General features: G+C 40.5%; 2 protein-coding genes and 1 pseudogene across 2 annotated transcripts; 2 read left to right on the forward strand and 1 right to left on the reverse strand.

The window, feature by feature from the left end:
* Nucleotides 1–16,203: 16,203 nt before the first annotated feature.
* Nucleotides 16,204–18,934, forward strand: LOC116931615. The gene is made up of 3 exons (XM_045179965.1): nucleotides 16,204–16,619; nucleotides 16,672–16,823; nucleotides 16,896–18,934. Exons 1-3 carry the CDS (start codon nucleotides 16,204–16,206, stop codon nucleotides 18,932–18,934), a joined length of 2,607 nt encoding a protein of 868 aa, XP_045035900.1.
* Nucleotides 18,935–19,365: 431 nt separating this feature from the next.
* Nucleotides 19,366–21,527, forward strand: LOC123476949. The gene is made up of 2 exons (XM_045179966.1): nucleotides 19,366–20,895; nucleotides 20,970–21,527. Exons 1-2 carry the CDS (start codon nucleotides 19,366–19,368, stop codon nucleotides 21,525–21,527), a joined length of 2,088 nt encoding a protein of 695 aa, XP_045035901.1.
* Nucleotides 21,528–30,164: 8,637 nt separating this feature from the next.
* LOC116933160 lies at nucleotides 30,165–32,278 on the reverse strand (annotated as a pseudogene).
* Nucleotides 32,279–72,089: the final 39,811 nt, after the last annotated feature.

Raw genomic sequence — 72,089 nt, forward strand, 5'->3', positions numbered from 1 at the left:
ATAAAAAAAATGAAAAAAAAAATAAAAATAATAAGCAGCTAAATGACTGCTGTAATTTAAGGCTAAATCATTAACTTACTAGTTTACTACTTATGAATAATTAATAATCAAACTATTTAAACCACTTCGTTGTTCTGTGATTGAAACTCTGGAACGTCGTGCCCAATTTAGGCTTTATTCGGTATTGACGTATGAGTACAGCAGTTCACGATTCATAATAAATGGGAGAGAAAAATTGAGAAAAGGGTGTATTGAACATGAATTTAATTAGTAACATATAAGTTGTACAAAAATTTAAAATAATTCAAGGGATACAAAGAAGGACAACACGTAATTAAGAAAAAAAAATTTAAAATTTGATGCAATATTTTTCTCACAAACCCCGGGTGTGTGAAGAATCTGATCAGAAGGGAAATCAAAAAATTCATTAAAATACTAGTCACAAACACACGACGCGAAACTGGTGGCAGTAACGAGTATCGCCTTTTGGCCAGTATAGGCGATCGCAGTCTTTCTATTCTTGGTCTTTGGACAAACTGCGAAAAATTTTCAATCAACCATGAAATTGTAAACAAACAAAATCAAATCAAATGACATTTTACAAGTTTAATTTTGAGAACTGTTGAAGAGTTGAACAACTGATGTCTCCAATCACCTTCCGACGGCTTTATATAGCCAATGAAAAATTGGGTGTGTCGCTTCCCTTTTCAATTTGTCTTTCGACATAGTTTTGAAAGCGGCGATCACCGCCTTGTGGGTGACTAGTTTTTTCGGTTTGCAAGGCAGTGATTGTATTCGAAACTTAGAAAACAAACGCAATATGTTGACACTTGTCCTTCAGAATTTTTGCTTGTCACCACCAACTGATGATTTTAGAATTGAGCAAATTTCCGTTCATTTCCCGGATTTCAGTGAAATAAAATGTATGATTTGTATTGATCTCATAGATAGTTGTGACTACCCTTGGCCAAAAATTGCCTCTCTCAAGAGTAAAACTATTCTCAGCTGCGGGTCACAAAAGACAATTTGTAATAAGGGAATCATTTTCAATTCCTGGGTCAAGATTTATCAGTTTTTATTCAATATCTATAGACCGGAAGAAAAAATAGAACCTTCATCAGTTAAAGAAAAGAAAAAGAACGCAGTGTGGCTAACGTGGAAAGCGAAAGTGAGGAATTTTTATAATACTCGGGAGCCTTGGTGGTGCAGTAGCTCAGCGCTGTATACGTCGTGGTGTAGTAGGGAGCCTGAGTCGTGTAGTATCCGGAAGACGAGCCCATTGGTCCACCAGTCCATTTGGGCCTTTCCAGTCATCAAAGAGACAACAGCCAACAGCAACATTGTGGCGTAGTTGGCTGAGACAAAAAATGTAGGCGATACAATTTAATCTGCTAATTCAGCAGAATGCAAAGCAGATGCACACACAATTTTCATCTATTAAAATTCAATTGACCGCAGTTTAAATTGCTACGAGCCTACGACCAAACTGTGACGTAAAATGATAAATTAGCCATCATTGCACAATCTATGGAAAACACGACGTGAATTACAACGGATGCTTGATATTGTAATGCTGTTGCCGTTTCCGAATTACTTACTCGACTGAAGCATTAGCCCTTTGGTTACGACACGGGCACCTGACAGGTAGTGACGTAATAGTCAATATTCGTTAGGCTACCCCATCTTTTTGTCTGGCGCTTTTGTTGTTGTTGCCTAGCAATATGGGGTAGGGTTGCATTATTTGCAAACAACTCTATTTGCTGATTCAATATGAAAAAGGATACCTAGCTTACGTTAAATGTGATAACTTTTTAAAACATTTAGCTCTTGAGTAATTTAACGACAATTTAAGAAAATTAAAGAATCATGTCATGTTTAGCTTACACCTGTGCTGCAAAACGTAGGCTAATCGTTAACTTGCGAAGACAATTTTGCGTACGACACAATGGAGAAGAAACTTAGTGCATTGTCTTTGTACCAATTCGTGACAATCTTTGTCACCTTCCTAGTTGATTTGTTCCAAGAAAAGCATTCTTTAATTATTCTTAGACATCGCGATTGGAAAAATGGACTAGTTTTCCATTGTGATGTGAATAGTGGGAGTTGTGTAATGTCCAGATGAAGCTTTGAAAAAAAGAAAAAAATGGTTGCGCTAAGCTCTTGAATAACATGCTAGTATCCTCCAGATCTTTCACGATGGACCGAATCGTATAGTACAGCTATTGATCCGATCAATCATGACATCAGCTGAAAGCTCTTAACTCTCTATTCAGCCTTGCATCGGAATGGGGGGTATTCCATACCAACGCTTGACGTTTCGAGTTGTAATTGCTTACAGACTCTTGGTTACTAGCAATCCCAACATTGGGAGGGTTCGGGTGCCATACTTAGTCATTTCAAGTGCCGCTACATTTAGAAATGCACGTAAACGTTATATACCGTGAATTGAGGCACCAAACCACGTTGATAACGCAATCGTGCATTTTCCGTTGTAAAACAAACTCTAATTGAAATTCAGAGAAACTTTTATACAATGTCATAAATGAACATTATCGGGAAAATAGTGATGAATATCATTCGACTTGATTATCAAACAAAAAACTGAATGAAATGATTAAAATTTTGAATTAGTATCTAGCACTCATGAATTGGGGTGTGGCTTCCTTGCTGTGAGAAAACGAAGGAAAGACCGTTAACGATATGCAAGGATCTTCCATATCGCCTTGCGGCCAATGTTGATACTAATGCGTTAAAGCATTGGCGTTATTCCAGGTGTGCGATAAAAATACGAACCGTCAGTTTGATTTCCTTCCTAAGATTTAAAGATTAAGATTTTTCCCTATTACTTGGCTGCTTCTGTTGTGGTGTAGTAGACAACTGTAGTGATGGTATAGCTTGGGGCAGCATAGTACTTCGGAGCTTCAGTATAGTAGCTTGGTGAAGCATTATTTGTTGTGCAGTACTCTGGTGCCTTTGTTCTGTAGTACGTGTGGGCCTCATCGTAGCAGATTGGAGTAGCGTAAGTTGTGGTTTAATAAACTGATGCATCTGTGTGGAAACTTGGAGCCAAGTAATACTTCAGGGCTTCGTAAAGTAAGTCAGAGCAGCATATCTAGTAGTGTAGTAGGATGCTGTGGAGTATTATTCGGGATTCTTGGTCGCATAGTCCTTAGGTGGCTTTTTCATCCGAACTTCTTTAAATCTGTTGGAAGTAACGGCAGATCAGACTTGCCGTTGCGATCAATTTTTTGATCGCGATCGCGATCACTAAAAGGTGACCGCACTCTAGATGATCGCGATCACTAAAAGGTGACCGTGCTCTAGATGATCGTGATCACTAAAAGGTGACCGCGCTCTAGATGATCGCGATCACTAAAAGGTGATCGCGCTCTAGATGATCGCGATCGCGATCACCTCGCGATCAATTTTGCGATCATTTATGAATTGACAACAATAATAAATTATGATATATGTATACAATATGATTTGCAGTAATTATATTATTTTTGAAACACATCCAGGTATGAGGCACTTGTAGTAGCTAGCTCTCTTCAGAGGAACATCACCAATATGTTCTAAATACGTTCTCGACTCGTCATTTGTACGAATTTAAAAATTTTCATTTTTTCATATTTTTTCTGTTTTTTCATACTTTTTGTATTTTTTCGTATTTTTTTACGTTTTTTCATATTTTTTCGTATTTTTTCATATTTTTTCATATTTTTTCATATTTTTCAATATTTTTTCATATTTTCCAGATTTGCTAAATTTTGTGAAACTTTTTTAGATCATTTTTTTACATGTTTTTCATGCTTTCCTAAAAAAAAAACGTTATTACCCCAAATAATAAAAATGTACATTTTCTTCAGCAAATGAAGCCAAACATTTAATTCACTGTAAAATAAAACCAAAAAAGTGCCGGGATTTGAGCTTCAGAACCCTAGATTTTCTATCCCATGTCCTAATAGAGCAGTAAAACATCCTGCGTTGCGCGTTTTCCACAAATGCGAAAATCTCATTTGTGTCCAAGTTGGTCTGCTGCGGCTGCAGCTTCTTATGGAGAAACCATCTTCTTCACGTTAAAAATTAAGTTTTCATAACTATAATTTAGATTTTCCCCTTTTCTTCCTATTAGTGGGTACCCTATTCATCTTTTCGTTTCCCAATATTTTTTTCTAGCTCCAGTTCTATCTACTTTATTTTTTTCCCACTTGGTTTCCGAAGTTCGTAGTTCAACTCATTGATCTACCTGATCACTTTGTAGGGCCCCACGTATTGATGCAGTAACTTTTTCGCGAGCCCCTTCTTCCGCTGCGGGCGAAAGATTAACATTAGGTCTCCGGGTTCGTACACTGGTGCTGCACTTACTCTGCATCGTACTGCGTCTTCTGACGTTGCTGTACCATGGCCAGCCGATCCTTTACGTCTTCTCTAAGCTCCATCATCGCCTTCAATAGGTCTTCTGCACCGAAGAGCTTCGGCTGGCTTGGCCCCGTCAACGCCAGCAGATCCGCTGGAATCACCACTTCCCTTCCACACACCATCATGAAAGGTGTGTGGTTGGTACTCTCTTGTTACGCGGTGTTGTAGGCAAATGTCACAAATCCGAGAAATTCATCCCAGTCTTCGTGGCTCTCATCCACGTACATCGCTAACATTGTTGCTAGTGTTTTGTTCTGTCTTTCAACCAGGCCGTTCGCTTGTTGATGGTAAGGCACTGTCATGCGATGTGACAGTCGTAACAGGGCCAACACTGCACGGGTGACTTCAGCCGTAAAACACTTCCCCTGGTCCGAGGTTAACTCCCGTGGAAATCTATTTCGCACCACTACGTCCTCGACGAAGAATTTTGCGATTTGTCGGGCCGTGGCATCTGGCAAGGCTCTGGCTTCTACCCATTTCGTAAGGTAGTCCACCACCACAACGATGTTTGTGTTCCCGTTTCGTGATCACGGGAACGGGCCACGGACATCAATGCCGATACGCTCGAAGAGTCCCCCCACCTGCGTTATCTTCCATCAGCCCCTTCTTCTTCCCTTGATCCGGCTTCCCGGTCTGGAATCTCTTGCAGCTTTGGACATAACGGGTAACCGACCTGTCCATTTTCGGCCAATAAAATCTCTGCCTAGCTCTCTTCAGAGTCTTTGTTTGTTCCAGGTGCCCAGCCGTGGGTCCTTCATGAACCCATGACAATGCCTCCCTCCGACGTTCCGTTGGCACACAAAGCCGATCAAACTCTTGCCCGAACCTGATTGTTCTTCCCTCCTTCAGCATGAAGTTTCCGTACTAGGTGGAGCCATTCTTGATCATTACTTGCTTGATCCATCGCCACTGCTTCACCCGGTCTTGACCATCCGCCCAAGACCGCGTATCCAAGCCTATGGCCGCGACTGGGATATTGCCATTGCCTGCTCTTCCTCACCCCATTCTTGTATAGGGTAACGCGATAGGGCATCTGCGTCCTCGTGCAAGCTTCCTTTCTTGTAGTGGATGGAAATTGCAACGACAAACCCCATCTCTCAAGCCGGCCGCTTGGTAATCAGCCAACATAAGGCATGATGATCGGCTTTTACCACAATTTTCGTACCCCAAATGTATGGCCGAAACTTCTTTACAGCCCATACAATGGCGAGGCACTCTTTTTCCGTTATCGTGTAATTTCTCTCCGAATTGTTCAACACTCTGCTGACAAAACAAATTGGCATAGGGTGCCCGTTTCTTTCTTGCATCAGTGCTGCCCCTATGCCGTAATCACCGGCATCAGGATGCACTTCAAAATTCTTTGAATAATCCGGATGAGCAAGCTGTGTTGCTTTCACCAGCGCAGCCTACAGCTCAGCAAAACCGTTCCGTTCCGGCTCTTGCCAACGAAAATCCCCTTTACCTTCCATCACCGTAAGCGGGTACACCACCTGGGCAAAGTTCGGAACAAACTTGCGGTAAAATGAGCAAAGGCAAATAAAGCTTTTCACCCACTTCCTCTTTCCCTTTTCATTGGCATTAAGGATCGGCCCCGGGAACATTTCTATAGCGCTACAATGCCCCGGATCAGGTTTGATTCCGGCCTTGCTTACCACGTCAGCATCCACACACGCTCGTTCCCGAAGGTATATTTTTCCATCTTCAGCTCTAAATTTGCCTTTCGGAAGCACGAAAAGACTTTTCCTAGTCTCTCCAAATGCTCTTTGGCATCTTTTCCAAAGATGACCACGTCATCCATGTAGACCAGGCAATCGGTCAACTTCAATCCTGCCAACACCATATCCATTAGCCGTTGGAATGTGCTCGGAGCTGATCATAGCCCAAACGGCATTACCCGGAACTCGTACAGGCCATCTGATGTAGCGAAGGGTGTCTTCAGCTTATCAGCTTCCGCGACTGGCACCTGCCAGTACCCGCTTTGAAGGTCTACAACACTAAACAGAGCCGCTTCCTCCAATTTGGACAGTGCATTGTCTTTGCGCGGGAGTGGGTAAAAATCTTTCGTTGTCACTTCATTCAGCCACCTGTAGTCAATGCAGAATCGCCACTTCTCGTCCTTTTTCTTCACCAGGACGATGGGCGATGACCACGGGATTTGAGCAGGCTCTATAACTCCCTGCTTAAGCTCTCACGACTTCCTCCGCTGCTCGTCGATCCTTTCCTGGACACCGCAGATTGACACCTGCGGGATAAGCGACTCGCGGTCGTTGAACTCTTCCTGACGCGTGCCCGATCCCTGATCACGACAGACGACCCGCACTTCCTGCCAAATCTCGTTATCCACCCCGGTACGTACGTTCACTCGTCCTTCGTTCCCTACCTCACGAGTCCCCTCGTACTGCTTACGTGCAGCTACCGACTCGTATGCCCCTTCCGTCACAGCACCCCCTGCTTCCGGATTCCGAGAATCCTGGTAGCTCTGTCCGTCCTCGAATTCCTCGCCCTGTGGCTCGGATTCAGACTGGAATTGTGACGGATCTGGAACCTCCCGCTGTTGAGAAACTTCCCTGGTCAACCACGTACCTTTCTGTCCCAGAGTGAGGTCACTCACTTCTCCAGGAGGGTCTCTTGAACGGCCTTTTGACCGAGCTGAAGCAACGCTTGCTGCCTGCAATCCTGTTGAAGATCCTGCTAGAGGTGTCGACGCCCTCAAACCCGAGTAATAGGTCTGAATCTCCTTGGTGGCCTCTTTTGCTGCTCGTCTACGGCTCCTTTCCCCAGCGGCTATTATCACACTTCTCCCTTTTGACATTCACACGAGGATCTGCAGCTCGTCTACGGCTCGATTCTTCAGCGTCTATTATCACACTTCTCCCGTGTGACATTCACACGAGGATCTGCTGTGATCCCACTGTCAAATACACGCAATCCCAGACCGTTGCTGTGGCCTCGTGCTCGGCAATAAATTGCTGAGTTCGTTTTCCAGTGACCCCTCACAGCGAACGCCTACCCGAGTTAAAACGTGTATCTGATCAGTGAACAACGCAGGAGCATCTCCACCATGTAACAGATTCACTGGGTTTAAGGGATGTATTCAGTCATAGACAGTTTACACGACACCCACGCACAGCATTACACAGTGACAGCACTGACAGCACTAACAACGAGTCTGAATCACTACATTTAACTGCCCCTCTGGCCGGCCATAGACGGGCTTTTGAGTCCTCTGACATCCAGCCAGAGGGGCAAAGTCCATTGACATCGCACATTTCCATCTCTTAGCATCCGGCGCTAAGCGACAAAGTACATTGGCGCTAGAATACAGAATTAAAACAACAAATGGATTTTGTAACGATATATATTTGTATTCAACATTTCATTGAGAAACCACATTCGTATGGAACGACTAGTGAATGCATAAATATTTGACAGGGAAATACTCATTTTGGAACGAGGACTGCAAATGATAAAACAAAATCGAATTGGCCCATCATCGAGCTTAATGAACAACGCAATTTTCACAAATAATAGTACTTTGGTGGCTCAGTGTAATAGCTGGGAGTGGCATATGTTGTTGTGTAGTAAGCTGGAGGCTCGGTGTAGTAACTGGGAGTAGCGTAAGTGGTAGTGTAGTATTCGGCTCTTTTGTTATGTAGTATCTGGGAGCTTCAGTCTGGTAGTAGCTTGGAGCTAAGTAGTACTTCGGAGGTTCAGTGTCGTAGCTTGATGCAGCATACGTTGTGGTGCAGTACTCGGGGGCCTTTGTAGTGTAGTAAAGCAGAGTTTCAGTCTGGTAATACTTGAGGGGGCCCAGTGTAGTAGACTGGAGCTGCGTAAGTGGTTGTGAACTACTCAGCTTTCTTTGTATCGTATTCAGGGGCTTTAATCGTTTGTAACATTCAGCAGCCTTTGCGAAGCTTCAGTGTAGTAAGACAGAGCAGCATAAGTTGTGGTGGAGTAGCTTGGTTCCAGGTAGTATAAAGGAGCAGCCGTGGTTTAGTAACTTAGGGCAGCGTAGTACTTTGAGGCTTCAATATAGTTGGTCGGCTAGGAGTAGTAAGATGGGTCAACTTCGGTAAAGTAGGTTGTAGCTACGTAAATATTTGTCACCTCTGTAGTGGTGTAATACGACACAGTTGTAGTGTGGCTTGGAGCAGAGTAATATTTTCGTGCCTCAGTGTAGTATTACGGTGAATCGTACGTTAGATAGTAGAAGTGGTAGGAAATTTTTGTCTTTTCTTAAATCTTTTTAACCTTCATCGCATTATGTTAAATAATGCGATGAAGCAATCCACACCAGCCGGAGAGCCGCCATCGACGCCGGAGCCAGAGAGAAGATCGTCGAAGCAGTTAAGGGAAAATTAGACGTTAATGATTATTTTCTTTTTTAAAGTTCATCATCAGTTTTATAAGTTCATCCAGTTCCGTAGCAGAAGGCCTGGAAGAAGCCGTCGTAGTCGAGAGAGTCTTAGCCGCCGCCGATCTACATATGCAAGGATGGATATCAAATTCGCCCGAGTTTACCCAAGCAATCATGAATGAGAAGCCGGCGAAACCAGTCACCAACTCGCCCGGATGTTATAATCTCTCCAGCAAAGAGTTTGACAAAGTGCTCGGGCTCGTATGAAATACCAAAAACGGACGCTTTGGGATTCAGAGTGGACAACCTGGACAACGTCGACTACACTCGCGTCGGAATCACTAGCAAAGTAGCCAGCGAATTCAATTCCTTAGGAACGGCTGCACCTTTAATCATGAAGTTGGAAATAAGATTGAGAACGCTCTGGCTGAAAGGATCCAGTTGGACGGAAACGGTAGACGAAGCCGATCAGACTTGGTGGACCGCCTGGTTTGATGTCATCCGAAAATTATCGGATACAACGGTGGAACGATGTTAATTTCCAAAGGAATCTCAGATAGAAGAGTCTCAACTACACGTCTTCTGTGACGCCTCCGAGGAGGCCTATGTGGTCGTCGTCTATGTACGGAACAGTTATCGTGACGGACGGATTGGTGTACATCAAATCAAGGCTAGTAACAAATTAGCGCCAAAGAAGACGGTGTCCGTGCCCAAACTGGAGCTGAATGCACCCCTTTTAAGATCAAGATTAGCCCGATTCGTCATTAGCTGCCTCAGCAAGGAAATCCGGAGACGGTTCTTTTGGACCAATAGTAGTACGGTCCGTAATTGGATCCGTGCTACGGCATCGTACTACCAGGTCTACGTCTCCAACCGCGTAGGCGAAATTCAGACGCTAACTGAGCCAGAGGAGGGGTGCTTTGTGCCCGAAAGTTTAATCCAGCGGACGAAGCGACAAGATCCGACAATGGCACTTATTTTGTAGGTGCAGAGAACGAGCTAAATTCTTCCATTCAAGAAATGCCAACAAGTCCATCATTTCAGCAATTCAACAAAGAAAAGAATATCGACTGGAAGTTTCAGCCTCTCCGAGCCCCACATTTTGGCGGCGCACACGAGATCCTCGTTCGCCCAACAAAAAAAGCCCTTTACCGAGCCCTGGAAATTGGAAAGGAAGGCCTCCGGTATCCTACCGACGAGATGCTCTGCACCCTACTAGCTGAGATCGGTGGAATGCTGAATGCCCGACCCTTAACATATGCCAGTACGGACCCGTCAGATTTCCAGCCCTTAACGCCAAACGATTTTCTCAACCGTCCTCCAGCCTACGACCTTCCACCAGGATCTTTTTCAGATGCCTTGCCACGTGAACGATTCCGGTACTTGCAGTTCTATTCTCAACTCTTCTGGGACCTTTGGACGAATATCTACCTCCCGTCCCTCGTACTGCGCAAGAAATGGAAGGCGGAACAGCCCAATTTAGCAGTTGGTGACGTCGTTCTAATGATTGATCCCAATCAACCCCGTGGTCAGTGGAAAATTGGTCACATCATTCAAACATTCCCAGGAAAAGATGGACTCGTCCAACAACATACAGCATAAGTAGTCAGGATCTGCTGAGTTAAGCTTTGTTCATAGCTCCCGAAACACCGCCATAGCAACTGGATCGCCTTACGAAAACTGCTTCATTGCGAGGAGAGTAGAGTGGTCGAATGATAGAAGATTATTAGGACTAGAAAATGATAGATGATTATTTTGATTAGAAACTCATTGTCGGGCTGGTGCAGTGGTTCGAGTGGTAGCATGTGCATGTGGTGTTACACAAAAAAACCAGTAGCACTGGGGTTTTCGGTAGACCGCATTTCACGCGCCGCTCAATATGTACCCCGAAGTAATAAGATTACGTCAGCATGCACCTACCACTTGTGATTCCAAACCCCGAACCAAGCGCACGCTCGCGCCTCCAATACTGTGACCATACTTCGTGCTCGTTTGATTCGCACCCCAGCGAACCAACGTCCTTACAATTCTAGTATTAAAGAGAGATTAGAAATTAGAAATAAACAAACGACAAAAAGATTTCAAATATAAAATAATAATAAAAACTAAAGTAGTACGATACCAAGTGACTTGATCACTTGAGGAACTAACTTTCACCTCGGCCTAAGGGCCAAAAAGGAGCACGGGCATGGGCTAGGGGGCAGTTCCCTACGGCGCTCAACCGTAAACTTTTTTAAGATCCGAAACACGAATAGCAGCCAAATGACTGTTGTAATTAAAAGCTAAAACAAAACAAAAACAAAAGAATACGAAACGATAACGGTCATCCTACCACCTGTTGGCAAGATTGCGCACTGAACAATTATTATTGAAACTTCAAGAATGTTTTTCCATCTATAGGGAACGGATGGCTACCTGTAGGAGTAGCTTAGTCCCTCTCTGCTCTTACAAGAAGATAAATGATAAGGAACCAGCCGAACTAGAAACTTCGTAAGTATTGTAATGGAAAAAAAGAAAAGTGAAACTTAAGTAGGAAGAAGGTCGGTTTTGGGAGTTGCCACCCCCCGCTAAACAAGTAAATTTGACGTGAGTCCCGGTTGCAATCCCGATGGTTTCGAAATTAACTACCTAGGGGGTAGTAACGTAGACACGATTAGGACTGTGCGAAGGTTCACGTAAATGGTCAGGTGGGGCTTTCTTCTGCTAAGAATTGGGGAAGCAAATCAAACTTGCCCAGTTAACTTAAGTTTTCACACTCAATTTCTTTGTGTACTTTGCGTCCATCAGTAAGTACCATAATTCCATTCAATGAGGAACTAACTTCACGGGCACGGGCAGGGCCTCGGGGGAAGTTCCAAAAGGTGCTCAACCTTGAATACTTTAAGCTTATTCTAGTTCAAACAAAGGAAATTTTCCAACATCTTAGTTTAAAATAAAAAAAGAGTGAGGTAATTATGTTCATTGAAATGTAAAAGGTTAGATAATGTGAATTAAATTTAATGGAACCCGAAACCCGCATTGATTTGAAAAATGAGAGAAAGTTTTTTCGTTGTTTGTGTTTCTGGCAACGTCGGGGATTCAGGCAGCTGACTCTAACTTGTTATGAAAGTAAACAACGAATGAACAAATAGAGACTGCCGTTGTCTGTTCTGTGAGTTATATAATTAAATCAATACACTTTCCTGGAATTAATAATAAATCTAAGAATAATGATAATTTCATTTTATTTTCAACTATTATTGTTATTTTTTATTTTACTCTCGTGGCAATGTCATTTTCAAGTTTGGTCAGCGGGGCAGCGCGAAAAACTCGTCGTTTCGAGGTGACAAACAGCAATCACACTTGCAAACGGGTCGGGTTTTGGGATTTTCGGGGTAATCGCGGTAACCCCATATTTTTCAAACTTCCATCATCATGAACAAATGTTCAATAAGCAGAAAGAATGTGCTACCAGCACCAAGTCTAAAATCCACAACATTAATAAGATAAAATTTATTTTTCATTTTGGTTAAAAAACAAATTGTTTTACAAACTGGCAAATAAAACTCGCATGGGACCCAAAGAAATGGATCTGACAGTGTATAGACAGGTTTTGCAACATTAACGGCGTTGTGGAAGGAACTTTAAAAGTTTGTCGAAATCAAATTCAAATGGGCGTTTATAGCCTAGGGGTTATAGCGTCTGTTGATCATCAATGACCCTAGATGAGGCTTAGAGAGATTGAAGTAATGTACATGGAAACATGGGGTATGGAACCTGCCCTTGGAGGCACGAGTCTACGGACGATGATGAACTTTTGCCAAATGAGCAACATGTGAAAAATTTAATAAAACGACACAAAAAGGAAAATGTTAAATTATCAATTAGACCTAATTATGTTATTAATAATTAACAATAACTTCCGGTGAATTGCAACATGAAATCCGTCCAGGCGACCCCCAATGTCAAAGGTTCGAATCGAGATCCGCCAAAAATGTTTTTCAGCTTCAATTTTCGATTTCACTACATTTTTAGGTTCGCTGTATGTATGCGGTTCAGAGAATATGCTTTTTAGATTTTTTTCCGCGCTTATAAACTAATTTTATTGAGAGTTGAAAGATATGTTCTCATCCTTTCACGGGTGCAGCTCCTACTGCCGTTGTCTGTTCTGTCCGATATATAATAAAAAATAAATATTTTCCCGGAATTTTAAAGTGTCTTGTGGTGCCTTAAATACTTTTCATAGCGTTATTATATATCTTGTTCGAATACATAACAAAGAGTTTTTACTTTTACATGTAACCAGAATCAAATATACCCGTTTTCAATGTGAATACACTGTGATATAATGAGATTATACTTCTACATGTAAACAGAATCAAATATACTTGTATTCAATGTGAATACACTCTGATATTATGAGTTTATTCTGCTACATGTAAACAGAATAAAATATACTTGTATTAAATGTGAATACACTGTGATATTATAAGTTTATAGAGCAAGTGACTGACGCGTACCCCCTGTTTAAGAACGCACCTTACTATTTTAAGAGAGAAATTGCGGTTGGCGGCCATGTTTGTATCGAGATATCCAGCCGCAAAAGCTATCTTAAAACACCAATGTGCGTTCGTAAAACATTGGGGTTACGCGTCAGTCACTTGCTTCTATAGTTCTTTATGTAAACAGGATCAAATATACTTGTATTCAATGTGAATACACTGTGATATTATGAGTTTATACTTCTACATGTAAACAGAATCAATTATACTTGTTTTCAATGTGAATACACTGCGAAATTATGACTTCATACTTCTACATGTAAACAGGATCAAATATACTTGTATTCAATTTGAATACACTGATATATCACGGTCAACCAGAAGAGATAGACAAACGCCCTGTAAGCAGACTAGACATACGACCTTGAAGGTTCCATTTAATTCCGCTTGGAGCGCGAGCGTCCGTGAGGCAAAGATTGAATTTTACATGGCGGGTATGAAATATATAATGTAGTTTGTTTACAATATTTGATTCGTTGTAAATATATGTAATGATTTTTTAAAATATTGAGCAAACTGGGTTTTTATTCAAAAGTTAAAAATTGAATAAAGTTAATACATCACATTTTTGCGAATGATATGGCTAACATTGTTAGCCATATGCCTAACATGATGCATGAATATGACTGAAAATTAGGTAATACATTTTAAATTAAGGTAAAGGCAGAATTTTGATTTCGACTACAAGTGTCACACACAACACAGCGCAAATCTATGTCTCCCTGACAATCGCGTACCAAGTGGAATTTTAGGGAACCTTCAAGGTCCCTCCATGATTCTGGCTGATTAAAGGGATAGGGCGTTTGTCTACCTCTCCTGGTAGACCGTGGTGATATTATGAGTTTATACTTCTACATGTTAACAGGATCAAATATACTTGTATTCAATGTGAATACAAGTAATGTGGTGCGGTGATAATGTTACGCACACAGACAGGGTTTTGGACTAGTCACTTGAGGCGAAGTCACAAAGAAACATCAATCTCTCTGCTGACTCCCTATACACAAGAGCCAGTAAGAAGAGATAGACCGTTACTGTTGGTGACTAGGTTATATCAGACGCAAAACAAGGTAACTATATAAAGAAGTCCAATCAAGAAGGAGTTGTTTTAGTGTCAATTACCACTACCACTAGAGGGCTGGTTATCAAGACAAAATGATTACTACAATATTATGAGTTTATACTTCTACATGTAAACAGAATTAAATATACTTGTATGCACTGTGAATACACTGTGATACCATGAGTTTTTACTTCTATTACATGTAAACAGGATCATATATACTTGTGTTCAATGTGAATACACTGTAATACCATGAGTTTTTATTTCTATAAGGAAACAGGATCAAATATACCTGTTTTCAATGTGAATACACTGTGATATTATAAATTTATACTTTTACATGTAAACAAGATCAAATATACCTGTTTTCAATGTGAATACACTGTGATATTATGAGTTTATACTTCTACATGTAAACAGGATCAAATATACTTGTATTCAATGTGAATACACTGTAATTTTACGAGTTTATACTTCTACATGTAAACAGAATTAAATATACCCGTATTCAATGTAAATATACTTGTATTCAATGTGAATACACTATGATATTTCAAGTTTATACTTCTGTATGTAAACAGGACCAAATATACCTGTTTTCAATGTGAATACACTGTGATATTAAGGAGTTTATACTTCTACATGTAAAAAGAATCAAATATACTTGTATTCAATGTGAATACACTGTGATACTATGAGTTTTTACTTCTATAAGTAAACAGGATAAAATATACCTGTTTTCAATGTGTATACACTCTGATATTATGTGTTGCGGCGAGAAAAGCGCGTCTTAAATCCTTGACATTTGGCAACACCTAACTTAACGTCAAGCGCGATTTCCTCTCCCTTCCCTCCCAAAGCAATTGTGTAAATTCGTCTGCTATCTTTCTTACGACGTTAAGACCACGCTTGTTTCACTCTGGAAGCAGATAGTTACGTCGTTCTGTCACGATTATATTCTTTATTTGTGTTTCGTGTAGTCATCTCTTCATTTTGAGTATATTAATTTGTAGTTACCAATGGCCTGACCTGTCTAACCTGTGAATGTGCTTGATATTTCCAGTTTTGGTTCATTTCCGTTCTGAACTGTCAGTCTGAACCTAATTCTGAGTGTTTTACTTACCTGGCTTTGGTAACTACTCTAAAATGCTTGTTATTCTATTCTGTACTCATTGCTGTTTGTTTTAGGCTTTGTATCTGTATTCCCTATCTGTGGGTCTATTGGTCTGGGTGGCCACTCATACTTTCTCGTGCCATCCCAGGTATGATTTCTCATTATTCTTTTCCGTTCCCTTATTAATTCTTTCTCTTTGGTTTAGATACCACACATACTGTCACACAGTTGAACTTAACGAATAAATTTCAAGGGCTGCTTACAACAGTACCTTTTGAGGGAAATCTCTGAATGCTCCCAACTTGTAGCGTTGAAATATTGGTCCTTCAAACCGGAGTCTTCCACAGAGATTCCCCTTGGCCTATTCGTTGTCTGAAGCTGATCCTTCGTCTACGCTCGTTGACCAGAGCTTGTCAACGTTCCTGCAGGTCGAATTCTGTCGACCATTAGTTAATTCTCTGTCAATCACCTGGGGTTGACTCCTATCTCTTCATTAACGTCCTGAGGATCTTCTGCTCACTGTCTCATCTCGCTTCCAGCATTAGCTACCTGCTCTAGCCTCCTTCATCTCTCCACCGGTGTAGGTGGAGACAACGAGGTTCCTCAAGGAGAGACGATCACACCTCCAACCCAAAAGGACCTTCAAGATGCTGCTACCTGGAAGAAGCAACGTAGTGCCTTGCGTCAGCAGATCACCAAGACAATGCGGCATCTAGGCAACCTCATTACTGACAGAGGTTCCAGAGGATCCATTTCCAGTGTGATGAAACACCTCGAGACTCTATTGGCCACCGCAGCTCAAGTCCTTACCAATCTGTCGATGGTCGAAGATCAGGCAGAAAACGACCGTCAAGACGAGCTTCATCTGAAGTACATTGAGCTAGCTGGAGACGCGCTGGAGAGAGGTCAACAAAATTTGAATTCAAGATTAGGCGAACCTCTTTCTGAGACTGCAGGCAATCTAGCACCATCTATTCCAGCATCCGAGCAAAACCGCCAAGAGGAGGAACGCAAGTTAGCCCAACAGAGAGCAGATGCAGCCGCTCTACAAGCAGACGAAGCCCGTCGTCAAGCCAACGAGGCGTCCAATCGAGCAGAGGAGGCCCGACGAGAAGCTGCGTCAGCACAGCAAGCCTTGCAAAAAACTAAATGTCGATGACGACCGTGCTAGTGCAGTCACGCACGTTTCTCAGCGCCTTTCTCAGCTTGGACAAGATTGGAGACAGAACCAACGCCGGCTTAATTCTTCGACTGCCCAAGCAGCTCCTGACGAGTGGATCGACCATTACGCCGCCGGCCAGCTGAAGCCAAATGTCACCGCGAGTTCACGTTCTTCAGTCAAGACAGAGTTAGAGATTTAGTCCGGGAAGTCCCTCGACTGGTTTGAGTGGATAGATTTGTACAGAGCTCTTGTGCACGATACCGGAAAATCCGCTGGAGAGAAGTTGGCCATCCTTAAACGACATCTGAAAGGGGATTGTCTTGACCTGGTCCAGGGTCTCGGAGGAGGCGAGCCAGCCTACATCGAAGCCTTAGTCCGTCTCAAACAGAGCTGTGGCAGACGGGATGTTATGCGAGCTGCTACTCTACAGGTGATCGAGAAGGTGGAACTGAAGAATGATCCGGCCACTTTCAAACGTTTTGCCGAGCGGATTAGGACTCATCTATTTGATCTCAGCCGTATTGGAGAATACAACGCTCCTGACCTGATCGAGAAGATTTGCATGAGGCTTCAGCCACCGGATCGTCTTGAGTGGAACCGCGGACGACGAGGGGGATTGGAAACCAGAAGTCTCAACGCCTTTGGCTCTTGGCTTTGTGAGAGAGCGGCGGAGTATCAAAATGCATACAGCATTGCGTACGAGCAGACTTCTTCCTCCGCACTCAAGCCACATCATTGGCCACATGCTCGCAGCCACCCTGCTTCATCCGCAAAGGCAACTGACAACTACTCAGCACCCAAGGTCACCTTCCGGCCGTTCTGTTTCAAATGCGAAGGCTACCACAAATTGGAAAATTGTAGTCGGTTCAAGGCTTTAGTCGTTGCAGACCGAGTTTCTTTCTGCACCAAGCACATGGTATGTTTCGGGTGCCTTGGATCACAGCATTCCGTCCGGAATTGCGCTACGAAGAAGCCGTGCAAGATCGCTGGTTGCAGCCTGCACCATCACGAATTGGTCCACGATCCCGATAGACCAGTCACTGTATTTACGCCGGATGCAACGAGGACCGGAGCAACAAGAACAGCGACGGCCCACCTCAGGAAGCAGAATCCGCAACAAATCGCCATGGGAATGATGCGGCTGAAGGTTTGTGGCGCCGACAAAGGAACCGTCTGGGCGAACGTCTTCATCGACGAAGGTAGCGATTCAACACTCATGCGGCAAGGATTCGCCAGTGCAAACAGAATTACCGGTGTTCATCAGATCCTGACCGTGGAAGGCGCTGGTGGTGTAGTCAAGAGCTACCGTTCCCAACGTGTGAATTTCCAGATCGACACGGATTATGGTGAAGAGCTGAATCTCTCGTGCTCTACCCTGCCCACTACTGTAGTGAGCACTACCCCCGTGACCGATTGGGGAGTTCTGAAGAAACGTTGGTCTCATCTGGCCGACATTCCTGTTGGAGAGACAGGTGGCAGAGTGGACATCCTTATCGGAAACGATTATTCCCACCTCATCGTGGCTTTAGAATCCAGAGTCGGGAATGACTACGAACCGACCGCCATCAGAAGCAGACTAGGTTGGATCATCCGTGGGGTCGTCAGCGATGGTGCTTCCGTCACAGCCGTCCGGACTCATAACGTCACTAGTTCGTCACAGCTCGAAGAGATCGCGTTACAATTACGCCGTTTCTGTGACACCGAAAACTTTGGGACGGAGTCGAAAACCAAAGGGATGTCAGATGACGATCGACAAGCCATCGCCATTTTAGAAGCTGGAACAAAGAAGCTGGAACTAGGCTACGAGGTTCCTATCACCTGGAAGAGGGGGGAGCCAGCTTTAGTTTGCAATAGACAGGTTACTCAACAACGACTCGGTGGTCTACTTCGGCGATTCAGTAGAGAGCCAGCGTTCGAGAAAGATTACCGTGCTGCCGTTCAGAAAACTATTGACAAAGGATATGCCTCAGTGTTATCCGAAGAGGAAGCTGCGTCCGCAAAATACTTTCTCGCTCATCATGGTGTCTACAAAGGTCCTAAATTACGTGACGTCTTTGATGCAGCGGCCCCATATCAGGGAAAGTGTTTTAATAACGCGATACTCAGTGGTCCTGCTCTCCATCCTTCTCTTCCATCCGTTTTAATCCAATTCCGGGAAGAAGCCGTGGCCTGGGCCTCAGACGTAGAGGCGATGTTTAGCCGTTTTAGGCTAAACCCTTCCGACGCAAATTATTTTTGGTTTTTGTGGCAGGAGTCCTCATTGAAGACTTAAGTGTGCCGGATGGATCGATTGCCGTTTGGCGCCACCTGTTCTCCTTTCATCGCCATACACACCACTCGCCGTGCAGTTTCTGATGCCGCAATAGGAGAAAAGGCGGTAGAAGCAGTCAAGAAGAGAATGTATGTGGACGACTATCTAGGTTCCACAAGAAGCGTCGACGAAGGCGTCGTGGAAGCATCTGCGGTAAGAAAAGCTCTGGCCGGGGCCGACCTTCCCTTTCAAGATTGGATCTCCAATTCAGCTGAATTTGTGGCAGCCATGCAGGAAGGAAAGAAGCCACTTCCGGAAATCTCCAGTTTTTCTGCGGACAGCGAAAGCACGGGCTTTTGCTCGGTGCAGTTTGGAGTACCACCTCCGACGCTCTAGGATTCCGGATAAATAGCTCGACGAATGGAGAATACACCCACCTCTGTTTGACTAGCATGTTCGCCGGAATCTCCGACCCACTTGAGTTAGCAGCTCCTATCATCATAAAGGCAAAGGTCCACCTTCGTGAATTAATCGTCAAGGGGCTTAAGTGGTCCGAACCAGTGAAAGTAGCCGATCGAGCGTGGTGGGAGTCATGGTTCCACATCGTGCAAAAATTGGCCCATGTATCCATTGAACGCTGTTTATTTCCGGAAGAAGATGATATCGTCAAGTCTCAGCTTCACACGTTTGGAGATGCTTCGGAGGAGGCCTACGCCACGGTGGTGTACGTCCGTAACCAATACCGCTGCGGTAAAATCATTGTCAGAATTGTGAAGGCAAGCAGTAAGATGGCCCCAAAGAAGAGTCTGTCGGTGCCAAAATTGGAGCTGAATGCCGCTTTATTGTCTTCCCGTGTCGCCGCTGCCGTCCAGAACTGTCTCATTCATCCAATCAGCTGCAGATATTTCTGGATGGACTCCAGTACTGTCCGTAATTGGATAAGAGCCACCGCCTCGTTTTACCAAATCTTCGTCGCCAACCGAGTAGGGGAGATACAGACGTTAACGGAGAGCGACGAATGGCGTTTTATTCCCGGCAAACTAAACCCCGCGGACGCTGCTACCCGTTCCTCCATCGGAGAAGATGTCTGGCCAAGGATCTGGCAAGACGGCCTGGAATTTCTACTACAACCGGAATCCACCTGGCCCACGGATCTTCCTTGGATTACCGCGACAGCAGAACTGAAAGCCACCAAATCGCATCACGTCCAGACCACCCCAGATCCGTTTGATTGGTCAGCAGTCAGTTTGGACCATTCTAACATTTCATCTTTCTTGAAATTAGAAGGAGAAACGAAGAACCTCCTCAAACGATGTCAATCAGAAGCCTTTCCGGAAGATCTCACTCGTCTTAAGCGAGGAAAGCCCCTTCGTTCCTCTTCCCATCTGTCGGTCTTAAGTCTGAAGCTCGGCGAGGATGGAATCTTACGTCTAGGCGGCCGTATTGATAGAGCGAAGCTGCCATACGATGCCCGTCATCCTCCGTTACTTCCCAGCAAGCACCCGCTCACGGAGAAAATAGTCGAAGTTGTGCATGGTCAGATGCATCACGCCGGAACGGATTATTTATTCGCCAAATTGTGTCAACATTTCTGGATCATTCGCTGGCGAGAGCTGGTCAAGAAAGTGCGTCGAATGTGCCCAACGTGCATCAAGGATAGAGCGGTCCCAGCTGCTCAACTGATGGGCGATCTACCAGCCGTGCGACTTGATTCTTATTCCCCGCCTTTCTTCCACACCTCCGTTGACTATTTCGGCCCTATAGAGACGAGTCCTGGACGGAACAGAGTGACAAAGCGGTACGGTGCACTCTTCACTTGTCTGACGACAAGAGCTGTACATGTAGAATTAGCTGAGTCCCTATCATCTGAGGATTTTCTGCTGGTCTTTCGTCGATTCATCGGTCTTTTCGGTAAACCTGCCACTGTCCAATCCGACAATGGGACGAACTTCGTCGGAGCGGAGTGTGAGTTGAACGATCTCGTTAATCAACTAGGAAAGGACCCGAAGCTGTTGCAGTTCCGAAAAAAAGAAAGGTGATTGATTGGTATTTCCAGCCTCCACGAGCACCGCACTTCGGCGGAGCTCACGAGAGCTTGGTCCGTTCTACAAAACGTGCCCTGTACCAAGCCTTGGATCTTGAGAAGAAAGCTCTACGCTACCCAACTAACGAGATGCTGCGGACGCTATTTGCAGAAATAGCCGGATTCCTCAATTCTCGTCCTCTGACCTACGCTAGTTCGGATCCGGAAGACTTTCGGCCCTTAACGCCAAACGACTTCTTGAATCGCCCGCCTACTTCCGACTTACTGCCCGGCGAATTCAACGACGCTCTGCCCAGAGAGCGATTCCGCTACGTCCAGAAGACGGCCAAGTTATTCTGGGATTTATGGACTAAACTGTATCTTCCGACGTTAGTTCCGCGAAAGAAGTGGAAATCAGCTCAAGAGAAAATTGCCGTCGGTGACGTCGTCCTTCTACTGGATCCTAACCAACCGCGCGGTCTCTGGAAAATCGGCCACGTTAATCAGGTTTATCCGGGAGACGACGGACAAGTACGCGTCGTCAAGGTGAGAACGAAAGACGGAAGTACACCCGAGCGATTCATCGCCTAAGTATTCTCGAGAAAGCTGCCGTCGCCGACGTTCATCCGAAAGAATCTTTTACGCCTTCATCAAAATAGTCTCATCATTTCATGATTCGGGGGGAGAATGTTGTGGCGAGAAAAGCGCGTCTTAAGTCCTTGACATTTGGCAACACTTAACTTAACGTCAAGCGCGATTTCCTCTCCCTTCCCTCCAAAACCAATTGTGTAAATTCGTCTGCTATCTTTCTTACGACGTTAAGACCACGCTTGTTTCACTCTCTAAGCAGATAGTTACGTCGTTCTGTCACGATTATATTCTTTATTTGTGTTTCGTGTAGTCATCTCTTCAGTTAGTGAGTATATTAATTTGTAGTTACCAATGGCCTGACCTGTCTAACCTGTGAATGTGCTTGATATTTCCAGTTTTGGTTCATTTCCGTTCTGAACTGTCAGTCTGAACCTAATTCTGAGTGTTTTACTTACCTGGCTTTGGTAACTACTCTAAAATGCTTGTTATTCTATTCTGTACTCATTTCTGTTTGTTTTAGGCTTTGTAGCTGTATTCCCTATGTGTGGGTCTATTGGTCTGGGTGGCCACTCATACTTTCTCGTGCCATCCTAGGTATGATTTCTCATTATTCTTTTCCGTTTCCTTTTTAATTCTTTCTCTTTGGTTTAGATACCACACATACTGTCACACAGTTGAACTTAACGAATAAATTCCAAGGGCTGCTTACAACAGTACCTTTTGAGGGAAATCTCTGAATGCTCCCAACTTGTAGCGTTGAAACAATTATAAATTTATACTTCTACATGCAAACAGAAGCAACTAAACTTGTATTTAATATTAATACACTGTGATATTATGACTTCATACTTCTACATGTAAACAGAATAAAATATACTTGTATTTAATATAAATACACTGTGATATTATCAGTTTATACTTTTACATGTAAACAGAATAAAGTATACTTATATTCGATGTGAATACACTGTGATACCTCGAGTTTTAACTTCTACATGTAATCACAATCAAATATACCTGTTTTTAATATGAATACACTGTGATATTAGGAGTTTCTACTTCTACATGTAAACAGAATAAAATGTACTTGTATTCAATGTGAATACACTGTGATACCATGAGTTTTTACTTCTATTATATGTAAACAGGATCAAATATACTTGTATTCAATGTAAATACATTGTGATATTATGAGTTTATACTTCTAGATGTAAACACAATCAAATATACTTGTATTCAATGAATACACTGTGATACCATGAGTTTTTACTTCTATAAGTAAACAGGATCAAATATACCTGTTTTCAATGTGAATACACTGTAATATTATGAATTTATACTTCTACATGAATACAGAATTATATATACTTGTTTTCAATGTGAATACACTGCGATATTATAGCTTTATACTTATTTACGCAAAGAGAATCAAATATACTTGTATTTAATGTTAATACACTGTGATATTATGAGTTTTTACTTCTACATGTAAACAGGATCAAATATACTTGTATTCAATGTGAATACACTGTGTGTTTTGGGAGCTCAGTGGTAATGACTCGAAGATGGCTATTGATGATGAATGATATGTGTATGGGTATGAATATGATACTACACGAAGAAGAACAATAATTAATTTCAGGCAAGTACGAAGCAATTGAACAACTAAATTACCTCATAGGCTAGGTTATTTCACCTAGTCTCTGAGCGGGTGTGGATCCCACTCACACAACCAGCACTGACTTTCACTAGAGGGAGGGAGGGAGGCAATCAGTCATTAATTGAACGATATGACATAGGCACGAAACAAATTACCTTTAACGTACACACAGAAAGCAAGGGAAAGACAGGTGGAGACGAGCACGAAGGCTGCTCGACAGACGTTTCACCCCAGACCTAGGTCTGGCCAATATTCTAGTAGACACAATAGCAAAATATAACATCGACTACAATACAAATCACACGTACAAAAGACATACCTAGTAGACGCGATCACCACAACACTACACAATAAAAGGTGATGGACAAATAAGTGCGACACTGACCATGTGACGTGAGCAAAACGCCATTACATCATCTAAAACGCGGAATGACAGGAGGGACAAAGGGCAAGCAAGATGACAAAAGGCAAACGACATGCGAGGCCGTCCCTCTCGTGGCGATAACTTAAGCTGGCACCGCACCACAGTGATATTATTACTTTATACTTTTACACGTAAACAGAATCAAATTTACCTCTATTCAATGTAAAAATACTGCTTTTTAATGTGAATACACTGTGATATTATAGATTTTTACTTCTACATGTAAACAGAACCAAATATACTTTTATTTAATGTTAATACACTGTGATATCCCACATAACACAATGCAGTCCGTCGGATGTCCGACAGATGTTTAGGTCGGATGTTGAGTACATCTTTTTGTTTTCCGCCGGACAGCCCGACATCCGATTTGGATGTACTATGGATGTAATTGTTTTTGGTTTTGACCACCCTCGACAGCACCGTCGGACATTTTAAGGATATCCGAACGGGCTTTCATTTGGCTATAAATATGACATGTATTGGACCTCTAATCTTGAAAAAACATTTTGCAGTCGAATAATTTTCCATTGTGCTAATCTACAGATATGCTAGTTATTATTTTCGAAAAATCCAATCGAATTCTTGTAAAACACATCAGTTTTTTCGATAATAAATCACCAACAGGATTTTTAAGAAGTCAAGATTATGTCGAACTTAGGTTAAACCAGAAGTGTATAAATTGCAATTAAACAATTTATGCTAAATATTTTTTTAATTTTAAACTTTAGCATGAGTAGTAAGTTTAAAGTAGTTTTTTATTATTTGAAATTAAAATCCTATCATAAGTATACTTGCTTCGAATATTATTAAATGCCGAATAATATATATTTTCTGTAAGTTAATTTCCAATGGCTTGGTTCCCGTAAGCTAAACGGCAAGCCTGTGCAAACAAACTCACGACTTACATATATTTTATTCATTTTTTGTAATAAATTTAAAAATAAACCACCCGGCAAATAGATAACTACTCCTTTATTTTTTTTTTTTTCGTATTGAATGCTAGACTTAAAGTAAAAATACGTTCAAGGGAAAAATTTGAACACGGTTAAGTTCTCCCCTTTTGGAAAAAAATCAATTTTGACCATTAATAATGAAACTTAGTGATTGGCCCCAATTAGCTCTAATTGAGTTAACCGTCCCGCGCCGATAAAGTGCATTCGGGGCAGAATTGAGGTGCCACTTTTTTAACCGGGGCGGTGCAGGGGAAATTTGAGGTTAACCCGTTGCCCCAACGCAATTTAAAAAAAAAATCCGTTCTTTCGGTTTCAGAGTAAAAATCGGGGCAGGCGGGTAGAACGAGCTATTATCGGGGTTGTTATCGGATCGATCGGGTGAAACAGTCAATCGATTATGTTTTTTGCAGCGATGAATCGATTATTTGCAATCGGGGTAGCTTCCCTGATTAAGTACCTCGATTAAACCCCAATTGAATTCGGGGAGAAGAATTTTCCAGCCTGAGCCACGCCTCGATGGCCCGAGAAACACGATTGGCAAAAAAGCGCCCAGATTGGCTCGAGGCCGATCCTTAAATGAAACAATTGAAAATATTCTTGGCTGTTGGAAGAAAGTCCGTAGAATGTAATTTTTGCACATCCAATGCCCTTCCAAGGTGACTAGCCGACGAAAATCCATGGAACTACCCATTGAATATATGGATATCTAACGAATGTTCGGCCATGATTCGGACATCCGACGGCAGAAATGAGCTACATCGGATTATTGGTTTATACTTCTACATGTAAATAGCATCAAATATACTTGTGTTTAATGTGAATACATTTTGATATGATGAGTTTTTTTTTCTACATGTAAACAGAATCAAATATACTTGTATTCAATGTGAATACACTGTGATACCATGAGTTTTTCCTTCTATATGTAACAGGATAAAATAAACCTAATTTCAATGTGAATACACTGATAGTATGAGTTTATACAACTACATGTAAACAGAATCAAATATACTAGTATTCAATGTGAATACACTGTTATGCCATAAGTTTATACTTCTACATATAAACGGGATCCAATATAATAGTTTTTAATGTGAATACACCGTGATATTTTGAGTTTATACTTCTACATGTTAACAGAATCAAACTCACTTGTATTCAATGTGAATACAATGTGATATTATGAGTTTTTACTTCTCTATGTAAACAGGATCAAATATACCGGTTTTTAATGTGAATACACTGTGATTTAATGAGTTTATATTTCTACATGTAAACAGAATCAAATATACTTGTATTCAATGTGAATACACTGTGATATTCTGATTTTATACTTCTACATGTAAACAGAATCAAATATTCTTGTATTCAATGGGAATACCCTGTAATATTAGTAGTTTATACATTTACCTGTAAGCAGAATCAATTATACTTGTGTTCAATGTGAATACACTGTGATATTATGAGTTTAAACTTCTAAATGTAAAACAGGATCAAATATACTTGTATTCAATGTGAGTACACTGTGATAACATGAGTTTACACTTCTAGATGTAAAAAGGATCAAATATACCTGTTTTTAAAATGAATAGAATTTGATATTATGAGTTTATTTTTCTACATGTAAACAGAATGTAATATACTTGTATTCAATGTGAATACACTGTGATATTATGAGTTTACACTTCTAGATGTAAACAGAATCAAATATACTTGTATTCAATGTGCATGCACTGTGATAGTATGAGTTTATCCATCTACAGGCAAACAGAATAAAAAATACTTGTATTCGATGTGAATACACTGTGATTTTATGAGTTTACACTTCTAGATGTAAATGAAATCAAATATACTTGTATTCAATGTTAATACACTTTGATTTTACGAGTTTACACTTCTACTTTCAAACAGAATCCAATATACTTGCATTCAATGTGAATTCACTGTGATATGATTAGTTATACTTCTACTTGTAAACAGAATCAAATATACTTGTGTTCAATGTGAATACACTGTGATATTCTGATTTTATACTTCTGCATGTAAACAGGATCAAATATACCTGTGTTCAATGTGAATACACTGGGATATTATGAGTTTAGACTTCTACATGTAAACAGAATCCAATGTTCTTGTATTCAATGGGAATACCCTGTATTACAAGTAGTTTATACTTTTACATGTAAGCAGAATCAATTATACTTGTGTTCAATGTGAATACACTGTGATATTGTGAGTTTATACTTCTAAATGTAAATAGAATCAAATATACTTGTATTCAATATGAACACACTGTGATATTATGAGTTTACACTTGTGTATCTAAACTTAATCAAATATACTTGTATTTAATGTGATTGCACTGTAATATTATGAGTTTATACTTCTACATGTAAACAGAATCAAATATACTTGTATTCAATGTGAATACACTGTGATATTATGAGTTTACACTTCTACATGCAAACAGATTCAAATATACTTGTATTCAATGTGAATACACTGTGATATTATGAGTGTATACTTCTAGATGTAAACAAAATCAAATATACTTGTATTCAATGTAAATACACTGTGATATTATCAGTTTACACTTCTATACGCAAACAGAACCAAATATACTTGTATTCAATGTGAATTCACTGTGATATGATTATTTTATACTTCTACTTGTAAACAGAATCAAATATACTTATGTTCAATGTGAATACACTGAGATATTATGAGTTTATACTTCTACATGTAAATAGAATGAAATGTAATTGTATTCAATGGGAATAACCTGTTATATTAGTATTTTATACTTTTACAAGTAAGCAGAATCAATTATACTTGTGTTCAATGTGAATACACTGTGATATTATGAGTTTAAACTTCTGCATGTAAACAGGATCAAATATACCTGTGTTCAATGTGAATACACTGGGATATTATGAGTCTATGCTTCTACATGTAAACAGAATCTAATGTTCTTGTATTCAATGAGAATACCCTGTAATATAAGTAGTTTATACTTCTGCATTTAAACAGGATCAAATATACCTGTGATCAATGTGAATGCACTGTTATATTATGGGTTTATACTTCTACATGTAAACAGAATCAAATATTCTTGTATTTAATGGGAATACTCTGCAATATTAGTAGTTTATACTTTTACATTTAAGCAGAATCAATTATACTTGTGTTCAATGTGAATACACTCTGATATTATGAGTTTATTCTTCTACTTGTAAACAGAATCAAATATACGTTTATTCAATGTGAATATATTGTAATATTTTGAGTTTATACTTCAAAATGTAAAGAGAATCAAATATACTTGTATTCAATGTGAATGCAATGTGATATTATGCGTTTATACTTCTACATGTAAATAGAATCATATGTTCATGTATTCAATGTGAGTACCCTCTAATATTAGTAGTTTAAACTTCTATATGTAAGCAGAAGCAATTATTCTTGTGTGTAATGTGAATATACTGTGATATTATGAGTTTATACTTCTAAATCTAAAACAGGGTAAATATACTTGTATTCAATGTGATACACTGTGATATTCTGAGTTTATACTTCTACATGTAAACAGTATCAAATATATCTGTATTCAATGTGAATACACTGTGATATTATGCGTTTATACTTCTAATTGTAAACAGAATCAAATATACTTGTATTTAATGTGAATATACTGTAATATTTTAAGTTTATACTTCTACATGTAAACAGAATGAAATATACTTCTATTCAATGTGAATGCACTGTGATATTAGGCTTTATACTTCTACATGTAAACAGAATCAAATGTTCTTGTATTCAATGTGAATACCCTGTTATATTAGTAGTTTAAAATTTTACATGTAAGCAGAATCAATTATACTTGTGTTCAATGTGAATACACTGTGATATTATGAGTTTATACTTCTAAATGTAAACAGAATCAAATATACTTGTATTTTATGTGAATGCTCTGTAATATTATGAGTTTATACTTCAACATGTAAACAGAATCAAATATACTTGTAATCAATGGGAATATACTGTAAAATTTTAAGTTTATACTTCTAGATGTAAAGAGAATCAAATATACTTGTATTCAATGTGAATACACTGTGATATTCTGACTTTATACTTCTAGATTTAAATAGGATCAAATATACCTGTATTCAGTGTGAATACACTGTGATATTACTAGTTTAAACTTCTACATGTAAGTATAATCAATTCTACTTGTTTTCAATGTGAATACACTGTGATATTATGAGTTTATACTTCTAAATGTAAAACAGGATCAAATATACTTGTATTCAATGTGAATACACTGTGATATTATGAGTTTACACTTCTACATGCAAACAGAATCAAATATACTGGTATTCAATGTGAATACATTGTGATATTATGAATTTATACTCATAAAGCCCAATAAAAACGGTCTCAACAGACGGTTAAATGTGAACTTCGTAGATGGAAATCCTGAGGTGAGATACATTCAGGTGTTGCTTATTGAAAAGCATGAAAACTATCTTTTAGGCATTAAGGCTTAGTTTCGTGTCCGAGCACCACGAGGAAATAGCGTTGCACATCAGTTGAAGATTACGCGTGGCAAGCTCAGGAATCTTGTGAAAGGTAGAGATAGTTAGGTCATCGGCATAGCCAATGCTTAGGTGAGGAAACGGAAAATGGAATCTGAGGACATCATCAATAAGAATGACCCAGAAAAACGGAGACAGGACACCACCTTGAGGACACCCTAGATTTACATTGAGGGACGTGGTCACCTCATTGTGAGACAGGATGGCTGTGCAACGGGACAGGAAACATGAGACCAGTCTAACCAGATATAGTGGACAACCACGTTTGAGTAGAGATGAGATGATGGCCGGGTGCCACGCCGCGTCAAAGGCACTTTTGATGTCAAGGAAAGCAGAGGCTGTTGTTTGTTTCTTAAGATGCGCTTTTTGAATGAACGAGTGTGGCTGGCTGTCTCTGTGGACTTCCCCGCCGTGAACCCATGTTGATTAGAGCTAACCCCCTTGAGTTGACAGGCGTGCCACTGGAGTCGAGATAGAAAGACTTTCTCCAGGATTTTAGTCAGATTGATGACGAGGCTGATGGGCCGAAAACTTTCGAGACAGTCGTAGTTTGACTTGTTCGGTTTACCAATGATAACAACTTTGGAGGTTTTCCAGCAATTGGGAAAATATTGTAGACTAAAACAATCATTCAAGATACAAAGCAGGCGGAGCTTGAGAGCAGGAAAGCACTCTTTGATAATTGCCATCGAAAGACCATCCTGTCCAGGGGAGGCTTTTGGGTTCAAAGATTTAACCGCAGAAGATAGTTCCCAAAGTGTTACCGGAGGAAATGGAGAGACAGACGGCACCAGCAACTTTTCAGTTATAAATTCAGTTACCAAGGAATGAACAGGTAGAGAAGGTGGTTCGCTTGGGAAAAAATGAATTGCACATTTGTTCAGAACAGCACTAGGATCTGTTATAGATTCTCCATTGAATCGGATTGACGGTGGCAGAGCGATACTGTTTGATTTGCCAGCGAGAAGTTTAAGGGTCAAGAACAGATCAGAGCCGGAGGGTTTAGATGCGCACAATTGCTGCCAAGAATGACTCTTAGCACGGCGCAATTCCCTTTGATAGTTCGCTTTGCAACGAGAGTATCTGTCACGAGATTCACGCGTTTTCAATACCGACCATAGTTTAAATGCCTGTCTGGTTTTGTAACGCAGCGGACACAGCTCCTTGTTCCACTACGGCATGAGCCTCGTTGGAGTTGGATCATCCTTTTTCTTGGCTTTGCGGACTAAGGAGAAAAAGAGGGAAACAAGACCCGAAATGGACGAATCAACCTCAGACTTCGAGCAGGCAAGGGTAGGAAGCGGCGTGTGAGACAACCCCATAGAAACAAGGGACCGGAGATGAAGAACGTCTAATTTTGTAATGTTTGGTAGTTTGGGTGACGGAGCTTTCAGTAGCCGGGCGGAGCAAGGTGAAGTCGCCCTCATAATCTCATAGTAGATAAACGGGTGGTCGGATAGAGACGGGAAAGTAGGAAAAAACCAATGAGGGGTTACTATGTCGTCTGTGCCGAGTGTTATGTCCAGAAAAGAGGTACCACTAAGTAAAAAGTCAAGTTCATTGCGGTTGCGATTTAGGACATTTAGTTTTTACACTAGAAGGATTTCCTCGAGGTCCATCTCTTTCCTGTCTGTAGTGACGCTGTTCCACAGACTACTTTTTGCGTTTGTCCGTAGTCCCCAGGACGTAGACATTCTTGAATGAGAATGATGTCCAGGTTGTTTTCTAAAGCAACCTCTGCTAGAGACGCAGATGCTGCCTTAGCATGTCGTAAATTCACCTGCATACATTTAAAGTTAGAGGTGGGGGAAGAGAAGACGGTCGGGGTACTAACGTTGTAGGGGCTACCAAACATTAGTTACGCTCTAGTCTGATACGGTACCTAGCTACTGCTTTCATTTGCACATTGCAAAATCTATCACCGTCCTCATGGGCCCCCGAGCAATTGGCGCACTTTTTCGCGGCACCCATACAGTCTCTGGTGCGGTGGGACTCAGCGCATTTACCATAGCGAGGGGAGGTGGAGTGACAAGAAGCCTGAGAGTGGCCGTAGCCTTGGCAATTAAAACATTGCCGGACCTCTCTGTCCAGCAATACTTCCACCAGACGGGCGGTTGTGTTAAAAAAAATCAACTTCACCTGCCAACAGAGCAAGATCTCAGGTCTCACGGTTGTTAAAGAAGATTTTTACGTGGCCTTTGTTCGAGCCTGTTTTTTTTTTTTATTTGGGTGACGGAGTCGATTTTGCGTTTGAAGGCCGCGTTCCTTAAGATCAGCTCATTTTTTAGACCAGGAAGCAGATCGAGGTCAACAAACAAAGCAACGGCATGGTACAGTTTTGACGACCGAGAAATAGATGAAAACATACTGTTACGATCTTAGTTTCGTTTGGACTCCAGGATGGTTTTTGCACGGTCGAAGTCATCAGGGTTCTTCAGCTGGATAAAAACGGTACTGTCTTTTTGCCACACGGATGACGGCATGGGTCCGCAAGCGTAAGAGTCAAGAAGTTGCTCCATCTTTTCCAGGGAAACACGATCTGCTGGGGCACAGCCTTTTGCAAAGTTTGCAACCAAGACAGGGGCATGCTGCGCTCTAGCTGCCTAGGCATAGGACGGCCTTGTTGGGAGTCCCGGAGTAGGAGGAGCTTGACTATTCGAAGAAGTTTGTTGAGAATTGAATTGGGCGATAGCGGAATTGGCAATTTTGGCTTTCAACAGCTCCGATTCTAGCTTGGTAATGCGTTCATGTTGGAGTCGGACAAAATCAAGAGTTTCGCTCTGATGGCATTCTTGCTGAGAGAGTCAAGGTGGGAAAGCTCCTTGTCTTCTGTGATGCTGGTAAGATCTTCATATCGCAGTTTCTTAAGTTCTGAGAGAGTCTCCTCAATGCTGTTGTCAGCTGACAACGGGTGTTTAGACTGGGGTCTGACATTCGGGTTGGAGAATATTTCCTGTTCACTAATATCCGGAAATGATCCCTGGATAAGGCAACTGGCGATTTCGGAGGACTGTTACTGTTAGTGTACTGTTAGCCTTCTGCAAATCATTATAGCACGCTTTGCTACAGAACTTAGAGCCTTTCTTTCCGGTGAACGCGGCCTGGCAGAAGAGGCAGGTTTTTTACCCTGAGTTGCCGAGCCAGACGCGTAGGTGTCGCCAACGTCACTTTGGCTCATGTTGCCGACTGACACAACAAGAGCACTAGACACGAAGTTAATTTAGACCACAGAAAATTAAGCTTTGGTTACACTGAGATCACGGGTTCTCAAGTAACGAAATGCGACCACGGACGAGTGAAATGGATGAAAAATACTCAAGATATAAGAATTGTAATGAGGACTGAAGAATAAACGTCAGTGGGCAAAAGCAGACGAACGTTGAGTAGTAAAACTCATGGTATCACAGTGTATTCACATTGAATAAAAGAGTATTTGATCCTGTTAACATATAGAAGTAAAAACTCATGGTATCACAATGTATTCAAATTGAATACAAGTATATTTGATTCTGTTTACATGTAGAAGTATAAACTCATATTATAACAGTGTATTCACATTGAAAACACGTTTATTTGATAATGTTTACATATCAAAGTAAAAACCCACGGTATCACAGTGTATTCAAATTGAATACAAGTATATTTGATCCTGTTTAAAAATTGAAGTATAAACTCATAATATTGTAACGAGCCAACTGCATTATTTACCCTTTACAGAAGATGGCAAATCTGCACGGACATTGAGTGTACGCAAGGTGTACACAAAGGCAACGCCCACATGACCAAGTGACCGCGCGCCACCGCTATCTAAGCCACACCCAATGTGCCACTTGCAATTCTGTATAAAAGCCGTGTTATTCGCAACAATATTCAGAGTAGAGTAGTGCCATGCTTCTTGGTTTGATTGTATTGCTATTGTAGAAGTCTAATAAATACACGCCTGGCAAATCTTACAATTGGAGGTCCCAACGAGACTTGAAATTGAAATAAAAGATTCTGTCACCGGTATAAGAGACTTCGACACAGTAGACAATATAATTGAATTAGGAGGATAAAGTACTAATAATTTTTTTTTACTTCTTCTCTCTTCTACTTGCGTCGGTCAACAAAATCCATCACGGTAAGCGAATGCAGAAATCTTTTTTACCACACACTACTCTCAGGACCGACTCCATTTACCCAGACTTAACTAACGAAACTTCACCATCACTAAACCCAAATTTGAAAACCCATGAAATAACAAATCCTGACTCTGAAATCAAAACCCCAAGAGCCGCATTTATTCTCAGCTGGAAAGAATTAGTTGAATTAGAATACAAGTATACTAAGGAAAAATCAAAAAGTTATCAAACAACTTCAACAACAACCACGATAAAAGAATTGGAAGCTAGAAAAAAAGAGGCAAATACAGCGGCGCATAACGCCTTATACCAATTTGCGTACTCAATACTAAAAGAAACTTTAAATACGCCAGACGAAATCACTCACGAGACAATAAGTAAAACAACAAAAACTATAAGAGATCAGATTCAGTCACTCGGAGGAGAATTTAATAACGTAGACACTCTTTTACAACAGTTAAAAACTGTTAACGGTAAAGAGAAAGAATTCTTGATCAAAGTAAACACCGTTCTCCAAGAAGAAGCACTTACGCAACAAGTCGCAGAGAAAAAACGAACAGAAGAAATCCGTTTAGAAAACTTTAACTTACAAAAACAAATTGCAAAAAAGAAAAGAACCCCAATCAATCGACCGAAAAAATAATAGAAAGTAACGAATTCTTAAAGAATTCACTAGAAAAAACTTATCAACGAATCAGTGAATTAGAACAAATACTTCGAAAAAACGCAGAAAACGAAGAATATCTTAAAAAACTATTGAAAAAGAAGGAAGAAACCACAGCACACGTAGAAACCGAAGGTCAAGAAAATATAAACAAACTTCAAAACGAAAACAAGTTACTCCTAGAAAGTTATAATACCGTTAAAAAAACACGAAAAGGCGCAGAAAGAAAGAAGCGACGAATTAGAAAAGGAGGTAAGGGAATTGAAAAACTCTCTGGAAACAACAAAGGGAGAAAGAAGCTGTCTACACAAAGGACAACTAGAATTAGCCGCAAGGAATAGAAACCTCGAAAGACAAATAAGAGATAAAGAAACACTCATTTCAACTCAAGAGAGCAAAATACAACGCCTTGAGGAACGTCTAGTGGAGTATAAGCAAAAAGAAGCTTTTTACATCGAAGCAGAGAGCGCAGACAATTCTAGAACAGAAGAACATACAGGAGAAGTTTCAAAATTAATAGACCAAATCAACGATCTAACATCACTAAGCGAAATAAACGACAAATCATTACATTTCGAATTAGATACCGAACACGTTTTAAAACAACAGCAAACTATTGAAACTCTAAAAAAACAACTAGAGTCCCAGAATAAAACAATAGAATTATTGCAGAAACAGAACGAACTTTTTAACAAAGAGAAACCAAATTTTAAAATCATGGGACTTGACCACGAAACTCCTGAGGAAGCTGAGACTTCAAGACACAACCCAATAGGAAAATCAACAGAAAAAACCCCTACCGCAGAAGAAATAGACATGATCAAAACCTTTACTCAGCCAATAGTAAAAGTATTGGGGGAACTGTTCTCTCGAGAAGATAAAAAATCCATCCCTCCATACAAAGGAAAAAGCACAGACAAAATGATAACGGAGTGGCTTAAAACAGCTGAGCACGTAGCAAGAAACAACAATTGGGACGACACCCAGAAATTACGTTTCTTTTCAGACAGACTTAAAGGTGAAGCTCTGGATTGGCACGAAGAATACGTATCGGAACAAGGAGAAGAACTTGAATACGATGACTGGCGATCAGCAATCATAGCAAGATTCCAAGACGCCTATGATCTAGCCGCTTTAAAGAAAAGATTGTTGCAGCTAAAACAGAAACCGGAAGAAAACTGCAGAGCATTCGTGTCAAGACTTAACAACCTATACGACGGAATCGAAGGAAAAGAAGAAAAACTTGACCACAACAAGACAGTTGTGGAAGACCAGCTCTTCAGTAAAGTAAAAAAGATGCGGGATACCACCAAAATTAAAATTTTAATCCAAGGGATCTTACCAAAAATAAAAACGGAACTTTACCTACGAATGCCAGAAGATGCCAACGACTTCGATGCACTATGCAAACAACTGTTTATTTCGGAACAGATCTTGCAAAACAAAGAAAACAATGACGACAAAGAACTAACAGCAGTCATTGCCGGCATTGCACACCATGGAAAACAACAGGATTTCGAAATAGAGAAATTAAGACAGAAAATTCTGGAGATGGAATGTGCTAATAAAAATGAAATATCACAGGAAAAAACTGCAGTCATAGCAGCAACTGACCAATACGAGCCCCGCAGATCACAATCACGGGAACACAATTCAAGACCACAGTATCCGAGAGTGCGATTTAACAATAATCAGCAAAACAGCCGCGAATCAAGCTACTCACGCAGCCGAGAACCAAGTTTTTCCAGAAGCAGAGAAGCCAGCCCATATAGAGAAAACTATAACGCCCAGAGGGGAAGGGAAAGTTTTCAAGAATCAACAACGCAACGCCAAACACCTTATTCATACGGGCCACATCAAAATGGCCAACGGCAACTAAACCAAAGACAATTTCAACGGCCACAGAATAATTTGTATCCACCGCGAAGGAATATTTACCAACCCTCAAATTTTGGGAACCCTCAAAATCAGCCATGGCGTGAATCGACTGGTGATCAGTATCAACCACGAGGTCAACCTTTTCACAACACACAACCAGCGAAAAACAGTGACATTACGTGCTACAAGTGCAATAAAAAAGGACACATTGCAAGAGAATGTTGGACAGATATGGCACGTATCAACCGTCAACCACGACGTCAAATGTAGGAAACCACTCACTCTATAAATCTAATAGCATTAATCACTATCATGTAAAACCTAACTTTACGGCGGAAATACCTAAACTTATACGTATCCCAATTAGAATTTGTGAAAAAGAAACAAAAGCTTTAGTAGACACTGGTGCAGCAGCAAGTTTAATTTCATCTAGCTTTTATTTTAACATAAGTAATAAAAATTTAAAACAAATAATAAATAGCGATGATCCGATATTTAGGACAGTATCAGGACAAGAGCTAAAATCATTAGGCCAATATGAATTTAAAATAACAATAAATAAGAATCATTTCATTAACCACAACTTTTATGTAATGGAAAATCTTAATGAAAATTGTATCTTAGGACTAGATTTTTTAGCTAGCAATAACGTAAAAATTAACACTAAAAATAAGCAGATCAGTTATGATCACTATGGAGTAGAGCATAGTTTTTGCGAAAGTATAATGCCATTGTATAGCATAACTTTTTCCGAAGTGGGAATAAATATCCCACTAAGACCTTTATCAAATGTAGAAGAAGAAGAACTTCCGTTAACTACAAAAGACTACATTAATTTAGAAGCTTTTAGTCAATTAGATTTATCAAGCCAGGAAAATAGAAAATTAGAAAAGAAGGACTTTAAAATACCCAATTTTCCTAATGAAGTAAAAACAAAAATTGAATGGTTGCTTGTAAAAAACGAAAGATTGTTTGCAGATAAAGAATCAGACCTTGGGTTGGCTATTAATGTCAAACATTTCATTAATACGGGAGCTAGCGCACCAATTAATCAGCGTCTGCGTAGAACGCCTGAAACGCTAAAAAATACGGTAAAATCGAAGATTGATAATATGCTACAAAATAAAATAATAAGAGAAAGTCATAGTCCATTCTCAGCAGCAATCGTAATGGTTAACAAAAAGATGGTGAAATGAGAATGTGCATTGACTATAGACAATTAAACAAAATAACAATAAAAGATAGATATCCCTTACCTAGAATAGATGATACCGTAGATGCATTGTGCGGTTCAAAGTATTTTTCAACATTGGATTTATTAAGCGGATACTGGCAAATAGAAATAGAAGAAAGCGATAAATATAAAACAGCCTTTATATGTGAATTTGGACAATATGAATTCAATCGTATGCCATTTGGATTAACAAATGCACCAAGCACTTTTCAAAGAGCAATGAATAACATCCTGAAAGATGTACTTTTTAAGTTTGCATTGGTTTATCTAGATGACATTATTGTTTTCAGTAGTTCAATTGACGAACATATAAAACATTTAGAAGAAGTTTTTAAATTGTTGACAAAAGCGGGTCTAAAACTAAAACGAAAAAAATGCGAATTCTTTCAAGAGAAGTTGGACTATTTAGGTTACATAGTATCAGAACAAGGCATAACACCAAATCTTAAAAAATTGGAATCAATTATTAATTACCCTGCACCTAAAAACACAAAAGAATTGAGTTCATTTTTGGGACTAGCAAGCTACTATCGAAAATTTATCAGAGCTTTCGCTGATAAAGCTCATCCATTGACGGCACTGACAAGGAAGTCAGTCGAATGGAAATGGGGGAGGAACAAAGGGACGCCTTTAATTGTATAAAGAACTGCCTCATATCTAGACCTATTCTGAGCTATCCCAATTTCACGCGCGAATTTATCATCTATACGGATGCATCAGGATACGGAATAGGAGCAGTCTTGGCACAAATACAATCTCCACCTCAATCAGCGGATTCAGCTGCGACCGACGAACAGGATCACAGTGAATCAGACGACCTAGAAGTCGTCATCGCGTATACTTCTAAACATCTGAACGACCGTGAAGCCAAATGGTCAACAACAGAGAAAGAAGCATATGCAATCATTCATGCTGTAGATGTATTCAGAACGTACTTATACGGCCGGAAGTTTACGGTATTCACTGATCATCGACCTTTAGAATGGTTGATGAGCAAATCCGAACCGGCAGGACGACTAGCAAGATGGGCATTGAAATTACAAGAATTTGACATCGTAATCGGATATCGACCTGGTAAGTCACACCAAAACGCCGACACTCTTAGTCGTATTCCAATATTACCCATTGCTAAAGTAGAACACCAGGTTAATAATTTGGAGAAAGAATGGACTGAATTACAGCATGAAGATAACTATTGCCGAAGAATAATAGAGAATCTTAAAAAGATACAGAACGGCAATAAAAAAGGAAATATAAATGGATATAAGTTAAATGAGAAACAAGAACTAATTGATAAATATGGAAGGATAGTAGTTCCCATCATAAAAATAAGAGAAATCATGGAGGAAAATCATGATCACATATTAGCAGGACATTTAGGTATAACAAAAACTATAGCAAGACTACAAAGGCAATACTCTTGGCCTAATATGCGATCTGATGTCACGGCATACGTTAACAGTTGTTTAAAGTGTGCAAGACGAAAAGCATTTGGCACGAGTAAAGCACCATTGCAACCTTTGCCACCAGTAGATAGGGTATGGGAAAGAATTGCAATGGATGTAGTTGGACCAATTCAAGAAAGTGTTAAGGGATATAAATATATTTTAGTATTGTCAGACTATGCCAGTAGATTTGTCTTTACATTTCCAATGAAAAACCAAACCGCACAAACAATAGCCAATATTCTAGTAAATAAGTTAATAACAAAATATGGAGCCCCAGAAATCATGTTGACAGATCAAGGAACAAATTTTTTGTCAAATATTGTTCAAGAAATATGTAAATTATTTAAGATAAAACAGATGTACTCCTGAAAACCATTTAAAACGCACAATTAACAAATAACGAAAAAAAAAAAAAAAAAAATATAAAACAAAACAAAAAGGAAAAAAACAAACAAACAAACAAACAAAGACAAATGAGAACAATAATTTCTCGAAAAAAAAAAAAATAAAAAAATAAAAAAAATAAAGGAAAAGAAAAATTATTCCATTAGACTATTGAACTTCTTACATTCTTTCCATACGGATGTCGTGTAATATGTTGTGATACCATAAAACAATGTTCGTGTCCAACAAGTATAAAATAATTTGTTATTTCTTCTTGCTTCTGTGTTCTTTTGAAATATTTGCATTTGAGTTGTTCCCTCTCTGATTAAGCCCATAAATTGCAGAACTTCCCATATTTCACTCTTTTACGATAGAAGTAACAGACATTTATCGGAAAAGTTAAAAGAAATAGTAGATTTTATTAGAAGTCCATCTGTTACACTTATTCAGTAGCAATACAACATTGGAAATGGTAAAAAGTGAAGTAAAGAAAAAAAATAATAAGTAAAATTTTGATAGTAATGTATGCCATTTCAATTTAACAACTCCCATTTCTCTAAGAAATTCGTAGACGAACGAAACAGTTGAAATTTTTCTAAGTCCCACTATATATCACTTCCCTTTTATGATTTTCTATAGCTTTGCTATCCCTGCAAAGGCTTTTTCCATATACATAACACATATAGCAGCGCCACCGCTAGCGCATTCCATTTTTACACACCCCAACATACGCTAAGTTTTTTACTTTCACTTTCGTTTCCCTACTGCAGCTTCCCCGCCGCAGCAATATTGAAAATATTCTAAGTTCCCTTTTGGCCGAAGGCAACTTTTCCTACTCCCCTTATTCCAATTTTATTCCCCTCCGCTTCTTCCCCCATTTGCACTTTTCCCCTGCATTGGACTTAGAAAAAAAAAAAACGAGATATGCGCATGACCTTCCACGGCAGAAAAATTTTCCGCCGTAAAACTTTGAAACGTTTCTTTCTCATCAGCATTTCCACATGATTCAATATTTTTCAATTCTTTCTTTTTGATAATTAAGCTGACTTTCCCCTCTTCCCAACGATATAAATTTTTTCAAAAAATATTGTGTCCTTCTACCATAAAAAACTGTTATATTACGACACCCCCTATTTTTCTATTATTTTGCCGTGGCGTAGCCGATGAAAAGCCGACGGGAAATCGTTGACCTTTCAAAAGCCGTCAGAATTTTTTTGTTGTTGTTGTTGTTTTCTCTTTTTTACTTTGACGTTTACTTCCATTATTTCTTTTTCATATTTTATTATCTTAGCTAGTAAACCCACATGATGACTTAGACTAAGTTGGCCAGTATACTGTTCATTTTTTTTTTTTTTTTGATTTACCATATATTTTTTTACATGTACAAATGTCCTCGTTACCATTCCTACTGCTGCTATGCTTTTACGGGTTACACCCGCAGGCATTTGAGACAATTGTGTGCGATTGTTCTGAACCGAAGAATATGGGAATTATTCAATTTCCTGATGCTGATTGCAAGCCGAAAATGAATTCCACGAGAGCTGTTCCAATGGAGAAATATTCACCGCGTGACTATGAACTTTTTCGGTCAAACAGTGATCGTGCCTGAGAAAATCCCTTAATAACACAAACGGCCTACTGTAAAAACTGTATGATGAAAACATTCCCAGCTATGGACACGGAGATGACGCGAAGAAGAATCGTCGCCATAACGATGTTGATGAAAGGAGAATTCAACTACAATTTGCTGGAAGTATCAAGAGAAATGATCAGAAATCACCTACTAGAAGCAAGAGAAATTGGGAAAAACATAAAACAGATTCTGGACACTGTTTTTCCCAATGGAACAACATTATTACACGGGAGTGTGATAATGTTGAAAAATAAAAGAAAGATACGATGTGACGGATATGTTCCTTCAATACGGAGCTGATAGCAATATTTACGAAGAGGGGATGACAATAGCACACCGAGCAGCAGCAGATAATAATGTCCATTTACTCCGTATTCTATCCCATCACGGTAATACATTCAACATCCAAAACAGCATGGGAGAGCCACCATTACTAGTGGCTATAGCTCTCAATAATATGGAATGTATTAAATATTTGTGGATGGATCGCATTATTGTACACCAAACGCTGGATGAAGAAACAGTGCTCCATTATGCTGCTAAATATAACAACAAATTCGTCGCGGAAGTATGTCCAGCGGAATTCATCAATAGAAGATCACGCACATCAAAGGAAACTGCATTACAAATAGCTGTAAGGCACAGGCATACAGATATTATAGAAATATTGTTACGTCGAGGAGCTCGAGATGATAACCTCAATGCGGACGGGAAGTATGCACAGGACTATATAGATGACGAAACTAGCATTCGAAATCTATTCCGAAAATTCCGAGTGATAAAAAAAAAAAACAAGTGTATCAACAGCCAGACATCATCTAAAAGAAAATAACACCCAATTATTTTAATAAGCGCAAAATGTTATCAATGCTATAATAGTTTAGACGCTTCTTATAACTATATATTTTTTTGGCGCAATTCACGTTGCCTTCCTAAGACCTGTAGTCTGCACACAAAGGTAAAATTGGAGGACCAATTTATCCTGCTGTACAGGGGGGAGGAATGTAACGAGCCAACTGCATTATTTACCCTTTACAGAAGATGGCAAATCTGCACGGACATTGAGTGTACGCAAGGTGTACACAAAGGCAACGCCCACATGACCAAGTGACCGCGCGCCACCGCTATCTAAGCCACACCCAATGTGCCACTTGCAATTCTGTATAAAAGCCGTGTTATTCGCAACAATATTCAGAGTAGAGTAGTGCCATGCTTCTTGGTTTGATTGTATTGCTATTGTAGAAGTCTAATAAATACACGCCTGGCAAATCTTACAATATCACAGTGTATTCACATTGAAAACAGGTTTATGTGATTCTAATTCTACTCGGAAACTTGTTCGCCTTTAACAGTGTTGACCAATTTATTTAATAGCTGTTTGTTGCCCCTAAAAGGGAAAAGAAAAGAAAAATTAGGGGCGTAGTATGCAAAGCGCACGAAGTAAGGTGTCCACCCGTTCTACCTTCAGACCTTTCTCAGCTCTTGTGTAGATAAATCGACAAAAATTCCCATGTCTAGTAGTGAAAGTGACAGTAGGAAAGGGTCGTCTCGAGACGGCACTATCCATGGTAGACGTAAAGGAAGGGAAGTGAGCATGGGTAGGGAGACATTCGAAAGCGTGGTCTCAGAACACGAGGAGTCCACTACGCCAGTGTTACCCATCGATCCCCTTCTTTAGCCTAATGGTGACTGGTTAGAGAATCCGCAAAAAAGGCAAAAACTGGTCGATGGCATTTATAGATTTGGAATTTCAAAGAGCAAGGGCAAGAAATTTTTCAAGTGAATGGGTAAAGGCTTAGAGGACTCAGAGAGTAAGGAAATTAAGGCTCGTTATTCCCCAACATTTGAGAAGAAATCGGCCAAACTCCAATGCCCATCCCTAGACGATTGTCTTTATCAGCGTCTGATGTTGATTAAAGGGTCGTCAGCCTCAAAGAGCTCCATCTATTCCAACAAGCGCCCTTTGTACAAGCTCCAGCAGAAGGTACTAGAAGTAACGAAGCCTCTTCTCTTTTTAGCGAACGAGCGAGTAGAGAAAGAATCCCACCACGAGGCTATTAGGGATGCTCTCCAGCTGTTAGGTGACTCCTTTCACGAGATAACGCAGCAACGGCGCCATAATATTCTACGCCAGACTAGCCCGTCCTTTGTTTATCTACTTAATAATCCCGACAACTTCAATCCAGACCAATTCAGTGAGCTTTTCAGTGCCTCATTTATACGCTCGATGGTTAGATCGGCAGACACTCAAGCCAAGTTTGGCCACCTAAGCCGGGAAGGGCAACCTAATCGCAATGGCGGTAAAACTAACTCAAGAGAGAGTCGTTTTTTTGGCCGAAGAGGCCACGATCATAGCGGGAAAAGCTTCGTCTATGACCGCTGGCAAGGAGGTACCGACAGCTACCATCTCGCCTACAGGACTAACCAGAGAGCAGGATTCAATGGACAGCAGGATCGAGACGAACGCAGCAGCCAGCAGGTGAATCCAACCGTTAACTTCAATCCCGGCCCATCAGGACTCAACGCCACTCGATGAGGGTATGTAGAGTGTGTCTCAGTTCAGCATAGCTTTAAGTTTCCGCTTATAGGAGACAGGTTAAGGTTTTTTGTGGCAGAGTTGAGCACTGTGTCAGGCGATCCTTGGGTCTTGAGTACCGTATCGGTCGGCCTAAAGCTAGAGTTTACATCGGCCCCGTTTCAAGTCGCGAGTCCCCTAAACATGCGCATGAATGCTGCTCAGATAGCTATTTGCGAAAAGGAAGTGTTAAACTTGGACTCAAAAGGGACCGTGATCGAGGCACAGGTTCAGGGGTTTGTAAGCGGAATTTTTGTTATTCCTAAGAAAGCGGGTGGGTTCAGACCAGTGATTAATTTAAAAGAACTGAATTGCTTCATCGTTCACCATCACTTCAAGATGGAAGGTCTTGTGCATATGAGGCATCTAGTGAGGCCAATCATATGGATGGCTAAATTAGATCTTCAAGATGCATACCTAACAGTGCCCGTTCACGCCACAGATCAGCATTATTTGCAATTCATTTGGGGAGGTAAGATCTTTCAGTTTACGTGCTTAGCCTTTGGCTTATCTTCGGCACCATGGGCTTTCACAAAGCTGTTGAAGCCAGTTGTCTCCTTTCTTCGGGAGCAAGGCATTAAGATTATAGTTTACCTCGATGACTTCTTAATTTTGAATGTAAGTAGAAGTAAACTGGCCCAGCAGGTAGACACAGTAAAGAATCTTCTTCGTTCGTTAGGTTTTGTAATCAATCCGGAGAAATCTAGGCCGATTCCCACACAGGTAATGGAATTTCTAGGCTAAGAGGTAGATTCCCAGGCAATGTCACTTTCCCTCCCAACTTCAAAGCGAGCGGCGATCATAGCACTGTAAAAAACTAAAAAGCGGCACAGGAGCGTCATTACGAGATCTGGCAACTCTTCTAGGTAATTTCACCTGGGCCGCCGTTTCCGTCCCTTTCGCTCCGGCTCATGTGCGGGGGATCCAGCATCTCTATATCACCGGGTTCAAATCCGCGAGAGGGGTAATGCAATCGAAAGTTTTGATCGACAAGAACGCAAGGGAGGACATTGAATGGTGGATCGAAAATCTTATGTCGTGTACAGGCAAATCAGTGGCAAGGCAGGTGCCCACCCTAGTTATTTTTCTGATGCCTCCCTGTCGGGCTGGGGAGCGGTATGAAACGGGGTCCGGACAGGGGGACCGTGGACGGCCGAAGAATCGAACGCTCACATCAACATTTTAGAATTGCGGGCAGCCTATTTGGCCCTGCAGAGTTATGCTGATTTGTCAAGAGACTGCCTTATTGTCCTAAAAATGGACCACTCTACAGCCGTTTACTATGTTAATAAATTAGGGGGTTCTAAATGTCTCGCCCTATACAAGACAGCTGTTTACATGTAGAAGTATAAACTCATAATTTCACAGTGTATTCGAATTGAAAACAGGAATATTTGATCCTGTTTACACATAGAAGTAAAAACTTATGGTATCACAGTGTATTGAAATTGGATACAAGTATATTTGATTCTGTTTCCATGTAGAAGTATAAACTCATAATATCACAGTGTATTTACATTGAATAGAAGTATATTTGATCCTGTTTATATGTAGAAGTATAAACTCGTAATATCACAGCATATTAACATTGAAAACAGGTATATTTGATTATGTTTACATATAGAAGTAAAAACTCATGGCATCACAGTGTATTCACATTGAATACAAGTATATTTGATTCTGTTTACATGTAGAAGTATAAAATCATAATATCACAGTGTATTCACATTGAATACAATTATATTTGATCCTGTTTATATGTTGAAGTATAAATTCATAATATCACAGTGTATTCATATTAAATACAAGTATATTTGATCCTTTTTATATATAGCAGCAAAAACTCAAAATACCACAGTGTATTCACATGGAAAACAGTTTTATTTGGTTCTGTTTACACGTGGAAGTATAAACTCATAATATCACAGTGTATTAACATGGAAAACAGGTATATTTGTTCCGTTTACATATAGAAGTAAATATTCATGGTATCACGTTGTATTCACATTGATTACAAGTATATTTAATTCTGTTTACTTGTACAAGTATAAGCTCATAATATCACAGTGTCTTCACAGTGAAAACAGGTATATTTGATCCTGTTTACATAGAGAAGTAAAAACTCATAGTATCACAGTGTATTCACATTCAATACAAGTATATTTGATTCTGTTTACATGTACAAGTATAAACTCATAATATCACACTGTATTCATATTGAAAACAGGTTTATTTGATCCTGTTTACATAGAGAAGTAAAAATTTATGGTATCACAGTGTATTCGCATTGAATACAAGTATATTTTATCTTGTTTACATATAGAAGTAAAAACTCATGGTATCACAGTGTATTTACATTGAATACAAGTATATTGGATTCTGTTTACATGTAGAAGTATAAACTCATAAAATCACAGTGTATTCGCATTGAATACAAGTATATTAGATTCTCTTTAAATTTAGAAGTATATTCATATTAGCACAGTGTAATCACATTGAAAACAGATATTTTTGATCCTGTTTACATATAGCAGTAAAAACTCATAATACCACAGTGTATTCACAAGGAAAACAGGTATATCTGATTCTATTTACATGTAGAAATATAAACTCATAATATCACAGTTTTATCACATTGAAAACTGGTATATTTGATCCTGTTTACATATAGAAGTTAAAACTAATGGTATCACAGTGTATTCACATTAAATACAAGTATATTTGATTCTGTGTACATGTAGAAGTATAAACTCATAATAGAACAGTGTATTAACATTGAATACAAGTATATTTGATTCTGTTTAGATGTAGAATTATAAACTCTTAATATCACAGTGTATTATTCACATTGAGAACAGGTATATTTGATCATGTTTACATATAGAAGTAAAAACTCATGGTATTACAGTGTATTCACATTTAATACAAGAATAATTGATTTTGTTTACATGTAGAATTATATACTCATAATATCAAAGTGTATTCACATTGAAAGCAGTTATATTTGATCCTCTTTACATATAGAAGTAAAAACTCATGCTATCACACTGTATTTAGATTGAATACAAGTATATTTGATTCTGTTTACATGTAGAAGTATAAACTCGTAATATCACATTGTATTCACATTGAAAACAGGTATATTTGATCATGTTTACATATAGAAGTAAAAACTCATGTTATCACAGTGTATTCACATTGAATGCAAGTATATTTGATTCTGTTTACATGCAAGACTGCCGGACATATCGACATCTCCACTATGCGAAGCATCAAGAAAAAAAATAAAACAGTCATCAGAACATGGAATAACATCAGTAGGGGGATTTGTCGCTTCTATTTAATTAACTGCTCTAGTCTTCGAAGCGTCTCCATACAGTGCTGCTCATGTTCTATTATTTGAACCTCCAATTTATCCAGTTGAGTGCTCCGTTGAGCAGCCTGCTCTCCGTCACCTGCACCTTCCACGCTGCCTGTTGTCTCCAACACCTCGAGTCGCTTTCTCACCTCGATTCTTTCCCGGTCATGTTGTTGCTTTTCCCTGTAAAATAGAAACCACAAAGTGAGATTTGCCATAACCGTGAGTATCGTACCCACCAACAAACGTATTCGGATTTCATCCTCTTCTTTCAGCTGATGTGTAGATTTCCCAACTATATCGGCCATTTTTCTGGCTGCCTTTTCAAGGGTCGAGGAGATCGTAGCTTGTAGTGACGTCTACGCCGATTTTTGGGGTTTGTCTATCGATACTGTTGGGAGTGACCAGTTGATGACCTTCAGTTGGGATGGCGGGGAATCCTCCCAGGAAGTGGATGACTCCCTCTGATAGATTGCCTGAAGAATCCAGTCATCTGTCTGACCCGAACACCCTATTGGAATTTCCACAATTTCGACGGTCGCCAACTCTCGTTTATACTGTTTCCGACTTCCAGCTCGCGCCGGGCACGTAATCACCAACGTTTGGGTTCTCCCTATTGATAACGCCTACTGACGCTGTCCAAGATACAAAGCTTCAGGCCCTTTCCATTTCACAAACACTTGTTCACACTCAAGTTTTTGCTGTTCTGTGTCTTGTAAAAACAACGTGATGCAACACATTTTCTTTGCACTTTTCCGCTCGATGGCCCTTGCGAGGGGGCATACCGAACCCGAGTTATCTTTGCAGGATCTTACTTCTTCCTCGGTTAATTCGATAAACGTTTGTTGATCTCCTGCTACTGCCAAAAATTGGGGTAAAGAAGAATGACGAAGTTCTACCCCACCTTCTGCGTCATACACGGGTAACACGAAAATTTCATATAACTCAAAAGTCTTTTCAAATTCTACTGTAGGGAAATGAATTAATAACTTGAGACCATTTTCTGTGGATGCTGTCACAACATTAGCTTCCTGGTAAGCCCGCCAAAGATCTCCTCTTTGAAGAGCGGGAGTTAGGGCCCACACTGAGGCTAGAGAGGAACGGATTTCTGACAGAACCGTTCTTAATTGTGTGGGAGGAAACATTTGGGGAGGCAATCAGCCAAACGCCAGTAGAGCTAACCCAATGCTTATGTCGTCTACTGTCATCTGGGTCCATTCCAATAACCGGTGTGCCGCTCGGAAAGCCTCATCCACTCTTGCCGTGACTATTGATTGTCGTTCCAATATGTTTACGAAATTTATTTTGGATCTATTTAATTCCTTTTCCAGCGTCTGATGGGCTCGCTCCAATTAACCTAAGACTACAGTGTGTTCATGTAGTTCCCACAAACTTTCATTGACAAGTGTCGCTTGCTCAGCTAGAGTGCTCACAATACCGGATGTCTCTTTTGACAGAGAGTCGAGATGTTTACTAAGCTTCTCCAGTTCTCGAGCCGTCACCACGCCGAAAAGCCATTTCAGGGCATTCCCACCGGCATCAATTAATCCTCTCTTGGCCCTCTGCTGTTTCCCGGATATTGCTTCCTTCAAGTGATTGAATATACTCTTGACTACCCCTAGCTCTTCTAGGCAGCCTGTCGCTCGTTCCATTAATTGTTATTTGATTCGATTAACGATCTTAAAATCCTCGTTTAGTGGCCCACCTTCGTGCTGTGTTAGTTTCTCCGCCAGCCATTGTCCTAGATGGCCCAGGGTAGCCTCAACTTGTCGAAAAGACACCTCAGTCACGACTACCCATTCCGAATCGCTGAAGTTGACTTCCCAAAGATTTTGAAAAACTACCCCACTCATTACGAATCTCTCTCGAGGAGATTCCCCACATGGCATTGCCCCACATAGTAGCGTCAAGAGTAGCATGAAGGGACTGAAGGTTATTGGGTTGCCATAGCGCTTGGGTTGTTTTCGAATTCTCTCCGATATCCTCTCTCCTTCCTTCTTTTGCTCAGGTGCTTGTGGTTCCCGGCGGGATATTTCGGGATTGACACACTCCTCCTCCCCTGGCTCCTCTTGGATTGCTTCTAGCCGTGCAGTTCTTTCCCCTTTCTCCTCTCTCTGCTGACGCAGTTCGCCGATTGGGTCTTGTCCCCGTCGGGGTTCAGTTGTTACTGGCCGTTGACTTCCCTCCAGTGGCGGCGTTACTGGTAAAGTATCCCCTAGGAAGTATTCTTCGTTAGGCCTACCCGTCACCTCTGGCGAACGTCTAGCAAATTTTTTCATGCTGACCACGTGAACAATTTCTGATTTCCGCGCACGTGAAAATTTTACCTCGTAATTTAACGACGACGTTTCACGGACAATCACGTAGGGCCCTCGCCATCGATGTAGTAACTTTTCAGACCGCCCTATTTTGCGAAAAGGTTTATACACCAGGACTTCATCCCCAACCTTGAAATCTGTTGCAACTCTTCGTCTGGCATCGTAAGCGTCCTTTTGTTTTTCTTGCACTCTATGTAACCATTGGGCTACCTGTTGCTGAGCTTCCCCCAGTTTTTTCACCACCTCGTCTTGCCAGTCATGTTTCACCGGATTTGGGTTCCCATTCATCACGACATATATGGGTAGTATTGCCTCCCTACCATACAAAAGAAAAAAAGGCGTTCTGCGAGTTGATTCCTGTCGGCTTGAATTATAAGCAAAAGTGATATAGGGTAGGATGGTATCCCAGTTTGTATGTAACTTATTCACATAAATTGACAAATGTCTGCCAAAGTATGGTTTAATCGCTCCACTAACCCATTTGGCTGCGGATGGTATGGAGTAGTAGCTCGGTGGTTTACCGCCAAAGCGGCAATTATGGACTGAGTAAATTCCGCAATAAAACACTTCCCACAGTCGGTCACGATGCTTTCCGGTAATCCATGGCGGAGTACAACGTCCTTAACAAAAAATTCTGCTGCGTCCTTAGCCGTAGCGGTGGGTAGGGCACGCGTCTCGGCCCATTTTGAGAGATAATCTACCGCCACGATAATGTTCCGATTGCCCCCACACGTCACCGGGAAAGGTCCTAAAACATCAATTCACGCCTTCTCAAAGGGTCGTTCTACTCTTATTATTTCCATGTAGCCCTGTGGTTTCATGGGAGGTGATTTTCGTGCCTGACACAGCACACAGGCCCGCACGTATCCCAACACATGTTTCTCTAATTTCGGCCAGTAGTAGCGAGCTTTGATCCGATCTGCTGTTCGACGAACTCCGAGGTGCCCAGCGGTAATGTCATCGTGGCACGCTTTCAAATCAACCTGTCTGTAGTTCGGTGGGACACATAGTCGAAGCCTGCTCCCCTGTTGCCCAATTGTACGCACATAAAGCAATTCTTTTTGCAATACAAAATTTTTAAATGGGGCGTCAGGCCGTTGTTTTAGTGCCATTAATGCTTTTTTCCATTGTGGGACAGATTCTTGTCCCACACGAATTCCCTCCAATTCCCCGTTGAGTGTGACTATATAGATGGTTAAATTCTTCTGTACTTGTTTCCCTTCTTCTTCGATAACTGCCATTTTTTCGGTATGCCAATCTTATAGTGCACAGGCGTAGGAGATGCTGTATAGTCGATTCCCAAGTTGTTCGTCTTCTAATGGGCTGTTGAATAGAAATTGGACATCTTGAAGAGTCCAACGTCTTGTTCTAGACTTATACAATTCTCTGTAATCGTTGCAAACTGAAGTATCCAGGTTGGTATTTTGAAGGCATGTAGTTAGCGTGGTTTTGAACATCTCATATACAATTTTTGTTGTTTCTGCAGGAAACGTCAAGTACGTCAGAGGGATTCCAACCACTTTGTGTCCTATTGGTACGATGTCCTTATCTGGTTTGTTAAGAAACGATATTTCGATCTGCCGGCTGGTGTCGTAGAGACGGCTGGTGTTATCCGACTCCGGCGTTCGAGGAATTTCCGGGTATCCTTTTCCTTTTAGTAATGTTTGGGTGTATGAACTGTTGGTTGTTCTTTCTCCCCACACGATCGTATTTTGATTTTGGATGAATTGTCCTTCCTGTTGGGTGGTGTTTAGCAATCCGAAAGGGCTTTTAATTGAGCGATCTGGTTTCTCCTGGCGTAGCGTTATCTGTTCCGCTATACAGTTGAGGGTTTGGTATTCCTTGATGGCGTACCATTTACCTTCTCCTGTAGGTGTGGCTGTGAAACTGAGTCCCGTCGGTCCGGTTTGCATGTTATTGTCACCACATTTTTTATCATTGACCATCCGCCAGCATTCCAAAGGGGTTATTAATATTGTTTATTGTGAGTAAACTGTATCGAAGGATCCGATCCAGAACGATCCGGTTATTTTCTTTGTTTTAGTCCACTGTCGACATGTCCATCCTTTCCAAGTGGCTGCTGGCTTTTGTTTAGTCACCAATGTGTAGGCAGTTGGTATCCTTGATAAGTGTTGTGATTCAGATTTTTCATTGTCACAGTAGTAAGGTGATTCGAAGTCTAGGATTCCTCGTATTTTCATATTGTTACAATCGCAGACAGATGCGTAGATAGGGTAAGTAGGGTTAAGTTAATTAAGGAGGCAAAGAAGGAAGAGTAACGTCTGCATCTGTGAAGAAAAATGAAAGGGTTTAGTAATCTGGTCCTTGATATCGTCTTCGTAAGTTGTATTTATGGTTCGTTATTAGATCGTTTTGGAGTTGGTTACGGTAATGGTTGAGTGTTATGTAGTGTGTTTGTTCTTTTGGTTCTCTTTTACACCATACTGGTATCTTCATAGGTCTCGTATCTTCTGTTAATCTTGATATCATTGGGCATTTTTGGTTCTCGTCCGAAGAATAGAAAGAATGGTGTTTCTTGAGTAGAAGCTTGTTTTGCTGTGTTGTAGGCAAAAGTAACGAACGCAAGGTAAAGGTATTTGTCCCAGTTAGCAGGTTGGTCTGAGACATTACAAGCTAGCATGTCACAGAGAGTTCGATTGAACCTCTCAACCAATCCATTGGTTTGTGGACGATAGGCCGTAGTCCTTATTTGTTTGACTTTGAATTGTTTACACACCTCTTGGATCAAGCTGGATAGAAAGTCAGTACCTTGGTCTGTTAGAACTACTTCTGGAGATCCATATTTAGTAAATATGTTATTAACTAAAACCTTCGCAATTGTTTGGGCAGTTTGATTTCTTATTGGAACTGTAAAAACAAACCTACTGGCATAATCTGAAATAACTAATATATATCTGTATCCCTCAGCGCTTTCTTGAATTAGGCCCACTATATCCATCGCAATCCTTTCCCAAACTCCTTCTACTAAAGGCAAAGGGTGCAATGGTGCTTTACTTCCACCTACCGCTTTCCTTTTATTACACATCAAACAACTTTTAACGTATTCTATTACGGCGGTACGCATGCATGGCAATTTATACTGTCTTTGAAGTCTAGCCAACGTTTTTCCTACTCCTAAATGTCCGGCCAATATGTGATCGTGATTTTCCTTTTAAATTTGTGACACCAGTCTTACTGGCGTTACAGTTCTTCCTCTGATATCTGCTAATAATCCTTTTTCGTTTATTTTAAATTTATTTTTAACCTCCTTACTTGAATTGGTCTTTGCCATTTCTTGTAATATTGCTCGGCAATACTCGTCTTTGTGTTGGAGTTCGATCCATTTTCCCGTGTCCTTGGACTGATCAATTTTAATTTCGAAAATTACTTGTTTTGTTCTAGTTTCCTTGGCTTCTACATTTTCGTTTTTTACTTCTGATTTCTCTTTTGTACCTGTTGACCTCGTTTCTACTTTCGCTAACGGCACTATTGGTGTGCGAGTAAGAGTGTCAGCATTTTGGTGTGACTTTCCTGGTCGGTACCTAATAATGATATCAAATTCTTGGATCTTAAGAGCCCATCGAGCTAATCTTCCTGCTGGTTCTGTCTTACTCATTAGCCATTCTAAATGTCTATGATCTATAAATAAGGTAAACTTACGCCCGTATAGGTACGTCCAAAACACGTCGATGGCGTGGATTATTGCGTATGCCTCTTTCTCTGTGTTTGACCACTTAGCCTCGCGATAGTTCAGATGCTTAGAGGTATAGGCTATGACGACTTCTACGCCGTCTGATTTACGGAGGTCCTGTCCATCGGAATCCGCTAAGTCCACTGATTGAGGTGGAGGTTGTATTTGAGCCAAGACTGCTCCCATTCCATATCCTGAAGCATCCGTGTAGATGATAAATTCTCGAGAAAAATCCGGATAACCTAGAACAGGTCTATGATGAGACAGTTCTTAATACATTCAAAGGCATCCCTTTGTTCCTCCCCCCATTTCCATTCCGCTGACTTTCTAGTGAGCGCAGTTAGTGGATGGGCTTTATCAACAAAAGCCCGAATAAATTTTATGTAGTAGCTAGCTAGACCTGAAAATGAGCTCAATTCTTTTACGTTTTTGGGAGCGGGATGTTTAATAATCGCGTCTAACTTCTTTGTACTTGGCGTTATTCCTTTCCCGGACACGATGTATCCTAAATAATCTAATTCTTCTTTAAAAAATTCGCAATTCTTCCTTTTCAACTTCATACCCGCTTGTTTAAGAAGTAAAAAAACTGCTTCCAAGTGTTTCACATGATCAGTAATTGAATTACTGAACACTATGATGTCATCTAGGTAAACCAATTTGAATTTGTACAATACCGTTTTCCAGATGTTATTCATTGCTCTTTGAAACGTGCTGGGAGCATTTGTTAAACAAACGGCATCCGATTAAATTCGTATTGGCCAAATTCACAAATGAAAGCTGTTTGGTGTTTATCACTTTCTTCTATTTCTATCTTCTAGTAGCCGCTCAGTAAGTCCAATGTTGAAAAATAAACAGATCCGCACAACGCGTCAATTGTGTCATCTATCCTAGGTATAGGGTACTTATCCTTAACAAATTTTGTTCAAAGCTATGTAATCGATGCACATACGCATCTCTCCATCTTTTTTAGGTACCATTACTATTGCTCTAGCAAAATGACTGTGTCTTTCCCTTATTTTTTTTTACTTAGCATTACATCTATCTTAGTCTTAACAACAAATTTAAGGGATTCGGGTGTTTTTCGTAGTCTTTCATTAATGGGAGCGTTATGGCCTATGTTTATGTGATGTTTCACTTGTGTAGCTAGACCCAAGTCGGATTCTTGGTCTGCGAAAAGACCTTTGTGTTTCTTTAGTAAAATTTCAATTTTACTTCGTATGTCGTCTGATACATTGAGTGCTTGTTCTACTTTTTCAGCAATCCTAGCTATCTGCTTAGTTTTATTATTAAAGTCTAATTGAGTGAAGGATTCTAAGTTACGATAATCTTGTTGTGTAAGATCTTCGTCTTCTCTATCAATTTGGATTAGTAATATATGGATGCTTGCTTTGCTAAATGTTACGCTATAAATGGGCATAGTATTACTTCTAAAATTATGTTCTACTCCAAAGTGATCATAACATATTTGACGATTTCTAGTGTTAATCTTCACATTATTGTTAGATAAGAAATCTAATCCTAAGATGCATTGTTCATTTAAGTTGTTCATAACATTAAAGTGATGGTTAATAATATGATTATCATTTATAATAACTGAAAATTCAAATTTCCCTATTGATTTAAGTTCTTGTCCCGACACCGTTCTAAAAATTGGAGGATTCGTATTTTCTAGTTGTTTTAAGTTCTCATTACACTCTAGAGTATCCAATATATTACTGGATACTAAACTAGCAGTTACGCCAGTGTCCACTAAAGCTATAATTTCCTTATTCAAAATTTTAACGGGAATACGTATCAGTTTAGGAATTTCTACTTCTACATCTGATCCTAAATTGTATGTCAGTTGGTAGTTACGTATTGGTTTTATGGTGTTTATCGGGGACCTGGGTGGTTGGTACGTGCCATATCTGACCAACATTCTCTTGCAATATGTCCTCTTCGGTTACACTTGTAGCAGGTTTTTTCTCGATTTTCAGTGGTTCGAGGATTGTTGCCAGTGTGATGTTGCTGCTGTAGATGTTGGTTGCTGTTATAACGTGCTTGATGTCTGTAGTTCTTAAAGTTTGGTCCGTTGTAGTTGCCTTCCCGGTTGGGGTATTCTTTCCGATATGGGGGACTTTGGTGAGATGGAAATCCGATTGGCCTGCATCCTGAAGGATTATAATTTCTTCGTCCTGAAGAATTGTAATCTCTGCGATAGGGGCTGTTGTCTCTGTTTCGACTGAGACTTCTTTCTCGACTTGATTCTCGGCTGTGATGACTGTCAGCAAATCGCTTTCTTGTCCTCGTACCCGATTTTGGAGTTCTTGAAGGCCTTTTTCAAGGTTCTTGTTCTTCGAAGTAAAATCTAGCAAGTTTTTCTTTAAATTGATTTTTTCTGTTGTAGCCTTGTCGAGTCTGTCTGTCAAAACTTTTATCCCTTTCTGGAGCTGTTCTGCTATTTCTGAGACTTGTTTTATCTGGTTTTCTGCAGTGTTTAGTTTCTGGGTCAGTCTGGTCTCCTCACCTTCATGTTTGTTGATTATTTCTTGCCCTTCGGTCTCGACAGCTGCGTTGTTTTCCTCTTTTCATTTGAGAAGGTTCTGCAATTGGTTCTCAGTTGCTAAGGTGGTTTCAAGGCTTTGTTCTAGGTCGGCGATTCGAGAATTGGTTTTTTCAAGGGAGTTCTTCAGAGTCTCGTTGTTTTCTTAAAGTTGCTCTAATGAACTGCTTAAAGTGCATTTGGAACTTTTTGCCTTCTTTTTGTTACTCTCCAATTGTTTTTGCACATTTGAAAGTTCAAATTTTAGGGAAGATATCTGCTTTTTATCTTCAATAAGCACAATTACTGACTCTTTCTGCAATACACAGATGGTACCGAACAAAAATTATTTTTTTTTTCATGCAATGTGTGTAGCTGTTGCAGTAAACTATCGAGTGTTCTGGTGTTCCCACCTTGTGCGACTATATCGTCTTTGAGTGTTTTAGTAGCATTTGCAATGGTTTCTGCCGTTACACCATCTGTTACTTTTAAAGTTTGTTCTAGAAGGTAATAAGTGTAAAAATGCAGCGAATTTTGTGTCACCTGACTTGCTTCTTGTTTCTGTGTTTGTAACTGTTGGATATTTTCAGTTGTTGAGATTGTCTGGTATGATTTACTTCTTTCTAAGTCTTGCTTAAATTCTAAGTCTATTAAGGTCTTCCAATGGTCCAAAAATTGTTCTCGATGGTGACTTAGGTTTGGGTCTTGGTTGGTTAAATCAGATTCTTGTAGTATGGGATATAAAGGTAGTAGTGTGTTCTCGTTGAGAGCAGTCTTTTGTACAGGTGAATCAAACGGCATTCGCTTACCTGGATGGTGTTCCGATGTCGGTTGCTTGAAGACTTGTTGATAGAAGCGTAGAACACTTGCAGCTGGCAAATGAAGCACAGAGCAGAAACTTTTCTTCCAGAGTCTCGTTGTTGGTCTCGTTGGGACCTCCAAATGTAAAGGTTTCTGGGCTGTGTATTTGCCAATAGAAAACTCTGAATAAGATGTTACAACCATGCGCTTATATACCGAAGATTGAAGGTTAAGAAGGGATGGGTTTACAATAACTTTTACTTTTATCATAAACAGTTAGCCTCAGAGAAGGTGGCATTCGTGACGACCTTCTTGCTGGGTGGGGTTGTTGTTGCTGGGAGGAGTTGCTGTGGTCCATTACAATGTACTGGGCATTTTCCATTGTGGTACACCCGTAACGGCAGCTTGGGTCGGAGTCTGGGTCTATTCTGTGCGAGAACGAGTTGAGGTGGGTGTGGCCCGAACGGAGCCGGTGGAGGTAGGTGGAGGAGGCACGATCCTTAGTGTGATGCCAGGGAATGATCCCCAGTTTAGTTTTCAGTTGGATGCTGGGCTTTGTACAATTTCTCAGATTGTTGAGGACAGTATTTTCTCAATCTGATTTCATGATGGCGATCAAGTCTTCAGGGGAAAGTTGGTTATAGATTTCATTCTCGGGTGAGGTGTTCGCTTCTTCAGCGGCTAGTTTATCTGCCATTTCATTGCCAGGTATTCCGGAGTGGCTAGGGATCCAGTAAATTGAAGTGGTAGGGCCACTTGAATTGAGGCATCTCAGTAGGTTTCTAATTTCGGTAATGCATCTATTCCTTGGATGTAGGTGGGATTTTATTCCTTTAATTGCGGCGCTTGAATCCAAAAGATGTGTATGCTGGGGGGTGGTCGATCGAGGGCGTAGATCGTAGCTAGAGTTTGCTTGATACCCTGGAGTTCAGCCGAGAAAATGCTGGAGTCTTGATTAAGGCGCCAGGGTTTTGAAAGGTACATGTCGGGGATGTATAATGCGCAAGAGGTGGTTGTAGGGTTGTGAGACACGGAGCCGTCCGTGTACAAACAGAGATCTGGCATTATGATTGAGGAGTTGAGGGAGCAGAACAGGTCAGTCACTGCTTGTTGGTTATTAATCGCCATCTGTTTGAGAATGGGGAACCATTTAGTAGAGAGTAGGGGAGGGGACCAAGGTGGGGGTGATTTTTCTAGTTGATCTGTCACTCCTGATGGAAGGCTGAAAAGTTTGATGCCCTTTTTCTGAATTTTGTTGATCGCACATAGTAAGCTCGGGAGACATCTGATGGGCCAAGGTACATCGGCTTCAAATAGGATTTTTATTGACCGGTACGAAAGGTTGCGTGGGTTATGACTCAAGTTGATGATGTACTTGTTACACAGCCACAGTCTTCTATACGCCAGAGGTTCGGTGCCACTTTCAGCATATAGAAGTTGGGTCGGAGTTGAGGGCCGAGAACCCAGTATTATTCTGAGGATAGATCGGGAGACTACATCTATTTTTTCCGTATTCGATCTGCTGGCCGAGCCGTAGGTGATGAGGCCGTAGTCTATGGGGCTGCAAACTAGACTCTTGTAGAGCGTACACAGCGATTTGATAGGGGGGAGGCGTAGGTGGATTAAGGGTAAAAGAGCGAATTGGGACACCGGCCCGGTTCCTGCTAATTTGGGACAAAGGATACAATTTTTTTCATTTCACGAATAAAATTCCGATGGAGGGTCTACTGAAATATCTAATAGACGAATTATAAACTAAAATGAGGGTTGCAATTCGTCCAAAGGGCAAATTATAAATCATAATATTACCCGAGAAAACGGTAATTGAAATCTGTACGTTTTGTTTACGGGCGAAAACCCTGAGATTGTACTATCTGTTAGCAGATACTTAGAGGGCAACAGATATATCTAAGGTAATATTAAAAAACCCTGTTACTAATAATATCAAAAGGAAGAGAATTAAAAGTTCTACCAATTAAATGTAAGTCTGTAAAATACTATTTCAATTTCAATATGCGGAAAAAAAAGAGAAAACCCCTATTCCTGCTAATTTGGGACAGCCCACGCTTATTTGGGACACCGTTTCAAAAAACGCAAAAAAAAAATTTTTTTGATATATTTATATCAATCGACACAGAATTCAAAAAGATGTTTTCATGTTTTTTTGCATCCTTTTGACCAAAACAATATTTTTGGGACCTAGATTCAAATCTGGCTTCATCCTCGAAACTTAAAAAAATTGAAAGCTTTATCCTTTTACCTTTTTTTCGTAACTTCAAAGCTAATAAACTTGACATAATTTTAAAGACAATTTAGTAATTTTTTTCGTCTTATGAGCTACGTAAACGACATTCATTTTTGAACATGTTGTCCCTTATCGGGACACATATTTATTTGTAGATTTTTCTGAAATCTCCGTCCTTTTTCACGTTTTCCATGTGGCCTTAACTCGGCGTAATAGGAATTTACTTATAAGTCTTAATGTTTAAGTAAAAATATTTATTAAAAATACTTTTTTTATCCAGTCTTTGCCCCATATGATTGCGTGTTAAGCAAACGCGCTAATTTAGGACACACTTTTCGGAGTGCATTGGATGACAAATATTTTTTTTGTAGGGCTACCAGGTTAGCACTGTGGATGAGTGCTTGGGTCTTGAGACGAAAAGGTTCTGGTTCAAACCTTAGCATTGGTTGAATAACATAAATGTTTCATTAATTGTTTTCTTTTTTGTGCAACAGTCCGTCTTCTAAAGTCCGATAATATCCCGTACAACAATATTTTTGACTGCATTTTGCGGTTTCATTGAAAAATGGTCTAAATATACACATAATTTTAAAAAGAGATGGGTAGCTCAGAGGTAAAGCACTGGCCGCTTGTTCGTAAAAATCGTGGTTCGAACCTAGAAGCCGATACCAAAAATTAATTTTTTCGACAAATTCCTCAACCTTGTAGAGGCAACTATAAGGAATCTATTACTCCCAATATTTTTTGATATTGCGTTAGTTTTAGGTGTGTTAGACGATTGAATATTATCTCCAAAAATATGATGTAAGCCATATTTTAGGAAAAAATGAAAAATAAGAAGGTCCGAATATGTTTTGAACCATCGTACTTTAGATTGCAACTCCGTCGGTTTGCGACTGAGCCACCATTCACGAAACGTGTTGCAAAAATGTAACGTGTCATGTAATATGTAGTCTGCTGTCCCAAATTAGCGTCACGAGGGCAAATGTAAAAAACATGAAAATTCCCTTCGCATGTTAGACGGGTATTGTCCCATAATTTAAGTGAAACATTTATCAGTTCTGTTAAAGATTCTGGAACGAATCTATAAATCTAAAAAAAAATTAAAATTCGTGTTGGTTTAAGTGTTATTTGACGATTCAAAAATACCTTACAAAAAAGATTAAAAAAAAATATAGAAAATATAATTCGTAACTGGCATCTAAATAGTGTTTAGGGCTCGGCCCCGATCGTTTTCGATCGGGGCGAACCGCGGTTTGCCGGCCAAAAATCACCAAACCGTCGGTTCGGTTTAGCCGTTTTTTACTTCGGTGCGGTTCTCGGTTTGGAATTCGTCAAACCGGTGCGAACCGCCGCCATTTTGAAATTTTTTGAAAATTTGGCGGAAATTTCAAATCAACCAATCAAATCGCGTTGAGCGTAAATCGCGTTTTTTAGTATTGATCTTATGTTGAAATCCTATAGTTTGCCAGCTGACAGCGAAACAACGATTGATAGTGATCCCAAACCCAAACACGGAAGTTCAAAATCCAAGACGGACCATTCTTTCATAGCTGCTATTACATCCACAAAAACTACTGAATCAAAGCAGATGAATTGAAACAGTATGTGAATGAGGAGACCGAGTCCAGTAACTGTGATCCGACCGATATACTAAGTTACTGGGACCAAAGGTCTAAAAGATGGCCTAAATTATCAAACATGGCTAGAGATATGTTAAGCATTCCAGCCACTAGTGCAGGCAGTGAGAGGGCGTTCAACACTGGAAAAGATTGTATTGCAATTGCTAGGATGAGCCTTAATTCCGAGACTGTTGAAGCCCTCATCTGCTTGCGCTCATGGTTTAGGCCTAAAGCCGGTTTGATCAACGAAATTGATTCACGTTCCCACAATCTGACTGAATTCGATATTGAAAACATTGACGAATGATGATTAAGAAAATTGTTGTAATGATGTGGGCAAAAATACAACTGGTTTTTCACATAATTTACGACTTATACTGTTGTGTAAACTGTGCAAAACTTGTTGTGTAAACTGTCTAAAACCACGGTTCTTACGGGTCACACCTCGGGTCACACCGCGGTTTTTCCTAAAACCGCGGTGTGTTGTTGTTTTTCCTAAAACCGCGGTGTTGTTGTTTTCCTAAAACCGCGGTGTGACCCGTAAGAACCGCGGTGTGACTCAACAAACCGCGGTAAAACCGCGGAAACCGCGGTGCGATCGGTTCCCCAAAATTGATAAACCGAACCGCACCGGTTTGGCCTTTTTAAAAAAAGGAACCGCGCGGTTCGGCCAAAATCGTACCCGATCGTCGCGGGGCCGAGCCCTAATAGTGTTGAACCATCGACCATCAAATTGGCAGTCAAACGTTTTACGACTGTGCCACGGTTGCCAAAAAACATGAATAAACTATAACATGTATACATGTCATTTAGTATGTGGTCTACTGCCCCAAATTAGCGTCATGGGAGCTTATGTAAAAAAACATTAGAATTGCCACCACAAGTTAAATAATTTTGTTCACATGATTTTAGTAAAAAAATCAATAATATTGTAAAGGAAACTGAAACGAATCTATTTATCCCAAACACTTGCTATTATTGTGTCATTTTGAGGAGTCTCTGGTGATTAAAATATATCTTTAAAAAATGTGCTAAAAATCTAGAATGAAGAAAAAACCTTAAAGATGGTCCCTAAACAGTTTTGAACCATCAACCAACGAGTTTTCAATCTAACGCCTTACGAATGCACCACAACTGATGTAATATAAAAAACGTAACTTAAAATAATAACTAGCCATTTTTGTACAGTATACTGTCCCAAATTAGCGTCATGGGAGCTTATGTAAAAAACATTACAATTGCAAACACAAGTTAAATAATTTTTCTCGCATGATTTTAGTAAAAAAATCAATAAAATTCTAGAGGAAACTGAAACAGATCTATTTATCACAAACACTTGCTGTTATTGTGTCAGTTTAGGGAGTCTTTAATGATTAAAAAATATCTCTTAATATGTGAAAAAAAAATTCTAGAATCAAGAAAAAGAACTAAGCGATAGTCCGTAAGCAGTTTTGAACCTCCAACCAACGAGTTTGCGAGCGAACGCCTTACGACTACGCAAAAGATGCTTATAATCAGCAAACGTAATTTAAAATAATGACGAGCCATTTAGTGTACAGTTTGCTGTCCCAAATTAGCGTCATGGACGTTGATGTAAAAAAATTATGAGAACTGCAATTGCAGATTAGATGAATATTGTTAGCTGGCTTTGGTTATGAATTCTTCCGATTGATAAAGGGATTTTAAGCGAACCCGGCGATGTCAATATTACTTGGAACAATTTTAGTTTTAAATGATTTTGGTGAAGTAACAATGTGTGGCAAAAAAAACTAATCCTTTTGGTTAATAAAAAGTTAGTTGAAAATTTAAATACTCAAAAATATTCTATCACTATTTAGATTTGAACCAACGACTGTAGAATTCACACACTAATGCTCTACCACTGTGTCACTGCCATACGAACACAATTTTTGTACAACTTATCCATATTTACGTAGTCTGCTGTCCAGATTTAGCGTCATGGGTGCTTATGGAAAAAAGAGATCAAGATCAATCACCAATTAGATTAATATTGTTGGCCTGCAGCAGTAACACACTTTACCGCCTTGTAAAGATACACTTTAGGAACATGGTTACTTTGATACTGGCTAGGACATAGTAAATTTTAGGTGATTTTTTTCGGTTCATAACTTGGGACATTACGGCATACTTGCGGCAATTTCTATGCTATTTTCTCTAAAATTCCAGGCATGTTTATTTTTTTTGTTTTTCAACCTTGATATGATGGCCTATTGGCTACTTAAAGAGAACAGTATGATATAAATTTATAAAAAAATAAATATTTCGTGGTTGACATGAGTTTCGATTGCAAGTACACAGGCCTGTACAGACGAAGTCTCGTTTTGACAGCTCTTTGTTTTGGTTTTTTAAATCAATTATTTCGCAATATTTTCCTATTGCACCCCGTTTGGTGTCTTAAGCAAAAACTGAATCGAATGAATGAATTAGTTTTAAAAAATATGATTGTCTTAAATTAGAAAAAGTGTCCCACGAATTAGGGTTTTTGTCCCAAATTAGCAGATCGGCTTTACACGCATTCTCCATAAGGAAGACTGTTTGCCCAAATGCTGTCCCAATTCGCTCTTTTACCCTAGTAATAATTGAGAAAGCGTTCTTGATTTTCATGCAGCTGTTGACAACGTGGGAGATTTGCTCTTTCCAGATAAGTTTGGGGTCGAAGTATGCACCGAGGAATTTAAATTTAGCCGCCTTTAAAATACGGTGACCGTTTAAAAACAGTAGAGGCTCGTTCCCTGGTTGGTTATTTGAGCGGGTAAAGGTAACAGTCGCTGACTTGGTTGCCGAGAATTAAAATTTCCATTTGCGGTCCCATTTCATTACTTTATCTAAGTACGGTTGGAGTGCTATTTCTGCCTCTATAGGCCGTGTCACCGGGGCGTATATGGTCACATCGTCTGCATAGAGAAGGAGATTTGCATGCGGAGGAGGGGGTGGGAAGTCATGTAGCATTAAGTTAAAGAGTAGAGGGCTGATGACTGCGCCCTGTGGTACTCCATTACGGATAATTCTAAGGTCCGTGGTGTGGCCACCAAGTCTTATGCATATTGAGCGATTGAGGAGGAAATTATACAGCCACCCTAGGCAGTTTCCGTTTACTCCTATTCGAGTGAGCTTATATAACAGACCTTGGGTCCAGACCGTTTCGTATGCTTTGTTGATATCGAGGAAGACTGTGACAGTTGACTTTTTTTCCTTCAAGCTTGTCTTTATATCATGGTCTATTTTGACAAGGTGATCTATTGGGTTGCGATTTTTCCTAAACCCAGCTTGCTCTGGGACCAATATGTTTTTTTGTTCAATGAACCAGCTTTGGTTGTTGGTGACAATTCTTTCAAAAAAAATTCCAAGACATGACGTCAAGCTGATAGGCCTGTAGGAATTTACTTCATCCGGAGTTTACCTGGTTTTAATATTGGTATGACGATCGCCATTTTCCATAATTCAAGAACTACGCCGTGTATGTAAAGCGAGTTGAATAGATGAAGGACGTTTTCCTTATTGTTAGGGGAGAGGTTGGCTATCATTTTGTTAAGTATTTCATCCACCCCGGTCGCATTTCTTTTGGTTTTATTGCATGTCAGTTCCAATTCATTTGAGGTAAACGCGAGATATAATTCGTTGGGTTGCTGGTTAGAGATTTGGGCGAGGATGATAGGCTCCAGGAAGGCGTCTTCTTGCGATTGGAGAGTTGGTTGATCGGGCGTTGCGGAGAAAAAGTCAAGCAAAGAATCGGCGCTCTAGTTTAGTGAGACTATTTTTCGCCGTTTTGTTTGGTGATAGACGGGGTAGCCGAGATGCTACTATTGCCTCGACCAATCATAGCTTTCATAAAAGCCAATACCGAGCTTTGGCCGTCCTGGGTATTCAAGGTGTTAATAAAAGATTCACAGGTTTGTTTTTTAGCGCTAATGATAGTTCTCTTTTTTAATGGCTGATGCCGTTTTCCAAGCTGTTCTCAATTCGGGGGATAATGGTGAATGTCTCCATTCTTGTTCCGCTCTCTTGGCCCTAGATACAACCACTTGGCACTCGTTGTTTCACCATGGCTGACGGGGTTCTTTTGGGAGTTGAGAGTTGGGGTTGGTTTTGCGGAAGTTGTTGTTGCTCACCGTTAGAATAGCTTCCATGAAAGTGTCGAAGACCTGTTCCGGTCTGGTCAGCTCTTTGAAGGATTTTTAGTTGAGATATACTTCTAATTCTGTATTCCAGTGGGGCCAATTAGGTTTATTAAATATCCAGGAAGGAGGCTTGTGGGTTCGGGTAGGTTCGGCGTTTAGAGTTGTAGATATGGGTAGATGGTCACTACCAGTATAGGGACCGATGCTAATGTTGGCGTTCAATGCAAAGACTGAGGATGTAATTATAAGGTCAATTGTAGATGGTTTTCTGGATGAGGGATTAATTTTTGTGCCCAGATCTAAGGGTGTGATGAGTGTAGCGTCAGGGTGATCTGTCAGGATGGAGTAGATGGATTTTCCGGAGAGTTTTTCTGTAGTATTGGCTTCCCATTAGCTATGATGTGCGTTTAAGTCACCAGCTATGATGAAAGGTTTTGGACTTCGTCGCCTCTAGGGCAGTAAACAGAAATACAGTCCATAATTCCGGAATCCGTAGAGATCTCAGCAGCTATAACTTCTAAGGTGTTGGGGTCTACGGTGGGTTTAACTGAAAACTAGATGGAATTTCTTTATTAGCAGGGCAACACGGCCACCAGTTTAAAACTAAGCAAGATTGTTTCGGACGGCACGTCGGGTTGGCCTTTAAAGGGTAGTCTTTTGACACTTACAGTACCCACCAAACTATTAGGTACACCCCCCTTTTTTCAGTGCATTCTTATGGCACTACGTGTCTTGGAAAAAATGCAATAACTATTGAACCGCTTGGGCTAGATTTTTTTTCTTTTTTTCCGTGAGTAGATCTAATGATGATCTACATTTTTTATACACATGAAGTCGTCGTAGGATTAACCCCCACGGCGCTACGGTATCGTTCACTTTATTAGGTACACCCCGTTTTCCCCATATGCGCCGTGTTAAATACGGCGTTTTCAAAAATATACAAAAAATACTAAAAATAAAGCTAAAATCTTTTTCTTTCTGCCAAAAGATGCACAATTCTTCACTCTGTACTAATCAAAAGTATGATTTACAGTCAAACCAACTAAAAGAACCCTTCTCATTACCCCGAAGTTTACCCCCCTAAACATTTTTACGGCAAAATCAAAACTGGCGATGTCGCCACCAGAGGCACTGCAAGATGCGGACTGTTTCTACCAGCCGCCAGCTTTCACAGAATATGGTTTGGGGTAGATTCTGATATGTTACCTCACCTCCTCGGCGGGAAGAAATTGAAAGAATCAATTACATTAAATGGGAAAATTCTCTTTGTTCATTGAAGAATATCTTGCCTAACCCCAAGAAAATGACTACATTGTTTCCGATTGTTTCTTTTACCCGCGATTTTATCGAGCCTTCATTTATTCTCAAGTTACAAGTTGTGGCGATCACGCCATTCAAAATTTCTGTCCAAAGGTGAAAATGGGGAGAGCGAGTGATTTGACTGTGATGGAAAAAACTAAAATTGTGACACTTAGACAGGAAGGTGCTTCGTTACGTCATATTTCTCTTGTTCTAGGCCGTAGTGTTAACGCAGTAAAGCAGGCCATCAATAGATTTAATGAGACTGAATGCATAGGAAAAAGGGAAAGGAAGACTTCTTGCAAACGTAAAATTTCCGATGCATCTGCTAGATATTTACATTTATTGTCAAAAAGAGATCGTAGAAAAACTTTGCCTCTTCTTACTCAAGAAGTCAACACCGCAATAAGTACCCCAGTTTCATTGTCGACTGTGCGTCGATCCCTGCAAAGTTTTGATATGAACGGCCGAGTTGCGTGCAAAAAACCTCTTCTCAGAAAAGCTAATATACGAAAACGCCTAAAATTTGCTCAAGAACATGTAAATTGGACTGAAGAACAGTGGAATCGAGTATTGTTTACTGATGAAACTAAAGTAGAAGTCTTTGGAACACATCGACGCGTATTTGTCAGGAGAAAAGCCGGCGAAAGATATAGGAATGAGTGCCTTGTACCAACTGTAAAATTTGGAGGGGGTTCGGTTATGTGTTGGGGGCAATTTGTGCTAAAGGAGCTTTACCACTGCACAGAATAGAAGGGATCATGACTAAGCAAACTTATCACCAAATTTTGATTCGTAAGGTAAAAAAAATTCTCTTTTGTTTTGTTAGCACAAATGACAGTAAAATTTTATACTAGGCAGTGCCAGGAGGTCTTCGATTACTCGGAGAAGGATTTGTCTATCAAGAAGACAATGATCCTAAACATTCGTCACATCTTTGTCGAGGATATTTAGAAAGAAAAGAAAAATTAGGTAGACAAATGATTTCTCGCCTAATTATTATTTTCTAAAATTTGTTATTTGGGTCTAGGAGTGTTAAAGCGCATGGTTTGGCCTCCTCAGAGCCCGGATTTAAATCCTATTGAGCAGGTCTGGGATTTTGTAAAATCTAGGCTAGAAGAATCCGACAGAGTCACCGTGAGAACCATTTGGATGGAACTGGAGAAAGCTTGGAACTTGATTACGCCCGAATTAATACAGCGATACATCGGCACAATGGCTGACCGATGCCGAGCAGTAATACTAGCCAAGGGAGGGCACACAAGATATTAAAAAAATTCTGATTATTTTATTTTCCGCATCGCATATTGCATATTTAATTGTTTATTTTATAATGGAACTAAGATTAAAATTGAAACTTTTCACTTTTTCACAATATTTGCAAATGAAAATTTGCCATCAAACACATTTTTTTGTATAAAAATAACTACGTGATTCACGAAGAGAATTAAAGTAACCTCAAACCATATTCTGTGAAAGCTGGCGGCTGGTAGCAACAGCCCGAATCTTGCAGTGCCTCTGGTGGCGACATCGCCAGTTTTGATTTTGCCGTAAAAATGTTGAGGGGGGTAAACTTTGGGGTATATAGAAGGGTTCTTTTAGTTGATTTGACTGTAAATCATACTTTGGATTAGTATAGAGTGAAGAATTGTGCATCTTTTGGCACAAAGAAAAAGATTTTAGCTTTATTTTTAGTATTTTTTGTATATTTTTGAAAACGCCGTATTTAACACGGCGCATATGGGGGAAAACGGGGTGTACCTAATAAAGTGAACGATACCGTAGCGCCGTGGGGGTTAATCCTACGACGACTTTATGTGTATAAAAAATGTAGATCATCATTAGATCTACTCACGGAAAAAAGGAAAAAAAATCTAGCCCAAGCGGTTCAATAGTTATTGCATTTTTTCCAAGACACGTAGTGCCATAAGAATGCACTGAAAAAAGCGGGGTGTACCTAATAGTTTGGTGGGTACTGTACGACATTTTGATCGACGAGGGCCTCTAAGATATTCTCTTCATAGTCCGAAACGGGAACTCCAAAGATCACGCCTTTAAGAGTGGTGGAACTTTAAGGGAAAGAGCAAGATATATTTCTGCCAGTTATGACTGTGGTTTTCAAAAGAGTTGCTTGTTGTTCCAATGCTGATGGGAAAACGCAAAGGTCACCACCGTGCATCACTTCGGAATCTTTTACTACGCCGATTAGATCTTTCATGGCGAGGAGAAAAGAATCGCGTTCAGCGATTTTCATGAGTTTCAAGTTAGGTAGGCCATCAGTATATTTAATGATGATAGGGGTAGTGGCGGGAGGAGGGCTAGAAGGTAAGGTAGGCACACCTAGATCATTAAAGGCCCGCGGGCGTCCCACGTAAGGTCTTTTGTTTGGGGGGCTGTTGTCAGGGTTAGATACTCTGTTGAACATTTTCAAGGTATTGGTCTGGGGGGTAAGGGTGAGATAAGGCTTGATACCAATTATCCGTGTCTTAGAGGGAGGGATGTATTCGGGTTCGCGCCAGAGTATACGGGGCACTGTCGAAACTAACTAGGCACAGGAAAGAAAGAACACATCTATCTGCTGCCGTGGTTTGGCGAGAACTCCGACAACTGACTGTTTTGTTGACCATTGCTCAACGAAGTTCAAAGAATCTTTGGTGGTGGTGCTAGTGTCCATTCGAGATTAAGCTCCGCCCATCGCCGGAGGGGTGAATCATTTTTACAGTTCTAGAGCTCAGGCTTTAACTATTACATCTAGTGGGCTATGATCAAATGCACTGGTTTAAACAAATCAGTTCTTTAATGTGACACAAATGTCACTAGTTGTTACGGGCTTACCCATGTGAAAAAGACCCCTCCTTGGCTCATCTAGATGAGCTGGCTCCACTGTTTTGGCTGGCTCAGCTAGCTAGGGCTCGGCCCCGTGTCCAATGGGTAGGTATTTGGGCGAATGGGTAGGTCTTCTTGGCAAAAAAATTGGATCCGGTGGGTAACGGTTCTTGAGACTGTGTGCCCACTACCTACCCGGTTTTCATGTGGGTAACACAATTTCGAAAACCGTTTCCATTACCCGGTAAGCCCCGATTTCCTACCCGATTGCCTGGGTATTTCCCTGAAATCAAGTCACGCGCCTTGAATTTCCACCACAAAAACTTTTTTTTGCTATTCTCCCTTTTAATTTTACTTGGCGCTTTGCAAGCCGCAATTTTCCAAGATGGTGGTGGGTATAACCGGTTTGCCCATCAAATCCGCCCAGCCTACCCATTTTGGCAAATAGACTATCCGGATCGCCCATGGGCGACTATTTTTGGCGACGATCCGAGGGTAACCCGGGTTTTCGAGAACCGGGGCCGAGCCCTACAGCTAGCTGAGCCAGAGTCATAGAGCCCTGGTTGGTTCACGGTAAGAGGAATCCCTATGCCGCGTTTCGTTGGTCTGTATGTTTAAAATTTCTACGGTTTTGGGGCGGAGCACAGTGGTGGAAACTAGAATCAGAGTCATCTATCGAGAGAAACTGAGTTATTCAACGACCATTGTCAGTGTTTCTTTTCGAGCTTCAATTTTTCTGGTGTCGTCTGCTCCGTTCGTTTCCTTTGTCATGTTGTAATTGGCTGTTGAAGTTTTCAAACACGTTTCCCTGATTATTGCATTCATCACACACTCGCTGGAGGCTCTGACAGCTATTTCCGAAATAAGACACAACGACAAACGATTCCCTCCATGTCGTGAACCAACCAGGGTTCTATGACTCTGGTTTTGCCAGATCATGCGAGAATGTATTGTACAGGCCCTAACTATTTAGTAGGCTTTACCAACAACAGTCTTAACTCACGGTCATAGCTACATTCCTGGGAGTTCGCTATGATCCTTGGAACTAACCGGTTGTGTTCGTGTCTCTCCTACTTGGCGCCCTAGTGAACAGTGACAAAAGAAAAGTAAAAAACCGCTCCCACACTCCTACCAAAGCGTCGGAGAAACCTATCGAGAAAGTGTTTAGTGAAGTAGAAAAAATAAAAAAAAAACGAAACAAAATAAAAAATAAAAAAGTAAATAAAATAAAATAAAATAAAATAAAAAATAAATATTTTGCTCAGTTACTCCCCCACACTCCAATTACGGCCAATGGTTGCCTAAACGAACGATATTCTCTTCCAGGTGCTCCGGGCTAGGCAACTCACTCCCGCACACTCGAAAGTACCACGCGGACTGCTGTAAGATGAACCACCACCCTCCTCCTCCAAAACGCAGCCTACCATTTTACAGTGACGAAGAATGGCCGACAATTGGGAACCAAAACGGTAAAAATACTTCGAATAACCTCCCTCCTGTAATTATCAAGCTGGCAGACGGAAAGCAAATTTTCGTCAAATGGATATGGCAGAACTAAAAGCACGCAGCAACGAAATCGTCAAGATGATTGGCAACCCAAGATGATCAGACTCCCCACGTGGAGGGGATATCTTCGTATACCCAGTTGGCATAGCACAACAGGAAGCTCTCTTAAAAATCTCCAGAATCGGTAATCACTCTGTTACAGCGGCACTCCCGAACTCTATGACCGGCCGCAAAGGAATCGTAAACAGAGTTCCCGTATCTGAATCTGGAGCAGACTTACTTGATCTCCTTAGCCCCCAAGGAGTCATAAAAGTCTAGAGATTCAACAAAACAACGGGTGATGCAATGGTACCTTCTGAAACAATAGCTCTCGCTTTCAAAGACTCCCTCCCAACAAGAGTCCCGCTAGTGGCACTGAGCTTTAAGGTCCATACTTACTACCCGAGCCCCTTCAAGTGCTCCAAGCGCTGGAGACTAGGACATACCAAGAACCGTTGCAACAGCAAAAATCAAGGCTGCAAGGTATGCGGGCATAATCATCAATCCTCTGCATCCTGTACAGAAAAATGCGTGAATTGCCATAGAGATAACCATACCTCTGACTCTAAAGAGTGTCCCAACTACACCGAGATGATCACCTTAATTTAATATACCACTGACAACGATTTTTCCGTCTCAGATGTGCGGACTAGAATTGGTCTTTCTTACAGCGTGGCCGTCAGCAGGAATACAGCAACCACCGCTCACCAGCCTACTCCCTCAGAAGTTGAAAGCCTAAAACAATCCATAAATCAACTAACAGATCAACTCAATGTTCTCAAAAATACAACTATACTCTCATTACAGACGAAATTGGATCATGTCACCACAGAGACCACTAGAGCAGACAAAAGAATAGACACCTTCGAGGAAAAATTCGCTAACCGATTTGACCGACTAGAACGGCTTCTTCTCACTCGTCTCCCAGGCCCCAAATCTGACACCGAAAACATATCTAGCTTGGACTCTGAATCCCTTATCTCTAGCCACAGCAAAAAAACGCCCATTTGCAATCGCAGATACACTCAAGGATGGACTACATGGATACACCTGCGTCGCGCCATGATGGTACTCGCAAAAAGGACCATCGGCCAAGAAATAAAAATAAATCTTGGAACTAAAATTCATTCAATGGAACGCGCGGGGCTTAACTTAGTCCCGCTTAGAAGAATTCCGCAATTTTTTAAGTTAAAATAACCCGTCCATAGTCTTACTCTGCGAAACGCTATGGAACAATAAATTTTCTGTTAAATCTCGCACCTATCACTTAATCAACAAGAACCGCACAGACAGACGAGGTGGCGGAGTAGCCATCCTTGTCCACCGTGCTATTCCCTACACTGAGATCGCTTCAAAGATCACATCAAACATTGAAGCCATTGGCGTCACTATCCACAACACTAAATACGGAAGCATAGACATTTTCTCCGTATATTGTCCTAAAGGAAACTGCACAAAAGAAGAACTCATCCAACTCAGCTCTACTGAAAACCACTTTATCATCGGGGTTGACTTCACCACGAGCTAGGGAGCTCAAACCAAAAAAACAACAAAAACGGAAAATCCTTATATAGTGCGCTACTTGAGATCCCGAATATCCCTTATAACACCACCCCAACTAGCAACATACATTAGCCCCTCCACTGGACGCACATCTACATAATACCTCACCATCGCCACAACCCGAATAGCTAACGACTCAACAGCCATCCTAGGACCCTTCCTCGGCAGTGATCATTTACCTGTAATCGTGAAAACCAAAATCCCACTAAAACAACCCGCCATAGGTCCACCCAGATGGAAATTTCAGGACTCTAAATGGCAAAAATGGAACGCACTAATCAACAAAACGCTTGCCACCGAAAAAAATACGAACTGTCAACTACCCCTACAGATGTACGATCAATTCAATGATGCAATGATCGGGGCTAGCCACACCCTTTTTTTAATGATCCTACCATCTCACCGTACATCACCAGAACCCATCAAGCCTTGATTGAATTATGCCTGTAAAGCAGAGGTGAAAGCTACACGTCAAGCACTCTCGCACTGGAGATCGGATCCTTTCTCAGAAGAGAAAAAAACTACGTTGCGTAGAGCCGAAACCACGAAAAGAAAAACCATTATCCAAGAAAAAAGAAAATCTTAGGAAATATTTGTATCCAATCTAGACTCAAAAATAGGCTGTAAAACCCTATGGACTTTCACGAAAGCCATGAGTAATGGGACTACCTATCCTTCGGCGGCTAACATCTATCTCCTGTCTCAAGCTGGCAAACCAAACCCACCTGCCCCTAAGAAAAGGTAATCATTTTCCTAGACACCCTCTTTGACAACCCATGCTCCCGCCCTGTACAAAATAAATACATGGAGGAACAAATATACAAATCTATTACCTGCAATCGGCCAAATTCCCTCAATTTACCCATTACTCCAAGTGAAGTCAACGAAGGTGTTAAACGCCTAAACAGCAACGCCAAAGGTCTAGGCCTTACGCACAATAAAATGCTTACTAACCTTAACAAAGATAATCGGGAACATATGCGCCGCATGTTCAATGCCCTACTGATCCAAGGAGTTATACCACCCGAATGGAAAGAGTCGGTGGTGATACCCGTACCAAAA

Source organism: Daphnia magna, linkage group LG10 (assembly GCF_020631705.1).
Source record: "Daphnia magna isolate NIES linkage group LG10, ASM2063170v1.1, whole genome shotgun sequence".
Lineage (NCBI taxonomy): Eukaryota > Metazoa > Arthropoda > Branchiopoda > Diplostraca > Daphniidae > Daphnia > Daphnia magna.

Bases quoted from the DNA above. Each gene is read 5' to 3' on its own strand.
- LOC116931615 (XM_045179965.1), top strand. From the start codon at position 16,204: ATGCGGCATCTAGGCAACCTCATTACTGACAGAGGTTCCAGAGGATCC. The intron at 16,620-16,671 runs GTCAGCACAGCA...CGACCGTGCTAG, and splicing joins GAGGCCCGACGAGAAGCTGC to TGCAGTCACGCACGTTTCTC. The intron at 16,824-16,895 runs GTTCACGTTCTT...TTGAGTGGATAG, and splicing joins GAAGCCAAATGTCACCGCGA to ATTTGTACAGAGCTCTTGTG.
- LOC123476949 (XM_045179966.1), top strand. From the start codon at position 19,366: ATGTTCGCCGGAATCTCCGACCCACTTGAGTTAGCAGCTCCTATCATC. The intron at 20,896-20,969 runs GTTAATCAACTA...TGGTATTTCCAG, and splicing joins AGTGTGAGTTGAACGATCTC to CCTCCACGAGCACCGCACTT.